The following is a 53,655-nucleotide window of genomic DNA, read 5'->3' as shown; positions in this document are numbered from 1 at the left end:
AGTATATGAACCATGGTTTTTAATTTTCTGAGAAAAAAAAAACTAATGTTAAATATATATGATATTTATTGTCTGTAAAAATCATCAATGAAACAAACATAACAATTTAATATATAAATGTATCACAGAAATCACTCTGGCATAGGTTTACATACATAAATTCAATTTGTTATAATCAAAACACCTTTATTTCAATAAAATCATTTGCTACCATCAAAGTATCCTTCTATCATTAGTCATTACAATATTCTTATTATCAAGTCTTTGGTTTTCACTTTGCTGCAAGCAATTAAAATTTTTCATAATGATTTAAACAGGGATTAGTTCAAATAAATAAGAAAAAGTACAACATACAAGCATAGAAATACAAACAATCAGAATTCCATGAACTCCAAACGAAGATAGATATGTGCATTAATAGGGAAAGCATCTGTATTGTATTCATCACCAGACATGTAATACCAATGACCAATATTATACAAATATTCACAACTTACAAATGGCATGTTAGTAGTTAGTATCAGGCAGAACTTAAATATAGTTTCAGTCTGTTTACTGAAAGAATGTGTATAATATGAAAATAAAATAGTCTGCTTTAATTTTCAATTCTCTGAAAAATCAAACCAAAAATTTAAATTTACTACATATAAAAATAAGAAGATGTTGTATCATTTCCAATGAGACAACTCTCCAACAGAGACCAAATGACATAGAAGGTTAGCAACTATAGGTCATTGTACGGCCTTCAACGGTGAGAAAAAAACCATCCCACATATCTAGCTATAACAAGAGGCTGTCAGAGTGACAGCAAACCGGATTTCCTGCAGAGGTCGAACCCTGAACAGTTGAGCAAGTATGGACACTACATTTAAGCTCTGAATTTGGATTGTGATTGAATACTTGACACAGCATAGGTTTGTGACACAAAATGAATGTGGTCAAAGAACTTAAAAATTTGAAATTGGATATTTACCTATTATGGTCCAATATCCAAAATCTAAGTACATTGTTAGAATCAATAAATACATGGTTAGATTCAGCATTTCAAAGAATCCCATAAATTCAATTTTTGTTGAAATCAAACAAAAGTTTAATTTTGGACCCTGATTTGAACCAACTTGAAAACTGGGCCCAAGAATCCAATATTTAAATACAGGTTTAGATTAAGCATTTGAAAGAACCCCATATATATTTAATGTATGTTGAAAATGAAACACAGTTTAATTTCATCCATACACTTATTAATTTTCTGTTTAAAGGGAAATAACTCAAACTGAATAAATGATAAACAAATAGTTCTCTAAAATTAGATATGATTTAACCACTTAAAATATTTCTCTAAAATTAGATATGATGTTCTATTTATTTTCAAATTATAATCAATAAAATAAGATATGATTTAACCACTAAAACATTGTTAGAATCAACATATCAAAGAACCCCAAGAATTCAATTTTTGATGAAATTAAACCAAAATCAGAAATCTAAATATATGTTTATTAATAGACAATATAAGCTTAGTTTTTAAAGTAGTTCACTTTTTAAAAAAAAAATAGCATTCAGAAAATTAGTTTATACAGAATAACAAACATCCTACCACAAAATTCTTCAAAAAATTTACCAAAAAAAATCAAAAAAAATCAAAAAAAAATCCAAAATGTCATTAATTCAATGTCTTTTAAAAATCTATAAAACTTATCTATAAGTGTAATCAGACTTTATATATATAATTAACCATTTCTGTTCAAAGGGAAATAACTCAATCACATAATAAGTACCACTTTTGACTATTGGAAAGGGATATAACTCAACAACCAGAAAAGCTAAAATCGTGAAAATTGCACTTGACCTTCATTTAGTCACAGGAAACAACATATCTAAATTTGAGAAAATTTCGTCAAAGCATTTTCATGTTAATGAACGGACCTTGTTTGGCAGCTGCCCGCCCGCCCGACCACCTGCCCGCCATACAGCCCCAAATCAATAACCGATTTTTCCTTTGAAAATCCAGTTAAAAAGCCCTGAAATGACAAATCTAAAACAATTCATACAAGAGATTTCTATATTAACCAATAAACAAAAAACAAAAAACAAATATGGTTTACAGCAACAATGACAACCACTGAATTACAGGGTCCTGACTTGGGACAGGCACATGCAGAATGAAGCAGGGTAAATAAAGTTGTGGGTGCCTAAACCTGGGACAGTAGTGCAAAAGGAAATCATAAGAACAAACTAAAATAAATCAATTGACAAGGCTTAACTCATTAGATCAATACAATGCACAAAAACAATTAACAAAAACACAAAAGTAAAGGTCTGAGAGTACTCGCATTTACTGAAAGATAGTTCAAAGACATTAAGTAGCAAAAAAATTGTATACAAGACTGTTGCATAAAGAACTGATGTCTCCATGAAAAAAATCTGTATGTGGTCTATATGCCGAACGCAATCAGAGCTGTGCAAGAACTAATAACAAAATATTTTATGAACCTAAGTCAAAAAGGTAGGGCCATTTCTCCCTGAATTTCTTTTACACCTAGAGTCTAAATTCAAAAGCTATTAAAACATGGAATTTGAACAGTAAAAGTCTAAAGAATACTTTTTTTAAAGATTTTTTGTTTTTATTTCTTGCATGCATTGTTGTTTTATTCAAAATAGAAAATTGTACATGTTTTTTTAAATTTACATTTTTACTGTTTTATTTAAAATATAAATCTTTGAAGAAAATTTAAACAAGAGGATATCAAAATGACAACAAACCAGGTTTTGCATACATTAGTTACTGTCATTGTTTAGCAATCAAGGGCTATAACTTATGGAAAATGTCAAAATAAAACTTGCCCTCAATTTTGACATCAGAAAAAAACATATTAAAAATTTGAAAGAATGGGTTCAATGGTTCTTGAAATAATATATGGAAACAATTTGAATGCCCAAAGTACTACCCCAAATTACTACAAAACATTTCATGAAAATTTACCAAATTTATTGATGTCTTAAAAAATGAAATCTGAGATAGTATGTAAATGTTAATTGCAAAGAAAAATGGTGTCCACTGATTAGTAAAATATAGAAAACTGAAAAATATATTTTCAAAATTTTGGATTCACACATTGTCTATTAATCATTAAGAGGCTTCTCCCAAAGTTTCATTAAATTCCATGAAGGTTCAAAAAAGTTATTGATGTCTAAAAAACTTTTAACTACACACTCTACCTAAATGTTGGCAATGCTGCTGATGATGAACTGTAGGATCGCTATGTCTCGCTTAAGTACAAAATGTTGTAGGCCTTCAGCAATGCGCACAACCCATACTGTTTAGTAAGCTATAAAAGGCCCTGTTATGACAAAATGTTGTACAATTCAAAAGAGAAAATCAATGACCTGATTTATGCTTAAAACATAAACAAAAAACAAACATGGCAGACTAAACAAACAATGACCACTGAATTGGTTTGGTAAGGAACAGTAACAACATATCATATATAAAAAGAAAAATAACAAATAAAACAATTCATGGATTTTCATAGTGTTCTGAATAGATCAGTAAAAATTTCACTAAAATGAGAACAGAATAAACAACAAACAATAACTAATGACTAACTTTCTAAATAACAAATTAAATGATATAGATTAATTATTTTTGAAAATTTAACACATGTAAGCATGCACAAGGTCTTATACTAGATCTTATTAAGTTTTGCATTAATTCCTAACTAAAATTATTTAATGCTTATAATAACAAATAATTTCTTACATTACTTGGGCAAATGCCACCTTTTAGACCTGGCAGTTTTTTTTTAAATGCATGGGTGGCAGTATATTGAGAATTTTTTTTCTTCAAATTACAAAAGAACTTTGGATGAATAGTTTGTTGATAAAACAAACAGTACACGTTGTGACTTGGATGGAGAGTTGTCTCATTGGCACTCATACCACATCTCCTTATTTCTAACTACTGAACTGCAAGTAATAAATGTTTATGTGTACATGTATTAAAACAACTGCATGATTTTATCTACCCTTATTTTTTTATAATAGAGATATTTAAAGAATAAAACAGCTTTAGATTAGTTTTACTGAAAAAATCGGCAAACATATTTCTATAGTGCATACAAGTTTCTTACTAGCATGTACTTGACTGAACAATGTCAAAAGTAATTTCATTGGTAACATTATCAGTAATTTCAACATACAAATCAACATTAATCTGTTCACTAATAATGGATTTTTTTTTATGTAGACATTTTTATGACTAACTTACATTCATTGTAATTAAAAACAGTGAAGGTTAACTGTCAATCATCAAGTGATTTGGCATTAATAAAGAGAGAAACTTCATTGTTTATGTCCAATTTGTACATAAAACCATTCAGTTATTGGCAATATGTTAATATGACATTCTAATCAAAATGCTTGTGAGCACTGAAGGGTTAAGATTGCTTTCATTTTGCAATTTTGTGAATTTATAAATAAAACATTGAATTGTATTTTGCTAGGCATAATAAAAATTTGAGTTGGAGTTATCTTCCTTTATTCATGATTGTACATTTGTAGTTGAACCTATTTTTATAACATATTCATACACCATGCATAACTTGTGTATTTTTGATTAAAAAAATTGTTTTCTTGACAAGTATGGTAATTCAAATACACATCATATTGTAACTTAAATATCAAAGTATAACATATCATCAATAAATTGTATGACACTGACTGGATAGGGTCAAAATAATGATCACTTCATTGCACTATTTTGTTTGAACTATCAAAGGTAGTGATAAACCTTGGAAGATATAGATATCAAGTCAGTACCATAGGGTTTTGATTGCATTTCATGCAATCTTTACCCAAAAACAATGGAATTTTAATATACAAAAAAAACAAAAAAAAGAACTGAGGAATATCGTGGGGATATAGGAGTTTGGCAGTTTAAAGCAGTCAATTAACCAAGGGAGCACTGTAACATTAAAATCATAAAAAAAATTACATAATTTAAATAAGTAAATTTAAATAACACTAAAGTAACAACCTTAATAATATGGTCTGTATATAATTTATCGAATTAAAACAGCAGGAATTTTAGTGACTAGAAGTTTCATGTAGTCTCATCCTGTCTCTTTTCTTCTTGAGAAAATTTCCATGAAATAAACATTTTTTCTCCATTCTTTACTTATTATAATGAGTCAGAAACTCAAAGACAAAATATCTTGAATATATTACAGATAGTTTAGCAAAGCTTGTACAGCTTGTTACAAAACAATTTGTGTAATTTTTTTCATTCTGTAGCCTGGGATTATCTTGAATGCTGGATTTCACTATGTTAAATTTAGAATTCATATAGATATCAATTCAACAAGTACCATGATTACATGATTGGTATAATTTAGAGTGTCCTTAATCTATCAACAATTTTTTTTTCAAGGGTTTATCATTCAGACATTTATGATATGAAAATGTTTTAAATATATCAATATATAACAAAAATCAATCTGGTTCCAATGAAAACTATATATGATACTAGAGGATAGATGAATTATTCAGTATGTTAATACCAATTTATAGTTCTTTTATTGCGAACCCAATGAAAGTTTTCCACAGTGCCATCTCTATCTTGACCAGGTATTTAAACTTTTGCAAGTTCACCTGTCCTATTGAAGGAATACAATAGCTATTTTTCTCTGTGTAGTTTATTCACTGGGACCTTTAAATTTCTTCTAAGAGAAATCTATCACTCATTGATAAATTTACCTGGGTAAAAAAATTTTCTCATATATAGACAAAAATACTTTTTTATACTCATTAACTGCGTGTGATGATGTATTTATTCAATATTAATAATATATTTTCATTCAGTTTAATATAAACATTGATTCAATCATAAAAAGTTGATTTCAAACAAAAGTTTTAAAACATTGTCATTTCGGGCCTTTTATAGCTGACTGTGCAGTATGGGCTTTGCTCATTGTTGAAGGCCGTACAGAGACCTATAGTTGTTAATTTCTGTGTCATTTGGTCTCTTGTGGAGAGTTGTCTCATTGGCAATCATACCACATCTTCCTTTTTATATTTTATTAATGTTTCAACTTTGCATCACTGTTTACATTCAACCGATTGAAAATATATTATCAATATTGAATAAATATAACATCACATGCAGTTTTGAGTATAAAACTTGGATGGAGAGTTGTCTCATTTGCACTCATACCACATCTTCCTATATCTATTTTCCTCTATTTACAAGATTTTTTTTTTACTCAGGTAAATTAATCAATGAGTGATAGATTTCTCTTAGAAGAAATTTAAAGGTCCCAGTGAAAAAACTACATGGAGAACAATAGCTATTGTATTTATTCAATAGGACAGGTGAACTTACAAAAGTTTAAATACCTGGTCAAGATAGAGATGGCACTGTGGAAAACTTTCATTGGGTTTGCAATAAAAAATACCAATTTTCCAATCAAACATACACCAGAAATATGCATAGAATAACTTTTCACCAATTACTTTTAATGACTGTGTTCTCTTCATTCATATCAAAGAAGTAATGTGCTAAGTAGTTGCTAAAGCAACTGCTTCATTGTATTTTCATCTTTTGCAATCAACCATGTCCTCTAAAACTGACATGTCGCTTTCAATGGATGTATCTTTTCCATTGGTCAATGAAGTATCAGATTTGTTGGTCAATGAATTATAGTCAACATCCTCCAGGTCTGGAAAATCGCTCATTAAGGATGACAAACTGAAAGAAAATGGCAAAGAAATTCTTTAAAGGAGTAGGTACGGTAAGACCCCTTTTTGGCCCCAAAATATAGCAATTTTACAAATTTGTTAAAAATGTAAACTTTTAGCTATTTAATGGAAAGTAGAATACTGTTGTAACAAAAATATGAGCTGTTTTTGACAATCCAATGCACATGCATCAGATACTATCATCATTTATCATGCAAAATTACTGAAATCTTCACAATTTTAGCATTTGTGTTAATTTTCCAGTTTTGTCTAAAATGGAAGTGGCCGCACTTGTGTTCAGTCTTCATATTTAAATGTATGTTGTAATTGAAGATAATACATAACATATATAAAGGTTGAGACTGAACACTGAACACGAATGCGGCCAATTACACTATAGACAAATAAATTGCTTCGCCGAGCACAGCTGGATACAGTTTGGGCAAAAATGGACACAATATTCGCGCTTGATACAGGTCTGAATTTGGATTGTAATTAAATATATCAAGTTTTTTCATATTTAAGCTGAAATTTTAGCGTCTTTAATGACCAAATCAGTTCAAATCTTTTACACAAACTCATTGAATTGACTAAAGTAGACACTTAAGTGTTTAAAAAATGTCAGTAATCTTTCATCAGATGTACTTCAAATTTTAGGCCAAAATTAGCCCTTACCGGACCTTCTCCTTTGTAAACAGAACCATCCGTATTGGTAAAGAATATTAACACCAAATATGCCTCAAGTTTAATATAAGCATGTTGGACCTGGATTATATGCATGTACCTTTAAACAACATCAGGTAGTGTCCCACAGCTGTGTAAAGATTAATCAGTACCACTCTAGCTGTTTAAGAGGAGTTGTGGTTACAAGACACACTAAAACTTGGTTTGCAAAAGGGGGGGGGGGGGGGTTATTAACATATTAACAGTACATAATAAAGAGGGTAGCATCAACATAGTTTATTTAATAATAAATAAATAACAAGATAAAACTGTGCATTATGTTTTACTAAGAAACCCTGAATAAACTAGCAGTTGTTCTGTTACATTCCATATCACATCCACTATAAAAGTAATGGAAGATTATACAATTTCTGAAAAGTGCAGTGGTTTTTTTCTTACTTCAAATAGAAAGAAGACTAGAGTAGAACCAAAGGAAAAGTTTTTTAGATAATTAATCTATAATTTTTGTATGATTTTCAAAACTTACCTATCTAAATGTTCCCTCACCTGCATTGCTTTCTATAAACTTACCTATCTAACTGTTCCCTTGACTGCATTGCTTTCTATAAACTTACCTATCTAACTGTTCCCTTGATTGAATTGCTTTCTATAAACTTACCTATCTAACTGTTCCCTTGACTGCATTGCTTTCTATAAACTTACCTATCTAACTGTTCCCTTGACTGAACTGCTTTCTATAAACTTACCTATCTAACTGTTCCCTTGACTGAACTGCTTTCTATAAACTTACCTATCTAACTGTTCCCTTGACTGCATTGCTTTCTATAAACTTACCTATCTAACTGTTCCCTTGACTGAACTGAACTTACCTATCTAATTGTTCCCTTGACTGAATTGCTTTCTATAAACTTACCTATCTTACTGTTCCCTTGACTGAATTGCTTTCTATAAACTTACCTATCTAACTGTTCCCTTGACTGAATTGCTTTCTATAAACTTACCTATCTAACTGTTCCCTTGACTGAATTGCTTTCTATAAACTTACCTATATAACTGTTCCCTTGACTGAATTGCTTTCTATAAACTTACCTATCTAACTGTTCCCTTGACTGAACTGCTATCAACTTTGATTCCATTACATTCCTCTGTATGTCTTCAACTCTAAAGAACGAGAAAATCTAAATCAGCAAATAAATATCCCAGTAGGTGTCTTTATCTATGTCTGGGTTTTAATATTCTTTTGGAAAATGGTAAAAGTGGTCTTAATCTAATATTAAAATATCAATTTTAAGGCAATTGTTCTGTATTTGAAATTTATAATCAGTTTTTGCCAAGTTCATTTACTGAACCTTCTTTCCATTCAAAAAAGAAAAGAGAAAAGTACTATGAAATAAATGGGGAATGTGTCCATGGGACAAAGATGATGCCCCCGCTTGCATATAACGATATAAAGGAACATAATTCAAGAATGGTAAAAGTGATGCAACCCAAATTTATACTTGATCTGAGTTTTGAGGTAATTAGCATTGTGTATAAGTTTCATAACATTTGGTTGAGGCAAACTTAAGTTAGAGAACGGAAACAAAAAATTCAGGAATTTTTCCATTTGTAGAGGCATAACTCTAGAACGGTGAAAGTGACTCCACCAAAATTTATACTTGATCTGTATTTTGTGGTAATAAGCATTGTGTATAAGTTTCATAACATTTGGTTGAGGCAAACTTAAGTTAGAGAACAGAAACAAAAAATGTATGAGAGAGATATTTTTGTAAACATGATCAGCTGTTCTATCTAGTAAGACTCGGATTAATTACAAACATTACCTCAAATTGACATCTGTGATAAACTGTTTTCTTTTAAGAGTCTTTTCTCCTATGGCAGGTAATGGTGGTTCTTGGGTACTTAATTCCTGACACAAAAATGAAAAGACAGATAAAGTATAATATGCAAACATCATTGGTTAATACAGCATTCAAAGTCTTAAGCAGATATTGAACCTCAATTGTCCTAAGATTCATATCTTGTTAGAAATACTTTACTTTGACATAAAAGAATTAATTATTCTTTAAAAGATTATGAAAAAACTTAAGGAATTCTACATATAAAATCTATAAATATTTTTTATGTAAATATATATATTGTGTCAATACACTGTAAGAATCCTCACCTTAAATGTCTGTACAAGATCATCAATAGAAGAACCAGCTTCACTTATATATACATCCAATTCTGAGGTCTTTTTCTTTCCTTGTTTAAAAAATCTACAAATATATTTTCTATATACACTAGTATCATAATGCAACATCTAAAAGAAAGCTATTTCATTTGTTTACTTTACTCAGCTATTGATTGTACTTTCCATTAATACAAAATGTTTATTCAACGCTTTTTCATTTACAATAAATAAAAAAATTTAACTGTGAGTGAACTCACAAAATAATACTCATGCCCTGCAATAGTATTTGCATATTCAAAATTTATAAAAACTAAGTCTAAAATTTAAAACAAAATGAAAAGGACCAAAAAATGATTTTACAGTCTTCTAGGAGACAGAGTCCCCAATAACATGTAGGAACGGGATAATATTCCTTGGTGCACATCCTCAGATGGTGTTCAACGACTGTTAAAAGTTTCATCATTATCTGTCTGGCTAATTAGGAGTACTTGTGCTTACAAGAGACTATTACAATGTACCACATATTGCAATATTGAATTAAGTTTAATTATCTCCCCTTTAACATGTAGAATCAAAATCATCAATGGAAACATATTCCTGTATACACATCCTCATTGTGGTTATACAGATATTTACATCTAAATTATTCACGAAAAGAATTAAAATTTCGAAATTCATGTTTTATCTAAGTTTTATATCAGTAATTCTGAGCATTATTCATCTATATTATTAAAGCATTACCTGTTCCAGACAATGAAATCTGAATGTTCTTTCTCTAATTCTGTTTTACTGATTGTCATTATTTTTTGTATTTCTTTGCAATGTTCCAGAATGTTTTTCCTGCAAAAATCATAAACATTTTTAATGCAACTGACATGTTTTAAAATTATCTCAAAATTTTTAAAACATTAAAAAAGATTCAAATATTAATTTTGTCTGAGAATATATGAACTTTTGGATTTTCACTATATCTGACTGTCTGCTAAGTTCTATATCAATTTCCTGAATAAAAATAATAAAAATAAAACAAAACATAATAAAACATTCCTTGCTTAGTTATGAGTCAAGTTTAAAACAAGAAATTTCAGACTACAACACAAATTGTATTCAAGGTACAGAAATAATGGCACACTTTATCAGTAAACATATAAAAAATTCAGTTGGACATTCTAACAAACTAACCTGTCAAAATTATGCATATATTCTATATGTACAGTCATACGTTGTCCTCTTCTCTCAGCAAATTTCTTCAGTAGTTCTTCTGATTGTACAATATGTCTCCTTACTTTTCTCTCACTTGGAAAAAAAAATGCTACTAAATACACTTCTCTCATAGTGCAAAGTTTACAAATTGAAACAGCTGTATATTATGTTAAGAAATGTTATTTTACTTAATAGCTTAAGGCTAAATGTTTTACTACTGGCTTTGCATTTATGGGCAATACTGTTTAACCATTGACACATTTTGTTTTCCATTATAAACAGTTCATTCATTTCTGTCAAAATGCAGAAGGCACAAATTGGTTTTCAGATCAGTATAAAAACTGAACTGAGAACTTCTATCCAGATTAAGATTATCAAAAATGTAGATGTTCCAATTAAACATTTGGAAACACCAAATGTAAAGCATTTCCAATAGTGAAGGTCATTTCACATACCTATTAAAGCCACATAAAAGTATCAGGGAAAAGAAATGGGTAATATCTACTTTGTATTCGTGAACAAGATACAGATCTTCAGAGATTATTTTAGAAAAAAAAAAAAATTTTGGGACGTACGGACGGACGTATGGACGTAAGTACAGACGGACAAGGGTAAAACTTAATGCCCCCACCGCTACGGGGGGGCATAATTAAAATATTTTTTGTGGCCTTTTATAGCAGACTATACAGTTTTGGTTTTACGGCTGCCTATAATTGTTTACATCCACTTCATTTGTTCTTTGGTTAATAGTTGTCTCATTGGCAATCATACCACATCTTCTTATTTTTTTATATTAGTGTTGCTCAGCCTTTAGTTTTCCATGTTGTGTTTAGTAGACTGTTGTTTGTCTTTTTGTCGTCCTTCGTTTTTTTTGCCATGGCATTGCCAGTTTGTCTTCGACTTATGAGTTTGAATATCCCTTCAGTATCTTCTGCTTTTCTTTTGTACTCTCACGTTAACTTAGGAAAGTTGATACATTTTTCGTTTTCCATCTTGTCCATTCTTTCTATAAAACAGTTTATATTTGTCTTTTGAAAATATAACATACTGAAAGTATAGCCATACCTATCTGTGTTATTTTGTAGACAGTTTGCACATGGTTTCTGTCCTGGAAATAGTTTTCTCTCTTCTGAATATAATCCAGATACTTCTGACATTACCTTCTCACATTTTTGTACTCTGGCTTTTGTCTAAAAATATTATTGTTTCAAATATTCAAAACAAATTAATTTTGAATAAAATGCTTCGCTGGGCGCAGCTTGATACGACCGCAGAGGTCGAACCCTGAACAGTTGGGGCAAGAATGGACACAACATTCAAGCTTGATACAGCTCTGAATTTGGATTGTGATTAAATATTTGACACAGCATAGGTTTCTGACACAGAAAGAATGTGGTCTAAGAACTTGAATTTTTTTAATTTACCTATTATGGTCCAATGTCCAAAATCAAAATACATGGTTAGATTCAGCATATCAAAGAACCCCATATATTCAATTTTTGTTGAAATCAAACAAAGTTTAATTTTGGACCCCAACTTGGACAAACTTGAAAACTGGTCCCATAATCAAAAATCCAAACACATGTTTAGATTCAGCATATCAAAGTACCCTAAGAATTCAATTTTTGTTAAAATCAAACTAAGTTTAATTTTGGACCCTTTGGACCTTAATGTAGACCAATTTAAAAAACGGGACCCAAAATTAAAAATCTAAAAACACAGTTAGATTTGGCATATCAAAGAACCCCAATAATTCAATTTTTGATGAAATCAAACAAAGTTTAATTTTGGACCCTTTTGACCTCAATATGAACCAATTTGATAGCGGGCCCACAAATAAAAAATCTAAATACATGGTAAGATTCAGCATATCAAAGAACCCCATATATTCAATTTTTGTTGAAATCAAACAAAGTTTAATTTTGGACCCCAATTTGGACCAACTTGAAAACTGGGCCAAAAATCTAAAATCTAAATACATGTTTAGATTCAGCATATCAAAGAACCCCATATATTCAATTTTTGTTGAAATCAAACAAAGTTTAATTTTGGACCCCAACTTGGACCAACTTGAAAACTGGACCCATAATCAAAAATCTAAACACATGTTTAGATTCAGCATATCAAAGAACCCCAAGAATTCAATTTTTGTTAAAATCAAACTAAGTTTAATTTTGGACCCTTTGGACCTTAATGTAGACCAATTTAAAAAACGGGACCCAAAATTAAGAATCTAAATACACGGTTAGATTTGGCATATCAAAGAACCCCAATAATTCAATGTTTGATGAAATCAAACAAAGTTTAATTTTGGACCCTTTTGACCTCAATATGAACCAATTTGATAGCGGGCCCACAAATAAAAAATCTAAATACATGGTAAGATTCAGCATATCAAAGAACCCCATATATTCAATTTTTGTTGAAATCAAACAAAGTATAATTTTGGACCCCAATTTGGACCAACTTGAAAACTGGGCCAAAAATCTAAAATCTAAATACATGTTTAGATTCAGCATATCAAAGAACCCCATATATTCAATTTTTGTTGAAATCAAACAAAGTTTAATTTTGGACCCTTTGGACCTTAATGTAGACCAATTTGAAAACTGGACCCAAAATTAAAAATCTAAATACACGGTTAGATTCGGCATAACAAATAAATAAATGTGGTCAAAGATTTTACAAATCTAATGCGCCATACTGGTCTTCCTTTATAAATATGCATTTCTTTAAACATAATTTAAAAGCAGTGTAAGGGAAGTAACCAAAACGTTGTATTTGGATTACCTCCCTTACACTGTTTTAAATTATCTTAATTGTTCATTAACCATTACTTTATACATAATTTAAAAGCAGTGTAAGGGAGATAATTTCAATGATGTATTTGATTTATCTCCCTTACACTGCTTTAAATTATGTTTTGTACTAAAGTATTTGTCCATTAATGAGGACAACCTTGTTTTTCCCCCTTTTTTGCCCCTAATTCTTAAACGGTTTGAGCAATAACCCCCCAAAGCAAATCCTAACCATCCCTTTGTGGTATGGAAACTTGTAGTATAATTTCAGAGAAATCCATACACTGTTCCACAGTTATTGTCTGGAAACTAGAAAATGCTTATTTTTTGTCCCTTTTTGGCCCCTAATTCCTTAACTGTTGGTACCATAACCCCCAAAATCAATCCCCATCTTCCTTTTGTGGTATTGAACCTTATGGTAAAGTTTCATAGAGATCCATTCACTTAAACTAAAGTTAGAGTGCGAAAACTAATGCGTCTTCGGACGATGACGACGACGACGACGCCAACGTCATACCAATATACGACCACAAAAATTTTTTTGCGGTCGTATAAAAATGGAAGCAAAATTTGTAATTTATTTTTCAGAATAGAAATCTATATCATAATACAAGATTTTTAATACAGCAATAAAACATGTGTCAAAATCAGCACCCTCACTTGTGAAATCTTAAGGAGTATACATATTTCATGATTATTATTTCCAGTGCCTTTAGTTTTTAAATCTTAAATTTTTGTGTTTTAATAACAGATCGGTGATTATCTCTGCTAAATTTATTCTTTTCTAGACTCTGGACGATGTAGAGCTTGTATGAATACTTGTCTACTGTTGAAGGCCATATACAGTTGACATCTTGATAGTTTATTTTTTGTGCTGTTGGATTACTGTCTCCTTCATGTGTACCAATCATCTCCTTTTATTCACATAATTACATATATTTTCTCAAACTGTCACAAGACCTACTGCTGTTACAAAACAAATTACACTCGTAAAACATCAAAAGAATTATTACTTCAAATGATTCACATGGATTTATCTAAATTGAACAGCTATCTGTTTATAAAATTTGTGTCAATCTGAAAAGACTTGATCAAATAAGAAAATAAGTGTATTAAAATACATGGATGAATCTACAATAAGAACTTACAAAAGCAGTCACAACTTCAATGTTCTGTTTAAAATCAGTGCAGTTCTGTTTATACATACCATTGTTGTATCATCTTCAGCTTCATCCCCTTCCTTAGTTATAGCAGTAAATTTTTCTTTCTTGGAATGTTCTGTTAAGCTGCTGATATCACTAAGTCTTTGTCGTAGGAAACTTAACTCTCTTGAGAAGACGTCCAACTTCTGTTCATTATGCTTTCTTTATAAATAAAACAATTATTGAATACTATTATTTTAAATTAAGCATTTAATCAGATATGCAAAAAATATCAAGACAAGTAAGCCTAAAACTAAACTCTTTTTTATAAACAATCTAGTACATGTATAACAATAGACCTGAATGAATTTATGAAAGTGAATACTTCTTTGGATTAGTTTATTTATATATTTAAAGTTTCTACTTTATTTGTATTCATAAACTTAATTTAATCATTTTAGACATATACTAATGATATCCCTGTTTTAATATCAGTAAACAAGAAGTTTATGAGTGATGAATCTAAAAACTCATCACAAGGTAAAGCCTGATAACAAATTTCAGGAAGCTCTTAATGGTAGTTCCCTAGAAAAATGTGATGAAAATTTCATACATGGCCATTATGTGTTAGAATATATAAGTAATCAGTAAACAGGAAGTTGAGGAGCAATGAATTTGAAATTTCATTACACGGTAAAGTATGTTTACATGAAGATTGATAACAAGCTCTTATTTGTAGTTCCCTTGAAAAATGTGACTAAAATTTCATACAGGGCAATTATGTGTTAGAATATATAAGTATTTGATAAACCGGAAGTTCATGAGCAATGAACCTGAAAACATAACAATTGGTTAAGCATGTTCTCATGAAGATTGATCACAAATTTCAGGAAGTTTTGATTTGTAGTTCCTGAGAAAAATGCAATAGAATTTCATGGGACTGACAGATTTACGGAGAGAGATATAACAGCATACTCCCTCCCTTGGAACAGTGGTACAATAAGTTTAGGAAAAGAAATTAGCACAGCTTTGAAAATACTGAAAGACATATAAAATCAGTTTGAATCAAATGAAATGTAAAAAGGATCATCCTAAAACATGAGACTTAATCAAAAAATGGGCTGATTAAGGTAATTTAGAAATTCCTTTTCCTGTATTGAAATTAAGCACGATTTCAAATGAAAAACATTGTCATTTTCCTAAATATATCCCATACCAAATGCCTCCACATAATTAATATTGGATATTTTAGCTTTAGCTTTTTAAGTCCTAATCATATAATAAAATGTTAGAGTTACCTGCTGATACCAACAGTTTGCTGCAACAACTTTTTAAACAATTCCAGTTTCTTTATTATCTTCTCCATTAAAAACATTTTTGCACAATGAATTTTGGCCACTTGGTAATCTCTATTTATATCATAAACTGTTCGTTCTGTCAGTTCAAAACATGGCATAGCCTCATCTGAAACCATTGAATACTTTCTAAAATATTACCGTTCTATGCTATATTCAGTTTACTTTCGACTGTTTTATATTTGTGGATAAACATTATTTTAAGCAGCACATAGTTAGTGTTGTGGAAATGAACTGATAACTATTTTATATTTCAGCCTCTAATAAATAAACTTAAATTAAATTGATTTCTATGAATGCATATGCTTATTGTCAGAAGTTCTGTGCAAAATATTGGTTCCCCATCCTAAAAAAAACCATAACTACAATAAAACTTTGAACCCTATAAAAACAATCTGCTATAGGATATCTTATAACTAACAATTTAAAAAATAATATCTTCGATATTGAGTATCTGAAAACATACCAAACACTACATGTTCCCAAGGTTCATAACTAATGCTGGCTATTTCCTCTTTATTAGATACATCTAATATAATGAGTGGATTCTTGTAATCAGTGGAAAAATTTTGAAAAACACAGTCTGTTTCAGATAAAATATTGTTCAAATGATTGTCTGAATATAATACAAACTGGTTAGCATGGGTAATATCCGTCTCTGATGAAATCATATCCTTAAGTTCCCTGAAACTAAAACAAAAGTAAGAATTAAAGACTCTAGTACTATACTATTTAAAAATAAATGGGGAATGTGTCCATGGGACACAGATGATGCCTTCACTTGCATATCATATAAAGTTATAAAGGGGCATAACTGAAGAACGGTAAAAGTGACGCTACCCAAAGGAGTAGGTTCGATAAGGCCCAAAAATGGCCCCTTTTTTTAGCTTAAATTTCAAATTAGGATTTATTGACCAATGTCACAATGACTCATAGCTAATACAGTGACTAGATAGGAAATAAGCCTTTTTGTTGAAAATTTACGTTCCTGCGTTTTATTCATGACGTCACAAATAGTACTCATTTTGATTTTCCACGAAAAAATCAATGAAAATGGGTAAATTTCCATTGATGTTTGGACAGGAAACATAGAGCGCATACATTGACAAAAAAGATCTTTTAAAATAATGTTTGTAAAGACATTTTACATGTCTAACTTGAATATTTAGTTTGTTGACGCCTGCGCTCTATGTTTCCTGGTCCTAAATTTGATTGAAAGTCGGCCGATTTTGTCAAATTTTGCCAAAATCTCTTATCTTGACCTATTTGGGATGTAAAAATCAATGCTTTAGAAGAAAACTTTGACACAAATAGTTCTATTTAACTTTCTCACATGTCTTTAAGTCAATTTAAAACATTTTTTATCTTGAAACATTGAACATTATAATTCGGCCCTTACCGAACTTATTCCTTTGTACTTGATCTGAGTTTTGTGGTAACAAGTATTGTGTATAAGTTTCATAACATTTGGTTGAGGCAAACTTAAGTTAGAGAACGGAAACGAAAATTCAGTATTTTTTCCATTTGTAAAGGGGCATAACTCTAGAACGGTTAAAGTGACACCACCAAAATTCAAACTTGATCTGTATTTTGTGCTAATAAGCATTGTGTATAAGTTTCATAACATTTGGTTGAAGCAAACTAAAGTTAGAGAACGGAAACGAAATATTCAGCTATTTTTCCATTTGTAAAGGGGCATAACTCTAGAACGGTTAAAGTGACGCCACCAAAATTCAAACCTGATCTGTGTTTTGAGGTAATAAGCATTTTGTATAAGTTTCATAATATTTGGTTGAGGCAAACTAAATTTAGGGAACGGAAACCAACTTTGGGACATATGGACGTACGTACAGACCGACAAGGGTAAAACTTAATGCCTCCTCCGCTACGGCAGGGGCATAAAAAAAGTATCATTTATGGCCTATTCAGCTTACAAGTTTTCTTTTTATGACTTTAAATAGATAGCTATTGATAGACTTAATTTGAGTTGGATTTATTTATTTGGTCGCCATATGCATGTTGGAGGGGAAATTGGTTCATATTTTTTTTTGATTCACCAAATTAAAACATGTGGTACAAGCCAATGCTTAGAAGAGGTTCTTAATCTTAAATCATAGTGACAATTTATAGAAGTCTTGAACAAATTAAAATTGTTCAGAAAACAACTTTTTTCTGAAACCTAGCAGTCAGTATAACAAGTTGAATCTGGTTGATTTATGAAGGAATCTACGCATGTTAACCTCCACTATGACTGCAAGGGGAAATAAATCTTTCTAAAATTACTTCATTTGAAATCTATCTTTTACCATGGTTCAGATTTTATCTGATAATCATAACTGATGCAATTTCCAGTGGTTTCTGTTCTTCTGATATGAAAAAAGTTAGTCCAATTGAATTGGAAGGAATCTATGTCAGAAATTCTATTTAACACATAAATGATGGTGTAATATTATTTGAGCAGATCCCTGCCGATTAATTTCAGAATTATTAAAAGACAGGAATTCCATATGGAATAAAGTGATACTTTACATTTATATCTATGTATTGCATATCAAGTGAGCAAACTTAATCATGAAAATATCTACAAGCACTGAAAATTAGTACCTGCCTTATACAGTACTGCAACAGTGTTAATTTTTTTTTAAATCATTAAAGGCATGTTATTTTCTTACCATTTATCTGGTCTCTTTGTTTGATTGTGATATGTTCAGATATAGATAAATATCCATTTCTTTCCAATTGCTAACAATATGATCTGAAAGGCTTTGTTGTTTGGTAATTTGTATTCTAATACTAAATAAATCAGTTTTTTTCAGAAAAATATACAAAAATATTTTAAAAATGCTAAACATTATTAAGGGCTGTTGCATTAAAAATACATGGTATGCAGGTAAGGCACTTTGCATATAGAATAGCCACACATAGAAGCAATCTTAGAAACCTGAATTTATCTTAAATGTGCATAACATAATATTTCACACCCACCCATACTTGAAAGTGTAGTTGCCTTCCCTGGGTTCCATGTATGTTTTAATGGAACACACTGAATATCTAATGACGAAGTTGTAAATGATTTTTTTTTAGAGTGATTCCTAAAGTTTGGACATAACTTTACCTCTCATCTTTGGGTCAATGTTAGGTTGCATAAGATAAGGTAAGAATAAGTCATAGTCAGATATGGTCAGAGAAGGGTTGAAAGGTTGTAACATTTTTATTTTGAGCAATATTGTCTGTAATCCCCAAAGACAGAGAAAAAATCTACTTACCAGTGCACAATTTTGGGATTGGTTTTAATTTTTACCTTGTTTCTTGATTTACATATAATATGTTTCTTGTACAGGTATTTGGATAAAACAAATGAACTGGTTTCCTGCTTAATAGTTCATCAGCAGCATCAAAAAATTCTTCAAAACTCCATATTTTTGTTTTATCATTTTCCAGTAGATTTAACAGAATGGTTTTTATACAGGTGTTCATAGATCTGAAATAAAACAAGCATTCTGTGAGTATTGCATGGCAATACATAGTCCCCTACTGGTTACAAATTCATTGTAATGGAACGAATTTCTAACTTGATCTATAACTTGTCATGGTGTAAACTACATAAAAATATCAAGTCAAAATCTTCAAGCATGACAAAAAAAACTGTTGAAAACTGATTATTTAAGTGAATTTTCTATGTCCAAAGACCATAACTCTGCACAAAATTATCAGACTGGAACAAAATTCCAACTTGATCTGTAACTTGTCTTGATAAAACTATATACTAATTATCAAATTAATATCTTCAAGAATGACAAACAAACCTACCACTAAATTCTTCAAACAATTTACCAAAGAAAAGGAAAAAAATCCAAAATGTCATTTTATCTTTTAATAAAATGCTCCGCAGGGCGCAGCTTGATACGACCGCAGAGGTCGAACCCTGAACAGTTGGGGCAAGTATGGACACAACATTCAAGCTTGATACAGCTCTGAATTTGGATTGTGATTAAATATTTGACACAGCATAGGTTTCTGACGCAGAATGAATGTGGTCTAAGAACTTAAAAATTTAAATTGGACATTCACCTATTATGGTCCAATATCCAAAATCTAAATACATGGTTAGATTCAGCATATCAAAGAATCCCAAGAATTCAATTTTTGATGAAATAAAACAAAGTTTAATTTTGGACCCTTTTGATCTCAATGTGGACAAAGTTGATAACGGGGCCCAAAAATCAAAAATCTAAATACATGGTTAGATTCAGCATATCAAAGAACCCCATATATTCAATTTTTGTTGAAATCAAACAAAGTTTAATTTTGGACCCCGATTTGGACCAACTTGAAAACTGGGCCCATAATCAAAAATCTAAATACATGTTTAGATTCAGCATATCGAAGAACCCTAAAAATTCAATTTTTGTTAAAATCAAACTAAGTTTAATTTTGGACCCTTTGGACCTTTATGTAGACCAATTTGAAAATGGAACCAAAAATTAAGAATCTAAATACACGGTTAGATTCGGCATATCAAAGAACCCCAATAATTCAATTTTTGATGAAATCAAACAAAGTTACATTTTGGACCCTTTGGACCTCAATGTGGACCAATTTAAAAATGGTGCCTAAAATCCAAAAACTTAATACACGGTTAGATTCAGCATATTAAAGAACCCCAAGAATTCAAGAATAAAACCCCATTGAAATTGATCAAGAAATAAGCAATTTATATGAAGTATCTTCTTTTGCACAATACTGTACAATTGACAATTTCTTGCTATTGCGCAATATTGTGCTATTGGATATTTCTTGCTATTGTGCAATACTGTGCAATTGAAAATTTCTTGCTATTAAAATTTCTTGCTATTGCACAATACTTATTATATAATAATTTACACATCCTGTTTGGTGTGTATCTCCTACCATATCATTATTATTTGCTTTTAAATATAAATCAGAAATAACCAACTTAAAATGAAAAATTCTAAAAGAAAAAAAAAAGGAAAAGAAAAAAAAAGAAAAAAAAAAAAATCCCCCCCCCAAATTTTTTGAACCCCCTTATGATTCATCACCCCCAAACTCAATCCCAGCCTTCCCTTTGTGGTATGGTACCTTGCAGTACAATTTCAGAGAGATCCATACACTTGAACACAAGTTATTGTCTGGAAACTAGAAAAATGTGTTTTTTGGCCCCTTTTTGGCCCCCAATCCCTAAACGTTTCGGGCAATTACCCCCAAACTCAATTCCAGCTTTCCCTTTGTGATATGGAACCTTGTAGTACAATTTCAGAAATATCCAAACACTTACACACAAGTTATTGTCATGAAACTAGAAAAATGCTTGTTTTTTGCCCCTTTTTTTGGCCCCTAATTCCTAAAATTTTGAGGCAATTACCCCCAAAATCAATTACAGCCTTCCCTTTGTGATATGGAACCTTATGGTACAATGTCAGAGAGATCCATACACTTACACACAAGTTATTGTCTGGAAGTTACAAAAATGCTTATTTTTGGCCCCTTTTTGGCCCCTAATTCCTTAACTGTTGGTACCATAACCCCCAAAATCAATCCCAACCTTCCTTTCGTGGTATTGAACCTTATGGTAAAATTTCATGGAGATCTATTCACTTAAACTAAAGTTAGAGTGCGAAAACCAATGTGTCTTCGGACGACGCCAGACGACGACGACGACGACGCCAACGTCATACCAATATACGACCAAAAAATTTTTAATTTTTGCAATCGTATAAAAATCTTTTAAAAAATGAGTTATTTCCCTTTGAACAGAAATCTACTAATTAATAAGTATTTCATCAAAAATTTAATTCTAGGGAAAGGGCTTTAACTGAATAAAGAGAAAAGCTAAAATCATGAAAATTGAACTTGACCTGTAACTTGTCATGATAAATCAATAAACCAAATATCAAATCAATGTCTTCAAGCACGAAGAAAAAAAGTCTGGAAACTGATTTGCCGGACTGACAGATGGACAGACAGACAGACGGACTGACGGAGTGCAAACCTAAAATCCCCTTCGACTTCGTCGGTAGGGGACTAATAAAAGTAGGTCTAAAATCATTAATGTTACAATTTTTTCAAAGTGATTACAATGTTATTTGTCTCTGCCAATTGAATGATGAGGACATTTGAAAACCACATATTTTAAAATAAAACCAACATTAAAAAATTCTTCATTCTAACACATATAACTTTCAACCCTTCCCTGACCACATAATACATGATACATTGAACTGCTTGATTGTAAATTAACTATGTGTAAATATCTGTTTTTGATTGTATTGTAATTTGTATGTGAGGACCTCATGGAAGATTAGTTTATAGTAACTAACTGTGTTTACCCTCTTTAAATAAAGAATTTATTATTATTGTCGAGCCTTCGACTTTAGTCTAATAAAATGCTTCGCTGGGGCGCAGCTTGATACGACCGCAGAGGTCGAACCCTGAACAGTTGGGGCAAGTATGGACACAACATTCAAGCTTGATACAGCTCTGAATTTAGATTGTTATTAAATATTTGACACAGCATAGGTTTCTGACACAGAAAGAATGTGGTCTAAGAACTTGAATTTTTTTAATTTACCTATTATGGTCCAATGTCTAAAATCAAAATACATGGTTAGATTAAGCATATCAAAGAACCCCATATATTCAATTTTTGTTAAAATCAAACAAAGTTTAATTTTGGACCCCAACTTGGACAAACTTGAAAACTGGGCCCATAATCAAAAATCTACACACATGTTTAGATTCAGCATATCAAAGAACCCCAAGAATTCGACCAATTTAAAAAACAGGACTTAAAATTAAAAATCTAAATACACAGTTAGATTTGGAATATCAAAGAACCCCAATAATTCAATTTTTGATGAAATCAAACAAAGTTTAATTTTGGACCCTTTTGACCTCAATATGAACCAATTTGATAGCGGGGCCCACAAATAAAAAATCTAAATTCATGGTTAGATTCAGCATATCAAAGAACCCCATATATTCAATTTTTGTTGAAATCAAAAAAAGTTTAATTTTGGACCCCAACTTGGACAAACTTGAAAACTGGGCCCATAATCAAAAATCTAAACACATGTTTAGATTCAGCATATCAAAGAACCCCAAGAATTCAATTTTTGTTAAAATCAAACTAAGTTTAATTTTGGACCCTTTGGACCTCAATGAAGACCAATTTAAAAAACAGGACCCAAATTAAAAATCTAAAAACACGGTTAGATTTGGCATATCAAAGAACCCCAATAATTCAATTTTTGATGAAATCAAACAAAGTTTAATTTTGGACCCTTTTGACCTCAATATGAACCAATTTGATAGCGGGGCCCACAAATAAAAAATATAAATACATGGTTAGATTCAGCATATCAAAGAACCTCATATATTCAATTTTTGTTGAAATCAAACAAAGTTTAATTTTGGACCCCAATTTGGACCAACTTGAAAACTGGGCCCATAATCAAAAATCTAAATACATGTTTAGATTCAGCATATCAAAGAACCCCATATATTCAATTTTTGTTGAAATCAAACAAAGTTTAAATACTGGGCCCTATCTTGGACCAACTTGAAAACTGGGCCCATAATCAAAAATCTAAACATATGTTTAGATTCAGCATATCAAAGAACCCCAAGAATTCAATTTTTGTTAAAATCAAACTAAGTTTAATTTTGGACCCTTTGGACCTTAATGTAGACCAATTTAAAAAACAGGACTTAAAATTAAAAATCTAAATACACGGTTAGATTTGGAATATCAAAGAACCCCAATAATTCATTTTTAGATGAAATCAAACAAAGTTTAATTTTGGACCCTTTTGATCTCAATATGAACCAATTTGATAACGGGTCCACAAATAAAAAATCTAAATACATGGTTAGATTCAGCATATCAAAGAACCCCATATATTCAATTTTTGTTGAAATCAAACAAAGTTTAATTTTGGACCCCAATTTGGACCAACTTGAAAACTGGGCCAAAAATCAAAAATCTAAATACATGTTAAGATTCAGCATATCAAAGAACCTCATATATTCAATTTTTGCTAAAATCAAACAAAGTTTAATTTTGGACAATTTGGACCTTAATGTAGACCAATTTGAAAACTGGACCCAAAATTAAAAATCTAAATACACTGTTAGATTCGGCATAACAAATAAATAAATGTGATCAAAGATTTTACAAATCTAATGCGCCATACTGTGCAATTAAAGATTACTTCTTGAAATTTTTCAATATTTGAAACTTGAAAAAAAAATAATATTTGAAGAATAATTCTTTTTAATTTCTGAAATCTGAAATGAGAAAAAATTGACCCCCCACAATTTCTTTTTATCCCCCCCCCCCCCTTTTTTCCCCAAAAAAATTCTTTCCCTCAAGATATGGTCATAATCTCAATTCAAATTTCCAATGGAGTTGGCAACCATAATTACCCATTTAAATTTACCATAGTGCTAACTTAATCTATTTTATAATAGAATTAAAAATATAGTGTCAAATTTTTCATATGGATTTTTTTGTAAAAAAAAAACATGCAACATTTGCAGATATTTTTACTGGTCTTCCTTTATAAATATGCATTTCTTTAAACATAATTTAAAAGCAGTGTAAGGGAAGTAACCAAAACGTTGTATTTGGATTACCTCCCTTACACTGTTTTAAATTATCTTTATTGTTCATTAACCATTACTTTATACATAATTTAAAAGCAGTGTAAGGGAGATAATTTCAATGATGTATTTGATTTATCTCCCTTACACTGCTTTAAATTATGTTTTGTACTAAAGTATTTGTCCATTAACCAGGACAACCTTGTTTTTCCCCCTTTTTTGCCCCTAATTCCTAAACGGTTTGAGCCGTAACCCCCCAAAGCAAATCCTTACCATCCCTTTGTGGTATGGAAACTTGTAGTATAATTTCAGAGAGATCCATACACCGTTCCACAGTTATTGTCTGGAAACTAGAAAATGCTTATTTTTGGCCCCTTTTTGGCCCCTAATTCCTTAACTGTTGGTACCATAACCCCCAAAATCAATCCCAACCTTCCTTTTGTGGTATTTAACCTTATGGTCAAATTTCAAAAAGATCCATTCACTTAAACTAAAGTTAGAGTGCGAAAACCAATGTGTCTTCGGACGACGACGCCGGACGACGACGACGACGACGACGCCAACGTCATACCAATATACGACCACAAAATTTTTTTGTGGTCGTATAAAAAGCGACACACATAGCCATCCTACATTCCGTCGGCATCGTCGTCGTTGGCGGCATCCACAAATATTCACTCTGTGGTTAAAGTTTTAGAAGCTTGTTTATGATCATAAGATAGTATCCAGAAGTAAATTTTGTAAAAAATAAAATTCCTGTTTTTCCGTATTTTACTTGTAAATGGAATTAGTTTTTCTGCCGGGAAACATTACATTCACTCTGTGGTTAAAGTTTTTAAAATTTTAATAATTTTCTTAAACCCCCTGGATTTGTACCAAACTTGGACAGAAGCTTGTTTATGATCATAAGATAGTATCCAGAAGTAAATTTGTTAAAAAATATTTTCCTTTTTTCCGTATTTTACTTATAAATGGACTTAGTTTTTCTGCCAGGAAACAATACATTCACTCTGTGGTTATAGTTTTTAAAATTTTAATAACTTTCTTAAACTCTCCTGGATTTGTACCAAACTTGGACAGAAGCTTGTTTATGATCAAAAGCTAGTATCTAGATGGAAATTTTGTTAAAATTTGTACCTGTTTATCCATATTTTACTTATAAATGGACTTTGTTTTTCTTTCAGTTAACATTAAATACAGTCTGCAGTTAAAAGTTTTTAAAACATTTATTAGATTCATAAAATATCCTGGATTTATACCAAACTTGACAGAAGCTTCTTACAATCAAAATATAGTATCTAAAGGAATATTTTTATAGATTTTTTTCCTCATTTTTGTTGAGCCTGCGATTAACAGCAAAAGTAGGCGAGACACTGGGTTCCGTGGAACCCTTACGAATTTTTATTAATATTATTATTATTATATGCTTGAAAATGTTTTTTTACACAACATTAAAGGGGCATTAGCTGTCAAATTCATTTTCACCGATTTGACTCAAATTGTCATATTTGATTTATAACATACTAAAATGTTTATTCAAATTACAAAAAGTCTAAAATAAACAATAAACAATGCATGGACTCGATAATATGTATCAACATTTTGAGTGTATTTTTGTCTAGACGTCATCTAATAAACCATCAAGATGACCTCTGAAGACTGCCAACGGTCATATAACCCGATATAAATATGAATATGAATATAAACAGATAGCGACCATGTGTAATTAGATTTTTCTAGGTCTATTTGATTTCATATTGTAGGTTAAAAAGTATGTTTATCATCGTGTTTACCTGTATAAGAATGATTTTTTTTGTGGATCAAATCAGTCAACCAAATGGTTAATCCTCGTTTCAGTTTCAATGTTGACATTCTTTTTCTTTTAATAGCTGAATACATGTGTAACCTATCTCCAGCTAAGGGGTTAAATTGGAGGTTACATGAATACGGATTCAATGAGATCGAATTATTCACTTGCAAGTGAATAATTCATCAGCGATGTTTCTAAGCTTATTTTGACAAAATTGAACCAAAGTGGCTGCTAAAAGCAAATTATTATTTCACTTTATCACTTTCATTAATGCTTGAACAAAAAGAAATCATATTTTAATTTTTTGTTTATCTCGTAGCTAATGTCCCTTTAAGAATCTATGTATTCAAATAGATTGCATTTTCATTTCTGTGAAACAGAATTATCTACCAGTGAGTGAAGTTCCAACTAGAATCATTTTTCTGTTCTGGAATACCTGAGAAAAGTGAGGCAAAAATATTTATTGGACAAAGGGACTGCAAATAAAGTGGGTGCAATATGGCCTTTCCTCCTAGAGTAGAGGTATAATTTCAGATTATTTTTTAGTATCTGTGACTTTTACATTAGAAGTGCTGACCTCAATATCAATATGAATCTTTCTCTAATCACAGTTTGACTATGAGCCTAGTATCTGTTACCTTGGAGTATGATTATAATCCAAAGTAATGTTCCCTGGTTATCAGTTCAAATCTAAACTTGTCAGAATTTTTTCAAACCTTTTCATGTTCATGGATAAATAAGAAATAGTTGTATCATGAGTTTTATGGGTTTTTTTATGTCAGCTATCTATGTTTTTAAACTGAGGATATATTTACAAAATATCCTTATGACGAAAAAGTAGAAAACTACACGTTACTTTGACAGCCTGCATGTTTTGGGGAGATTTTTACTCCAGTGAATACTTCCACCAGCAGATATCTGATCCCCTGATATAACACCAGATTCTTTTCCTGAAATCATCTCAAACCTGAAAATATCAATAGAAAGGCATGATAATAGCTTATCCAACAAGAAACTTTTACATTTAACCTCTTTGAGCATAAAATACAAAATAATAGGTGATGCTCACAACTTCACACAGCCTATTCTTGAGCTACCACTTTAACCCATGTGACAAAGAAAGAAAATCATTAACTTCGAAAATATCTTTAAGTTGTGGATTCTAATTTTTGTTGATAGGCAAAATTATATTTTGCAAATGGGTTCATAAATTTTTGGTTTTTGAAATTTACAGAAAAATGTGCACTTGGTAGTATAAAAGATTTTCTTGTTTAGTGTTCTAGAAAAGTTGGTTTTCCAAGTTCAAAATAAGTAAGCTTGTACAGTACAAGGAAATTCATGACAAACTCTAATTTCAACTTTTAAAGATTTTAAAGAAATTATCACAATTCTATTTTTGATAATTATTATTCCTAATAAAACAATGAAAAAAAGGGTCCAAAGTAGATCATACATAACATCTTTATCATCCCGTCCAATGTATGGAGAGAAAGGAACTTTGCCTGTAACTGTATGGTAAAGTGTGGCTCCAAGACTCCATAAATCAGCTGCTATAGTAAATGATCCAACACCTCTTCTTCTATCAATGAAGGCGGCTTTATATATATCTGGATGCTGGTATAAACAATTGAAATTTACAGATCAGTATTAGCATTTTGAAATAATCAGTGTTAAGTCTTTTACTCATTAAACAGAGTTTAATAAAATACCCTTTAATAATACTATTGCATGAAATACAATCTATATTTATTTTAACTATTCAATTACAGTCTTCTTTGAATAAAAAAAATGCAGAAAATCTATATGACTTTTTTTAAATAACTTCAAGCTGCCATAACCTTTTAAAAGTTGCTTATCATTTATTGTAGAAATATTTGATGGTTCAATAAACTGCATACACATATCAACTTATTAGAATAAAAACAAATTACTTTTCAATTTAAAACATGATACTATGTCTTTTGGAAACCTGAATATATACTTTAAATGTATGGTTAAGCATTAGCTGATATTTTTTTTTTTGCTTGAAAAGTCTTGTGTCTGAAATAATACTTATCACTTAAATAGTTAAGTTTACTCCTTGTTATTGGAAAAAACAAAACCTCCCTTAACTGAATACATATTTGAGTAATGATTGACTTACAAGGTATTCATCTGTTCCAACTAATGACACAAAGAAATCATTGTCATTAAGAGGTTTAGCAGTACCAAAGTCAGAGAGTTTGTAGATATTTCTGAAAAAAAGAAAAATAATTTTTATTACATATTATTTAAGATAACAGCAAGACTTTCAGTAAGCAATGTTTAAGTTGACATTTCACATCATATATTTGCTTGAACTAAATGCTGCAAACATGAGTTTCAATAGTAGCTAGTTTTACAATATATACACTTTTAACTTGTTGTGTATTTAATGAGAGATGTGGTGTGAGTAATCCTCTGTATATCTTCCATCTGTATAAGTTTCATTCCAATCAATCAAGTGAAATCAAGCTACCATCCAGAAACTATTATTCTTTATGTTTTCCATTTTTAATGCTGTTGCACATTTTTGTTCTTACCTCATTGGGATTTGAACCCATGCTTCTGTGACAGAAATAAATGTGCTTAAACTAAATTCATAATTATATCTAATCACATATCTCTATTTTTACACTTTTGTCTTTTTAATAGATATCTCACATTTAAATGAGGTTATCAACCTCATAAATATATTTGTCTTCCAATTTCATTTCATCTTTTCATGAAACGTTTGCCACTGGTTGTTAAGAAAACACCAATCAATACATCATCTTTTAGCATGTCACTCTTACAATAAAAAATATCAATACCTGCTATCTTCCCCTATGCAAACAAGAATATTTCCAGGTTTAATATCTCTATGTGAAAATCCATGCTTTCTAAGATGTTTCATACCAGAAACTGGAAATAAAATAAAATCTATCAGTTAACTCTCAACTACATTATTTTCAAAAGTCCCTTTTTATTAAAATGAGCTCAATCAATATGAGAAAGAACTTGCACTAAATTATTATTACTTGAGAATTTACATAGTTTGTGACCTTGTTGTTGTTGCAATCAACTGAGTGATCAAAATAGACAACAATCATTTATACATATTTTTAATAGGATCCGAACAAAATAGAATGTTTTATGTAACAAGCTTCCATGCAAATGTTGATATATGTCATTACTAAAGAAGTTTTCATATCAAAGTCTTTTTTGTTATATAGCTAGGTGTCACTTTTATGAAACGTTTGAAATAGATGAATAGATTATTTTCACCACATTATATTACTAGAAAACTTTCTCTAGAAATTGAAAAGGTTGAAATTTTTTCACAAGGTGGTCTGTTTGAAGAAATGAATTAAAACTACAACTAGAAAAACGATTATTGGTCCATTGGTATTGTGAAATGATAAAGCCTCAAATATGCATAGTCTGCAAAACAAACCTAAATGAGAAAACACTCTGAGGAATTCTTCTTCTTCTAGCCCTGTAATATTTTCTGGTTTCCTGATTGAATCCAGTAAACTTCCTCCCTCACATAACTCCATAACAATTACATCCTTTCTTTTACACTGTAAAATGAGATATGACAATATAAAAACAATTTTTTTCATGTGCATGTAAGGATTTTGTATCATGAATTAATACACCAGATCCTTTTTTTCATTACATTGACAGAGTTTGTCTTCTGTCTTTGTAGAAGCCACAGAAAGTTTCCCCTAGCTTTAGTTGTATGTTTTTGTGTTATTAGAGTTGTTGCATATCGATTCTTGGGTTAATTCCTCTTACATGTATGTGTACTACTTCAATCTTCCTCTAAAATTCTGATATGTTTATCAAATTGTTATGTAGACCATCCAAATTGTGTGTCTTATTCACACAAAATTTCCTGCCAAGTCAGTGGTTGTCCTTTGTTGCTGTATATTATATTTGTTTTTCGTTTATTGTGTTATACATAAATCAGTCTATTACTTTTCTTCTTTGAATTGTTTTACATTTGTCACTCAGGGGCATTTTATATCATGCTGTTTGATATGAGTTTTGCTCATCGTTGTCTGACATGGCTGAAGGCCGTACAGTGACCTATAGTTGCTTACTTCTACATGTACGTCAATAGGTCTCTTGTGGAGAGTTGTCTCATTGACAATCATACCTAAAGATGAGGATTTAAACAACTATAAGTCACCAAATGACCAAAACACATACTGTATAGAAAGCTATACAAGGTCTTGGTATGACTGATTGCTGTTTGCTTTATGTCTAGGGTATATATTTCATGCATGTTCAGGACCTTGGTATGACATAGTGTTAAACAATTCAAAAGAAAAAACCAAAGGCCTAATTCATGATCTACTTAATTTAATAACTTACATCTTTTTCACATTTATAAAACATGACAATATTTGGATGCTGCAGTTTACTTAGTGCATCCATTTCTCTTTGTGTCTGCAAATTATATTTCTCAAACATCTTCAAGGCATGAACCTCCCCACTGGACTGAAACAAGATAATACCAATAATAATAACTATTGTAACAATATCATTAGCAGAGCGAGAAGTCTGAAATTTGTATATTCTTTCCATATATTCAGACCCAAATCGTGAATCTGAAATTACAGAAAAGATGACATCTGTCATCTATTTGTGAACATGTAAACCGTGACAAGAATGACATTAAACTTACATATCAGATGTGAACATAATATGTTTAACCCTAAACACCAACAAAGCTTGTGGAGATAATGTTTGTTTATATTAACTGATTGATTGGTGTTTAATACCATTTTCAGCACTATATTCAGAATACAGAATATTGTGCTATTTTGTGGGTGGTCAGTTCTTATTAGTGGAGGAAGTCAGAGTTCCCCAGAGAGAACCACAGACCTTCGGTAGGAAAACTGACCATCCTAGTAAATTAAGATTGGAGTTGAGCGCACCTGCCATGTGCAGGATTTGAACTCACAACCTGAGTGTTGACAGGCTAGTGATACTGGTTTATTTATAAATATGGCAGTAAATTATTTATAAAAGTTAAAACATTAACATCACCTTTTTAATTTGTGTATTAAATGTGTGTACATTTCGAACAACTGGAGAAGGAAATGTGTCCCATTAAGGATATGTTCAAATTAGAAATCCTTAATGGGACACATTTCTTTCTCCAGTTGTTCGAAATGTACACACATTTAATACATTAGATGCACCAAATGCATATTCTTCAGTATTTAGGCTGCCAAATCAAAATCACTGCAGGCACCGAATCCTAGAGATTATAACATTACAAAATGGGAAATTTGTATTTTCATTAACAAAATAAACACAAAACAAAATATCAAGAAATGGGACCAAAAACTCAACTGAAAATTTTCAAATCTTAATCCCCAACTCGGCAACTGCGTGATACTCTGTCACAGGTCTGTATAGTAGTTATTATTTACTAAAAATTTGTATCATTTCAATACCTTATGTATTCCTTTGTATATGTTACCCTGAGCACCACGACCTATCAAATCTTCCAATGAATATACATGATTTTCTGTGTCGAGGAAAACCTTTTTGTGTTCCATCTTTGCTTTGGATTTCGTATTTCAGGAAAACCCCTTGATACTATTTATAAGAACAAGGGAAATAATTTGTGTATACATACAATGAATTTCCACCAACTCGTACCTTTTCTATCTCGTACCCAAAATTTCTATATTCTTCTTCTTCGGTTACAGAAAACCATCAACATACTGATGTTTACTTTGGTGCATGCCTGGTAAATGTTTCCCCCAAATTTATAATCTATTAAGTATTATCAAACGTAGATTAACAAAATTTTTAGTTTTCTATAATTTTAAAAACTTTTTGTTTGGTCATATATTTTTTATATTATCAATTTTTACAATTTTTCTTTGTTTTTAGAACAACATTTTTATTTAATTTCTTTATTTTTTTAAGATAAAAACATGATTGCCTGCTAATATCAGGTGTGGATAAGTATCAAAGAGTTTTGCCCTAAATCCATGTTGCAATTCATAAAGTGTGTTATTGGTTTCTAGATGTTGTCAGGACCAGTAGCCTTATTAGGGTTTATGGTTTTGATAAGTTTATAAACACCATCCCTAGATATTGTAATGGGTTTCATTTTGGGATGAATACTAGGACTTTTATCTGGGATGTTAGTATTTTACATATAGATCAAAATTGAAAAGAATTTGTCAAGTAGACATCATCTTCTAGATTTTGCAAAAGCATTTGACAAGGTGCCATCACCGCCTACTACACAAGCTTGAATAATACGGCGACAACCCTTAAAACCAACAGATGGATTCGTTCCTTCCTACATAACAGGAAACAGAGCGTAATACTAGAGGGAGTGGTCTCCGCGCAAGTACCACTTCTCTCAGGCGTACCCAAGGCACAGTTCTAGGACCATTACTGTTTCTGGCCTACATTAATGAAATGCCAGAAACATCAGAGACCAAATTATTCACCAACGACAGCCTACCCTTTCGTACCATCACCAACTAAGCAGACAGTGACCTTCTTCATAAAAACTTAACAGCATTAAGGAAAACAAATGGAAATTAGTTTCAACGCCAAAAAATGCCTTGTCAAAAGAATATCACAGAAAAATTGACCAGTGATACAAACATACAAACTACACGGTCATAATCTAGACACAGTAAAAGCTAGCAAATACCTAGGGGTAACAATCAGTAACAACCTAACATGGGATAAACACATCGATAGTACAGTTGGCAAAGGAAATAAAACATTAGGATTTATCCGCAGAAATCTTAAAGGCTGCAAAAAACCTGTAAAGGCAGCTGCATAATATGTATCCATGGTAAGACCTGCAGTTGAATATGCAAGCACATTATGTGATCTAACAAACCAAAATAAGATCAAGGCAATAGAGCAGGTACAGAAAAAAAACAGCAAGACTTGTAAACAACAACTACACAAACCGAACACCTGGCTTTATCACAAATATGGTTAAAACATTAGAATGGGAAAGCCTCGAAGAACGGGAAAAAACCCAGCAGATTATGCGTGCTATTAAAGCCATCCAGCATGATCTAATCGACATAGACCGTCAACGATATCTGTCCCCAAATGATAACCGGACCAGAGATAAAAACTGATTTTACCAAGAATGAACATGTACAGATGCCTACGGCCAATCTATCTAACCAAGGATTGGAACAATTTACCAACATCATTATCATCGGCCAACACAGTTTAGGGTTTCAGGGTTGTCCTAAAGGTATGCTCTGAAAGGAACTGGGCAACACCAAGTTGAACATAATTTAAATTGTAAAACATTGCGAACGTTTTTAAATGTAAAAAAAAGCCAAGAGAGTACTTTCTGTGTTGCCCGACACTGCGCAAAGTTTTCGCGCGGAACCAATGACATTCAGTTTTGAATCCGGTTTCCTAAATGGAAGAAGAAGGGATAAGCATTGTTGTTGTATCATCTACTGAATAGTTATATAAAACAAGAAATACTATCATTGTCAATATATAATATTAAAGTAAAAAAGTGAAGATTAAACTAAACTTATGTGTTTCATAAAGACAATGTTACAAAAAACATCTTGACGAAACTTACCTATCTTTTGCCTGCACAAATTGCAACATTGAAGAATCATGTTGACAAATTTCTAAAACTTGTTTTTTTACTACAATAAATCCATACATTTCATTTTCATTTTAATTTTTGTGAAAAGAGTGATTGTACACTGGACATAACTCAACGAATCCTTTGGGAGCACCCGAGTATTTTCCATATATAAGAATAGAGGGGCATCATATATACACTACTGTTATTGTAATAGCAAGAAAAGATTAAACAAATGAAAATAGGTTAAAATATTAAAAAATTAAAACACAGAAAAAGCTAGTTAATAGGATTCCATTCCACAAGCGCCGGTGGTTGCTTATACATCGCATTCAGGGGCATGCATAGCTGGATGGAACATCGAGTGCAAGGAGAAGATGTAGGCGAGCGATCTGAACTTAATGATGGCGTTTACGTTATCATTGGAAGTAGCGTTTTATCTTTTGTATTACTTCCGTTGCTCTCACATTTTTGTTTTTGTTTTTAAATTCAATTTAACATATAATCAGGGACAAAAAAAAACTAGATATAGTAAATGCAACAAGACTTTGTGTTGCCTTTTAAATGCATAGGATTCTTATTATTCATCGGAGGTCACATTTAGTGCTTCTGTACACTGTAACAGACAAGCAAAGTTGACAAATAGATGATTTGATTCAACCTATTTTACCTCAAATTTAACTACGATTCAAATAAATCCTAAATGTATTTGATTTATTTACAATTTGATTGAAAGTCTTTCCAAGTTGTAATAGTCATATTAATGCAAACTGTAATAATACCAACCATTACAGCCTCTTGATAGTCTTGGAATTAAATAATCTGGTATTGATCTTATAAACATTCCTAATACCAATGGTCTGTTACAAAGTTATTCACGAAAGTGAACAATGCCAAAGATTACCGAATAAAGAGGGCATCTTAATGTACTATTCCAAACTTAGACCAAATATGAATGGTCTAATGTAAAACTTTTCTTAAAGAAAGATGTCAAGAGTTTAACAATGTCAAAATAACAACATCATTGAATCACAATAGAGAACGCAGCCTTGTTTTATGGTTGAAACGGAAAATCATGAATACCAATACCAAATATGACAGGTCTACCGTATAGTACTTCTTCTAAGATAGACGTAATCAGAAAAGTAACATTAGATGTAGATGACGCCAATACTTTCGCGACATCATCGGATGCAATATAACACCACGAATGTGTCACAATTTTTAATGCATGAGAAGGTACATTGCAGTTGAGTCATGATTTATTTTCTGCAAAAATGATGTGCATGCAATTGATTTATTTTCGTATATGCAGTAGCTAAATAACTAAATTATAAAATAAATAGGGAAAAAAGACAGGATATACGAAGGGGTCAATCAAAAGTCTTAAGTCCAATAAAACAGACAACACCATGGCTAAAAAGAAAAGTGACGAATAAACAAAAAAAACATACAAAATACTACACAGAAAACCAAGGATTGGGAAACAAGAACCCAACAACAAAAAACGAGATGAACTCAGGCGCTCAGGAAGGTTAAGCAATTTCTGCCACACTAGTGGCATCAGTCGTTTTACTCATTGCATATCAAAATAAGGTGATAAATCGCATTCGGTAATGTTGAGATCGATGAAAAGAGAACAGGATTTTGGTTACGAAAAGTGGATCATACTCGTGGTCATCTGTGATTCAGATATTCAATGACGATCAATCAAATCATGATGGTGTCCGTAAAATTTTCGAAGGGGCGATTTCAAATTACCATATAACCCTTGATTCAATAGCTTCCTTGTAAGCAGTAACTCTTTGTAAAGGAATTCATGATAAGAAAAGCAAGCCCATCGTATCAACTGTGAGATATATCGATATGCAGGTGCTGCTGGAATGTTGCTACACAGAAATGGAAAGTTTTATCGGAAATATTGAAATCATCCCTTTTGTGGTAAAGTTAAGTTCTGAACCGACCATCTTTGTCATTTTCTATATGCAAGTCACGATAGGAAGTAAACTTAACCGTATATTTGGTATCCTTTATTTCAAGTGTATTTGGGTAATACATGTATGCATTTATCATAGTCACCAAACTTTGAATTATTCATTGAACGAAAACCATCTTTATAGCGGAAGTTAACAAAAACCTAACAATATCAATACGCATCTAGGGGTATGGGCATGTATATTTCTTGATCCGTTGCTTTTCAGAAGAAATCTCTCTCTCTCTCTCTCTCTCTCTCAATTTGGATACGATTTCTTGGTCTAACAATTAGTACTTATATTTTTTGGTATGTGTGTTTTATTCCGAATACATACACGAATGATGTTTTTTTCTTCTGTAAAGATGTTGCGAAATAAGCAAAAAGAAAACAGTTGAGAATGTATCAAAACATAGTTTTATATAAATTTACTATCGAACAATAATAATAGATACTTGGTATATGTCTTTATACTAGTATATAATAAATAATATCTGACAGCTTGACAGATAAAAAATATGTAATCCGACAGTTACATTGGTATTATCTTTAGGGCATGACGAGGCGGAGACGCGTGCTATATTACTTTTGATAGAGTTTGACCTTAGGTACGTTTACATCAGTCGTTTATCTCGCATATCCACAAACGAAAAGGACGTTAGACATTCCATTGTACTATTAATCTAATCATAAAGATGTAGATACCGCTAAATTATACACAGGATCATAACATGGGATTAGCATACCAGTAGATTACATTCATAAACAAATTTTGCACAGGACCATCGCAGAAATTTATTTAAGTTTGGACTGTAATATTCCAAAATGTCTGATAGGGGATCTAAAGCCGGTTCTTTTCATGAGGAAGCATCGAATGGCGAAACAGAAATACCGTTAAATATTCCTGAAGATGAACCAAAAGTACAACCTGAGGCGCAACCACCACCAGAACTAATATACCAGAATACTCCACCATCAAGAGAACCGAAAAATGTTCGGATTAATTTGTATGACAGAGATCCCACTGATATGAACGAATTAGTCAAGGTAACAATCACATTTATTTAGAAATGCATGTTCAATATACCACCTAGCACGAATGTTAAGTATGACAGATCATTACAAAATACAAAAATATTGTTTGTCTCCAATGGAATAAGATGAGAGTTTATTATCCAGAGGAAAGCAGCGATATGGGGGAGAGATACTCAGTATATACAATCTTACCATGTAAAAGATACTTTTGTTACGTATATATATATCTATCAAATGGTCAATACTTTTATTGCTGCCCTTGCTTATCACTGGTTGGTCTAGAATGTGATTAATTTCTTATTGCCGTCAAAATCAAGATGGTCACTTTTGACCACGTACATTAAGCCATACTCTTTGGGGGAAAAACTAATCCGCTACATTATCGTTTTGAAAATAAAACATGAGGAAATAACCATTAAATTCAAAAATAATTTTGCTGTCTCGCATTGTCAGAGTAAAACAACCACCTTTACAATACACAACTTTTACATCTAGGTTCAGAATTAAAAAAACAAATCGTCAACCTGGTAAGTTATAACTTATAAGAAAAACACGAAGATGCCAAGGGACAATAAGATGCATGCCATGACAAAACATAACAAAGGAAGCCAAAGGTTGCTACATAAAGATTATTAACGATGTAAGAAGGATGGTAGTTCAGTGTTGTAACTACGGGCAATTACATCAATGAAAACAAGGTCGTCTACAAAGTAACTTTAATGAGGGTTTTATACTTCGTTTAACTTGATATGTATCCAGATACTGATAGCTATATATCTTATTATCTAAAGATAAAACATAATACGGTCAATATTATGTTACTGCTTGTAAGAGGTACTAAATGTTTGTTTACATACCAATACGGTGTATAAGTACGAAATTAAAATCAATGATTATCTTAATGCGATGCAGTAAAGTTTTTGTTTAGCTAAATGGGCAGGACTGAAGGATAGATTTTTTTTTTAAATAAGCAGAAAGTTTATCCCCCATCTTATTTATGAAAATTAAAGTCATAGTAATCTAGAAACAATTTTGTGCTTCTTCCCCTTCCCTATATCTTGGTATAAGCATCATTTTAATTAAGCAAGGGAAACACAACATTTCATCCAGAAAGCCATTGTATCGGACAACAGTTGGGCATATGGGAGGACGGACGGACAGAAGGACAAAGCGATGATTTTTTTTTCTAGGGGAGCATTATAAATTTTATGGAAAAAACAACAAGAACCACATGTTTTTGTTGCTGTTATTTTTAATCCAAGGTATTAAGTACCCTTTTCTCCTCTTACCATCTTGATGGCCTCATGCGATCATGTTGTCTTTCAGTATTTGAAGTCTTTAAGGATGCAGATTTTCTGCTATGCATGTGACATTTACAATGATAGACTGTTGGATTCGACATAGAAATAATTTTATGCTGACATAAAATAACATCTATTTTTGCAGACTGTTACTTATTGAAATAGCTTGTTCAAAATAGGCAGTAGCGTTTTTTCACACCTCATAATATTTGGGTACAATGTATAGTATAGTTGATACAATTTGTCCACTAGACGGTAAACAAGCATGCGTCTTTTTTTCTTCTTCATTTCTGATGTCGTATTTCATCAACTAAATATCTGACAATCTTTACTTATTTTATTAACTGACATTATTTCACATTGGCATGATTGTGAAGTTTTATCACACAAAATATGTGTTGTACATAGTATTCGTGATGTATACTGAATTGAATTTGTAACTGTGACCATGAATAAGGAATAAAAAGAATCATTAATAATAAAGGATATCACATGAGTGGTAACATCATTGCCAGTTGTTTATGTTTATGACGATACTATGTTTATTTAAAAAAACGAAGAATTTTGTTTTGACTAAATTTAAAAGTATTCATTATTTAACATAAATGAAGGAAAATGTGAACTAAAAAAAAAATAAATTGACTGAAATGTAGTTTCAGCTGCATGATATCTTGTACTGGCCTTTCATCTGAAGTGTTTGTAGTGTTTTTATTTGAATTTTTATGTCAAAAGATAGAAATCATGTTTACCTTACTATTTTGGCAAAGTACACGGCGCTAGCGCTGTTAATGACTTCTTTATACTAAATCCGTTGGATGTACACTGATTGATACTTTAGTCTAGGAAAACATGATTTATTCATTTGCTGTTATTGGCTTAGTCTAGCTTTTAATAAATTAAAGTACTTTAAGACAGTTACTCTGTCTTGCTTGTCCTTTTTATTAATTGTTCTATTTTCTGCTTCGTGTCGATCTGATGAATCAAGTCCTATCAAACTGATGTTTACATTTGTTACATATCTTGCGTTGTTACACCATTAATTGGCTTGTGTTAGGGGGGTTATAAAACCCTGTGCATTCTGTATATGCCTGTTCCAAGTCAGGGGTCAGGGGTCTGTAATTCAGAGGTTGTCTTTTGTTGCTGTCTGTTATGTTTGTTTTTCGTTAATTGTTTGAAAATAAATCTGACCGCTGGTTTACCTCGTCTTGTATTATTTCAACTGTTCTCATGCCGGGGCCTTTTATAGCATATTAAACGGTGAGGGTTTTACTCATTCTTGACGGTCTTACGACTACCTATAGTTGCCTAAATCGTTAGTTGTCTCTTTTTTATTAGTATGTTGTACAGTGTATACCTGATAAATCTGTTGATACCTGATAAATCTGTTGTCATTTGTATACTGATTAGACTGTTGTACAGTATATACCTGATTGGTTTGATGTACAATGTTGTTATACAATATAACTATGTCGTACAGTGCATACCTGGTCAGTCTGTTATACAGTATATACCTGATTGGTTTGTTGTGCAATGTTGTTATACCATATTAGTATGTCGTGCAGTGTATACCTGGTCAGTCTGTTGCACAGTGTATACCTGATTGGTTTGTTGTACAATGTTGTTATACCATATGAGTATGTCGTACAGTGTATACCTGGTCAGTCTATTGCACAGTGTATACATGATTGGTTTGTTGTACAATGTTGTTAAACCACCCAACATCATGACAGTGGTTACAAAGGAACTTGTCGAAATCAATTTTATTTTGAACCAGTAGTCCACAGCTTCTTGTTTTTAAGTGTTTATGTGTTTCAAATTTATGTGTTTATGTGTTTCAAAATTTCGCTCAAAGAAATTTGTGCGACTTCAATAATCCGGTATTTTCAATAATCTCAGGTAAGTCAGGTGTCGAATTTTCTAAACATAAAGAAGTATGGTAAGCATGAATAGTAGTTCTATGATGACCAATCATGATTTTGTAATAAAAAAAACACACAAAAATGTGTGTTGCGTTTCTAAAGTCCGTCAGTATATGATACACAGCAACGAACGACAACCACTAAACAACAATCTCCTGATTTGGGACAGGCACATAAATAATGCGAGTCAAACATATTTTTGTGCGTTGTAAATTACACCACAGACTTTCTTTATCCAAAGAATAAGTTCGAAAGTACATAATTATTACCAATTCATCATGATAAAGAAGGGTTATAATGTAATGTCTTTCGGATTCAATTAATTGAATTTGGTTAGCGATGCAAAATTTTAGATATTTAGCTTGCAAGTTAAAAAAAAAAATACAGGGAAATTGTCCGCATCTTTTTGCACCGAAGAATATCCGACGAAAACGGATTTGTTTTTATCTATCACATTTTTGTTCATAAAAGACATCGTGAGTTTTTAGTAAAAATTAACATTTAAGACAAGTGTGTGAAATGTATTGCCTCTTTTACAAAAGTATATTCACGTACGTAGCGAAAATGTATAAATTTCAATTGACAAAGAGAGGCACGTTTTTCCTGACTTTTATTGCAAAAGAGAACTTTCCGTTTATACGCACTATTTTCAAGCAAGTACAATTTAACAACTCCTGATCACTCCTCTGTTTTCATATTTAAAATGAAATCAATGGATCCCGTAAAATTTACGACTCCAGAATATCTTTCACAGTTGATTAGTATTTGAAACATCGGTACTAAATATATCATGCTGAAATTTTCTTTCTTATGCAATGTTTTTTTTCCTTTTTTGGAAGAGGATGCATTTTTAAAAAAATAAAATGTTTGACTAAATGTCTTGAAAAATGCATTACTTGTTTTGAAATGGAATGGAAAAAGTAGATTATTTGGATTTTCAACTGAAAATTTTTCTAATTTAATAGATTTATTTTGAATCCATGTATAACAGTGTCCCGATATGACGTTCAAAATACAGTTGTCAATCAATTTGTGAAGGCGGGACAAACTGTCATTGGTATCCAATGTACAAAGTGTTAAATAGCGGTGATGCTTAAACATATCGAATGACATTGTCATGAATAAATGACAATGTTGTATAGACAACAAAAGGGGCTACTACATAATCAGATTGTTTAATCCTAATTCAAAATAAAGTTGAAATTGACAAGCAGCTTTGTAACCACTGTCATGATGTTGGGTGTAGTATGTCGTACAGTGTATACCTGGTCAGTCTGTTGCACAGTGTATACCTTATTGTTTGTTGTACAATGCACATTTAAGCAGATACAATCAGTAGGTTTTGCGCACTGTAAAACCAGATTACCGTTTCTTTCTTAAAGTGCATACACCAATTCAGGTGCAAGACAGCTTACTACCAATTGTTTCAACAAAAATTATTTGAAGAGTTGTTTCCGAAACTGTAGCAAAATACAAACATCACTTGTCTGGTTTTTATTGTGTATATACGAGTAGTATGGTGTACAATGTATACCCGACTACTAAGTCTATTGTACCATGCATACCTGACAAATCTGTCGCACATGTATAACTGACAATATGCATATGAAAATAAGGAGATGTGATATGATTGCCAAAAAGACAACTATCCATCAGAGACCAGAGCTCATACAATATTATTTACTTCAACCGGAATCCAGTCTGTTAACTAGTCTAAGATACAAGTTTATATGATAAAATTAAAAAGACAATCAAAGGCTCTACCTTGAGACCGAAACACAATAGTGAAAACGCAAATGTAATAAATAGAACTACTAGTATCATAACAGCTATAATACTTATTACATTTGTATGCAGGAAATAAACGGAAGATTTCGTACTGAATCCAACTAGATATTTGTTCACACAATATGTTTATATTTATCATGTTAACCTGACTATTCTGTTGCACTACCTACATTGTTTATGATTATTTTTCTTAAATAACGCAAATCAATCTTACCTTCTATATGCATTTTCTCATATACTTGTAGCTTCTTATGGAAGACCTCAAACATCTTCACCTGAAGAAATAGGAGCAAATTTTAAGCTATAAAAACTTTTTGACATTGCCAAGAAAATTGCATGACAACGCTACGACAAATTACGACTTTTTTCATATAATTAAAAAAATGCATCAATACCTTAAGAGCTTTTTTATTACTATAATATGATGATTTATCACGTTCATTTTCCGCAGTGAAGATTCTAGTACAATGACATTTTATATTTACAGGTTCAGTTTGAGGACATTTTTGCAGAGCCCGTGGGAACCCACAGTTTTGATGGTGTCTGGACAGCAAGTCATACTGTGTTTACGGGAACTAAACACTGGTGTTACAGAATACTCTCTGCCATATGTGCCTTGCCATGTTCTTTCTGCTGGGGACTACACTTTGCTTGCTTATCATTTAACTACATTTGGAGCATACAACCTTCATTGAGATCATTTAGTATTCACATTGGACCTATTGCAAAGATTTGGAGTATGTGTGTCCGTGCGTTTTGTGATCCATTATTTGAATCTATCGCATTTATTTTTAGTAAAATCAAAATTACTTTCAAAAGAGACTAGTATGAAAAGATTTATTTGTGCATTTAATTATTTATTTATTTTCAAACATTAAAATGAAAGTTACTAAATGATAATCTATTCGTCGAACAGCAGCATTGTATATTCATTTATATCGTAGTACTTAACTCAATACATGATTTTTATCTCAACAAAGATTATGTTTGTCTAAATAAAAAACAAATTTAACCATAGTTTCATGGAGCTATTTTCAACGTGCGTTATAATGCAGGAGAGAGGAAACAACCAATACATATCCCATAAAGTAGGGGTTGAATACCGAATATTGAAGCTTCATATGAACATAAATAAATGCATTTTTTAAAATAATTAGGAAAAGTGAGTCTGCATCTGTATGCAAATCCCCCATTTTTTGTTTTGTACTACAAATTTGATTTTCTTATTCAAATACCCTAAATTTAGCATGTTCTGAGCTTGGACTAGATTAAAAGTCGAAGAAACGCATCGACTAATGATAAGAATGAATGTGTCACACCACCTATTTAAAATCCCTATATATTCAACCATTTTTTTCAATTTTCACAGCTTCTTCAACATTTTACCTTAGGTTTAACTTCAAGAGAACCATGTATTTCCTGAATTGTACATTTATTCGATTTCTACATCCAATTTTCAACTATAGAAACACATAAAGTTCAGGAAGTCATCTACTACTGATAACACTAATACACTGTGCTGTACAACACTGGTTTTCTGAAAATCACAATAAGCATACTGTGTACCACGCCTAAATAAATTTGGGCTCAAAATGTTAAAGAAATATTTTTCTTTCAGCGAAAGTTTTTCCGATTTGTCATTTCGCCTTTTCGCCTTTTCCTTTAAAAATACAACGCGAAATCGCGAAAATGCGAAATAGGGCGCATCCGGCTACCATAGATTGTTGACAAGTATACGAGGTCCATATTGAACCATCGGTTTCAGGGAAGTAGATGTTTACATAAGTTTCCTTCTGGTGATCTAATATTTGACAAGACGTAGAAACATTAGCTATATTTCTTATAAGGTCCATTTGAAACCGTATTACCCCAAACATATTTAAATTGGATCAGTTTTTGATTTAATCAGCTTTTCTTTACTTTCCAAAGAAATTTGATTGCAGAAAGTAGACCATAATGTTTGGCCAGCAAGGGTAATGGTAGTTATTCTGAAAAAGCATATGTATATCATTCATAGGAGCATCTCATTCATTTAAATTGCATAACTTGAGGTTAATTAATAATTATATGCCTTTGACTATTATATTTAATAATTTCTAGTTTATAGGAAAAATCAATCTTACTTTCAAGTTTCCTTAAAGTTTGTTTCGTCAATATTCGTTATAAATTGAAAGTTTCCTGGAGGTCTAGGTTATCTTCCCAAGCTTCTATGTTATGTGGGACATTAACATACGTGATTGCAAGTATTAACACGTTTATGATTGTGATGTAATACTTCATCGCTAGATAGCATCTCTACTTTCAAATGAAATTGCATTTGTAGAACTTGGCAGAAGTTATGTTTGCACTGTTTTAACATCTTCGTCTAGTATAGATATTCTCAATGACAGAGGCGGAATCTCCAACATTGCCAACAAGTTCCTGTTGGGACCCGCGTGTTGATCGTATATATCAGAATGAATCACCGTCTAAGGCACCCGCCAGTGTCAGGATTAGTTTATACGACAGAGATCCATCAAATATCAATGAAATAGTCCGGGTAAGTCAACTTACAATTTACTTAGTTCCTGAACATGCAGCATTAAGATTAGAAGTTCCATAGCACACGGATGAATCAACGGAAGTAATTTGCTACCAGGTAAAGGGTTAATTTTTATGAATTATGTTCTAATAAATTGTAGATGCCTATAGTGTTTAAGTTTGTCGTTTAGTTAACATACACAGATAACATCTTCATTAATTAGTTTATATCACTCAATGTGTGTGTATTTAGTCTTTATGAGACAACAATATCCCCTTTACATAGCAGTAACACTTATTATTTTATCTTTTCTCTTATTCTAAAAAGAGTAAAACAAGAATAGTGTCATAGTCTCAAATTTGCAAGATGCAGTAACACTTTCAGAAGATGTTTCGTAGTTGTGTATTTGGAATGAAATCTTAATTGCCTCTATTTTTCTATCATCAAACTGATCACTGCTTTTGTATGGCAATATGAATTGCTGTCCTATCTTGTCTTTTTCTGGTTTAAATACCAAAACCTTGAACTTTTTTGCGGATGAATGATAACACGTCTATGTAAATATCGTCGCAGTTGCAGCGAAGTAAATATATAATATTTCCAATAATAATTTGTTATCCGCTTAATACCAAGTCAAGATGGGAAAATCAGGATAAATAAATCAAAGAGGAACACATTAGAAAGGAATAACATAATTCACACGAATTGGTATAACACAGACGAATTGGTATAACACAGATGTAATAATAGAATATTATGTTCCGCTATCACCTTCGTTGTGATTAACTTCAGCTCGGAGTTGTATGCTGACAAAATTTGTTTTACCAATATAAAAATAAGAATATGTGGTATGATTGCCGAATGACGTAGAAGTGACTTAGATGAACCAATCGGGTTGATTTTCCTTCGTTCGTGGAAAAATGGGAGATTTTGTTCGGTAGATTTTAGTAGTGTAAATAACTCGTTAATCCATTTGGAATACGCACCTGAGCCTATATCCTATATCAACTTGCAATCAAACATGATTACAACATGAGACAATTACATTGTCAAATACCAAAAGATAAAGATATTCAAAGAAGGGACCATAATATCAAATACCTTCTAAAAGTATCTGGGAGAAATATCATAAAGTCATCATCGACTCCCTTAATATCTTCTTACTACAATTCTTGGTGCAAAATAGAGAAAACTGATAAAAATCGTTGGAATTTTTTTATTATATTCATAATGCATGGAATCATGAACTATTGTGATTTGGTAAACTACCTACGCATACTTATGCATTTACTGAGCCATTTCCCTGGTTATCTAATAACTAATTCACAGGGATACTCGGGTTACTGCTGTAAGTCTAGTAGTTTGTTACAACTGTAAAAGAAAAGGGCAATAAAGTTTTCATGTGAAAAAAATAATAAATCTTGTTTCTAATCGAAACTTTCTGTGATTTACATCCGCTGACAAAGCATCAACGTTCAACAGAAACTGAACAGAAAGCTGTTACTGTACATCAAAAAGATTACTTGTTGATTCCAGTCACGTCTCAGTCATAACAGCTGAACGGACGTGCTAGGTCAGCTCCTGTTTACCCGCTACCTAACGATGTAGGTTTACTGATGGATGGCTCAACGACGTACTACTTTTGATGACAGAGGCAAACCCACGCTGTACAGTCTACATTTTGTCTTGATGTAAATGTCTGCGTCAGCATATACTCCGAAACCCATTATGGATGTGGGAGTGTTATGCCGTATGACATCCGAGGGCCTGTATCCGTGGTGTTGGATAATGGACCGCCATTTCACTGTCTCACGACTTTGGTCCTGATAATGCTTCCTGTCACCATTATTACTGCGTCCTAGACTCATCGACCAGCACTCCATCATCGTGTCTGGCCCTGAAAACAGCCGTTGTGAAGAAGACTACGTCATACCAAAATAGTATATATGATATCGCTGAGACTCATCACCGCATTTGTACTTGCCATGAGCAAAATGACGGGTGCCATAGTGGGGCAGGATCTACTTACACTTCCGGAGCATCTGGCATCACACCTAGTGCTTTGTGGAGTTCGTGTTGCTCAATATTTAGTTTTCTGTGTAGTGTTTCGTCATCTTTCGTTTTTTTTTTTTTTTTTGTGGCATGACACTGTCAGTTTATGTCGACTTTTTAAACTACCTACGGGGCGTTGGAGTTTCCCACTCTTTATTTTACAATATATTGAGTGTGCTTTTAAACAAAAATTACAAGATACCGATGTTAACATGATGCACCATATTTGCATCTTATCCTTTTAAAGACTTTGGTATTAGAATTATAAATTCTCAAAGTAGTCTTCACTCCAAAATTTATCACTAACGGCTTTTCCTTTCCGATCCTTTATTTTCCATTCCTTGGTTGTGATGTTCTGGTAGCTACTTCTAAAGGACTATGTACAGCTGGTTCGATATATGCACGTGTTTGTAGTCGCGTCAATCTACTATCATGTTTCATAAATAAATTACAGCAAGGGTATACAGGTTTGGTCAAAACTTTTATTTAAATTAAGAAATATATTGCTGAAGAATGATCTCACTAATCAAAAGAGGTATTTCAAACCAACCTAATTGTTCTTTTTACGGTTATATCAATAAACTTAATAGATTTATAAATTGTTAAGATCTTTCCTTTTGTCTTAATAGTGTTATTTATAAAGGGTATTGTAATGCTGCTGTTGTTAAATCGTTACGTCTGGTATCTTGTTGTTTATGATTCTTTGATGAAAATTATAGCTCTAAAAGAGAGGCAAAAGATACTAAAGGGACATTCAAACTCATAAGTCGAAAAAAAACTGACAACGCCATGGCTAAATAAAGGCAACAGTAGTAAACCGCTGTTCAAAAGTCATAAATCGATTAAGCGAAAACAAATCCGGGTTACAAACTAAAACCGAGAGAAAAGCATCAACTATAAGACGAAAATAACGGAACAACAGAAACACTGAACTGCAACAAAAACAAACGCCAATATACATAGAAACGGACTATTTGATAACAACTTCCATATTCCTGACTTGGTACAGGACATTTTAAGAAAAAATGGTGGGTTGTACCTGGTTTTATGGCTAGCCAAATCTCCCGCTTATATGGCAATGTTAAAAATACCGCTAAAATGACAACACTACGTGACAGGAATACAGTACAAACAAACACAAAAACACATAGCACAGAGAAATACATAAATAAATAATATAATAGTTATGTACATTACAACATGTAAACCGCAGAATAACAACGGACACCTACCATGAATTTACGACTGCACACCAGGACACTACAAACGAAGTAAAAACTGCGCGTCACATGAATGGATCAACGCCACAAAAAAAGACCAACAGACAAACAGACAAACAACAGTACACAAAATATAACATAGAAAACGAAAGACTGAGCAACACGAACCCCAAAAAAACTGGGGGTGATAACTTGCAGTTTGAAGCAATACTAAAATATTCTTTTAAAGTTCAAATTCAAATTCAGCACATGTTTACATTGCAAAGATTTTGTCTTCATGTATGTAGTTTATGTCGTAGCTGTACAAAAATGCTGTAGCTGTTAGACCACAAAAAAAATAAGATTCTGGTGTTTATGAAAAATCTAAGTATCTTTTGAACGAACAATCATACTAAAGCGACGACAACGACGAAAACTAAACAATGAAAATGTATTGTATGTATTAAATAAACATGTAATCCCAATGAACCTGATTATGATGAAGACATTATCACGAAACTATACAGACAACTAATCTTTAGTTGTTGCTTTGCTGCGTGAAAATGCTCGAAGTGCTGGGGAATTATACTGAATCAGTTTTATTGTGGAGCTTTAATCGCTTTAAAGACGCAATTTGGGATTCAATTCCGCAGATGGAACATTCAGCGTTGCAAGCTTATGAAAATTTGTTTTCGCTTGAGGATTTAGGTTAACTATATCTAATACAAGAATGTCAGAGCTTTACCTTAACGGTCAAACATGAGAGTTGGTTACGAATACGATTTTTGACACAAAAGAATTTTAGTTTATTGTAATGATATTATCTGTATTGCTACCAATGAATCAATACCACAGCTGATTGTTTGCAAGTCCTTGTCGGTAATATTAGAATAGTATGCAGTTATTTTGTATAGCCATATAATATATTTTTTGGCATTTTATACTTCAGAATTTTCATTTGAAAACGATGTAGTTTAACCTTTTCCTCCCAATGCACAATTTGCGTCGTTTTCTTATGTTTTTTGGGGATTATTCATTGCTCGAGACAACGTTTCATTCTTTTTGATTTCAAATATTTGGTTTAAACACCACTGACGACAGTTAAATTTTCATAATACAAATGGTGCATCAAATTATTCAGTTCGGCAGTGGCGGATCCAGGGGGGGGGGGGGGGGGTTCCGGGGGTTGGAACCCCCCTTTTTTTTGCCGATTAATGCATTTTAATGGGGACATATGGTTGGAACCCCCCCTTTTTAAAATGGCTGGATCCGCCCCTGAGTTCGGTATATTGTAAATTGTATTTATATGCGCACTCAGTGTATTACCAAGAAAGTGACAAAGAACTCGAGTACACGAGTATAAAGCTTATGGATTGTTTGTAGGGATCCAGAATTGTGTTGACAAATGATAAAGGAGATGTATATATCAATATGATGATTCGCATAGGACATGAGGCTTTTGAAATATTTAAGTTACTATACAACATGCAGGAAACACTCTATCGAGCCAATAGCATTATTTACTTAAATATTTGACAATTTGGATCCTAGGGTTACTCATACAATGTTGCTCAGTCTTTAGTTTTCTATGTTATATTTAGTGTACTGCTGTTTGTCTTTTCGTCGTTTTTCTTATTTTGCAATGGCATTGTTAGTTTGTCTTCGATTTATGAATTTGATGTCCCTTTTGTATCTTTCGCCTCTCTTTATAAGTTGCAACTTTTATGAAAATTGTATATTCTGTCAGAGACCAAATTTTTGTTTCAAGTCCAATCAATAACTTAGCGAAGACGTGGCAATGTCTTTATCATCTAAGTTTAAACTTGATTTGGGCTGTACATGTTACTTTGTACAAAATCTCATCTAAGTTTAAACTTCATTTGGGCTTTATATGTTAGTTTATACAAAAGCTACCGGAAATACACCAGTTCATTCTATATATCACGCTTGGAAAACCTAACCAAATTCTTAAAAGCAAAATTGATAAAAAAAAACGAAATTATTCCCTTATATTGACCGTATTTGCTTCTTTCTAATGGGTCCTAGGCGACGCTCTCTAAATCCGCAAGACCGACAGACAAATATCAACAGTACAAAACAAATGTTGATATATGTTTATGTTATTTCCCTTGGTAAACCGTGATTTACTCAAAGCTTATCTATGATGATAAGTTCAATCTAGGGTTTAGCAACTAGTTGTTTGATATGTTCCTCATCGTGTGTCCCACGATCCGCAAGTTCTTTCGTTTAACTAAAGTAAAATAAAAAAAATACTACATATAGTAGCTTTGTCAAGGCGTTTTATTTTTGAAATCTTCATCCATTTTTTTTTTATAAATCTTAACATGTGAATTTCGTGCATGATTTTATTTAACCCTACGATGCTGCATACCGAAGTGAAAGAAAACACTAAAATGCGATTTGTTTTATTGCTTCGTTTATCAATTATTTCGTATTATTGTTTTAATATCTAGGCTAAGAAAAATAAAGTGTGTAAATAAAGTTTGGAATTTGTACCTGGTATTTTACATTTTCATTAAACTTTGATACCTTTATCTTTACAGGTACAGTTCGAAGATTTATTTACTGAGCCTGAAGATTCTCACAGTATTGATGGTGTATGGCGAGCGAGTTACAGAGTGTTCACAGGAACAAAGCATTGGTGCTACAGAATACTGTCAGCAATTTTTGCTGTCCCATGCGCTTTCTGTTGGGGATTACATTTTGCTTGTCTGACGTTTTCTCACATCTGGACTATACAGCCATCATTAAGGTCCTGTAATATTGAAATATATCCAATGGCAAGACTTTGGGGTTTGTTTGTACGATCCTTCTGTGATCCTTTCTGTGAATCTGTTGGACTGATGCTCAGTAAGATCAAAATATCGGTTACCAAAACCAAATAATAAACTATTTATGTAACAAAAAAGCTCTAATGAAATTAAATAACGGGTTTTGACAATGCAACTTAAATTTTTTTTACTTGTAATCGATGCGGGTAGTGTCAGAATTAAGATATCAACCTAATGTATATCTATAAAGTTTCATGATTCTCTTAACATGTTAACTTAGCTTTTGTCACTATACAATGGTTGAAATTGGAATTGAGAACAAACAGATAATAATAAATTATTCCAAAAGCAAGTACAGCTTATAAGATATATACAATGCTTCACAATTCATTTATACATGTACCATATCACATACACAGAAATAGTGGAGAGTAATAATCATATATACAACTGCCCAAAATTATACATATATGTAGCATAATTATCGGAGTAGTCTAAAACACTGGACGATGTATAGGCAGTGTAGTCGTTGATGTCTCATGTTCCAATCCTGTTGTACAATAAAGTTCTGGCAATTTGGCTGAATTTAAGACTCAAAGAGAAATCTATTTAATATATACACCAAAGAAGTAATGCATTTGTCACTCTCTCTTATATGAAAATAAGGAAATGTGGTATGATTGCGAATGAGACAACTATCAATAAAGACAAATGACGAATATGTGAACAACTGCAGGTCACCCACCGTCTTTCATGAGCAGAATTGGGGGAAAAATCAAGATGAAACCATCGGCCTAGTTTGTACAAGAACAATGGACGAAAATCAAATATGTCAGACAAAATAACAAACGACTACCACCGGATTACATGTTCCAGGGAGGGACAGAGACATAAAGAGTGTGGTGGGGTTTATCATGTTTTTGAGCGCTCATTCCATCCCTAACCTAAGACACTGGTGAAACAATACAACATAAGAAAACACTGTATAAACAGTTTGAAAGGACCCGACTCAAGATCGGTTCTAAGCCCCAAAACAAATACTATTAACAAAAAGACAAAATACACAAAGTACCGATCTAAGTGGTCTCACCACATTTTATGCTTGTATAAAATATTAGTTTACCGATGTTGAAAGTTACCAAATCTATATTAAAGATATAAATCAAGGTAAAAACAATCACTTAGGGAATCGCATTAACTCATAAGAAGCGACTATATAAAGCGTCTCCTGCTAGGAATGCATCATCCACATTTAGTCAATATCGGAGCACCTGAATTGAAGCCAAGGATTTAAATGGGGTTCTTGTCGCTTTTGCATTCGTAATCTGAGTTGTCTATTTTGATACTTTATTCTCAATACCTGTGTGGCTTCTTTAGATTATAGTTTTATTCATCCTTTGTCTTTACATCTTGTGGTATTTTTAATTCAAACTTTCACACTTACCACTTATACTTGTTATAGTGTGTACTGATGGTATATGAATTGGGTCATGTGGTATGGTTACACTTTAGACATGAGACTTATACCAGTTTGCTTCGGTATGAAAATTCCTCGGTGTCACTAGTGGAGCAATAACTGCTGACCCTTCCGGATAGAGAGTTCACCAGACCAACGTTTTTTTGGTTTGCCGGGGGGGGGGGGGGGTTGGGGGGTGGTGGTTGTGTGGCCAAATCCATAGTTTTAAGCTTTTTGTGGGTTGTTCTTTTGCCTGTTTGTCTATTTTAATTTTGCCACAGTGTTTTGTCGACTTACTGTTTTTGATTGCCCCTTGATCTTGTCTTCCCCTTTTGTGATTGGAATCGTAACGTACATGATATCAAGGTCTTGGTGTACCTATTATTTGCGCTTGAGGATTCCGGGTGTTTCAAAATATTATTTTCTTCTTGATTGTTGTGCAGAGCTTATGTGGTTATAATTAAAAATACCATTTCTCGATAGCAAAATATGTCCCAGTTGTCTTTCTTTGCATATACCTCGATAATTTGTGATCCTTCAAAAGTATATAGGTTATGGATTCCTTAAATATTTTTAGCTTCTATCATTGAAATAATCAATAATTAGAAGAACTTAAACACATATATTTACATACAGTATAAAAAAAATAAATAAAAATAGCACCAAGCGGGGATGTAAAAACTTAACCGACACTTTGGTCGGGTTGTTGTCTTTTTGAAACATTCCCCGTTTCCGTTCCCAATTCCTACTGTAGAATGGATTTATTTAATGACGGTTACATAGTTAGTACATGGAGCAATATTTTGTGCAAATTGCCATTCTATGACTCAACACTTCCTTTGTCAACAGATTATATTTTGAAAGAAGTACGACCATTTTTTTCATAATTTGTTTCCTGCTAGGGCCATCAAAAAGTTTGACAATATTTACCACTGTAACAGTTTCAAAGCTTCATATGTGTACTTTGAGTTTGTAATAACAAACGTTTTTTTCTGTATATATCATACAAGTGGTAAATGTTTACTTTAACAAGATTTTACTCATAGATAAAGCTATATGTAGTAAATTCGTTTTGGTTATCGTATTCCTTCGATACCAAATTTTACAAGAGTCTACAATATACAAAGTGGTATCAATATTATTTTCAACAGCAATGTATAGTGCTAAATAGTGTTCTATTTCAATGACCCCGTGAGTAAAAACGTATTTGGTGGAAATTGGCCACATACCTCTATTGTAAATAAAATTGTCTGTGTGTATATCAATATCGTGGTTATTAAATTATTTTGTGGAGAAAGTTTAAATTGTACAAGTAAAAGAAAAAACTCTGAGAAAAAAAAACGATAAACCTGAACTTAAAAACTATAATTATGAAAGTTAATGTTAAATTTACTTTCAAAAATAAAGCTCTCGTAAATGAGAAACTAGACAATGGAAGGTTTACAGTAACATTACATTATTATACCCAGTATATTAA

The 53,655-nt window shown here is 31.9% G+C and overlaps 1 protein-coding gene and 1 long non-coding RNA gene across 3 annotated transcripts; one reads left to right on the top strand and one right to left on the bottom strand.

Annotated features, from left to right (window-relative positions):
* Positions 1–5,722: 5,722 nt before the first annotated feature.
* LOC127729555 (serine/threonine-protein kinase TBK1-like) lies at positions 5,723–32,129 on the bottom strand. 2 transcript variants are annotated; one of them, XM_052237381.1, is made up of 18 exons: positions 31,997–32,129; positions 30,906–31,031; positions 29,980–30,106; positions 29,357–29,447; positions 28,669–28,759; positions 27,979–28,139; positions 27,382–27,492; positions 19,395–19,574; positions 16,560–16,783; positions 16,037–16,202; positions 14,804–14,960; positions 11,864–11,988; positions 10,778–10,891; positions 10,337–10,435; positions 9,587–9,680; positions 9,243–9,328; positions 8,509–8,580; positions 5,723–6,745 (listed from the first exon to the last, which is right to left on the bottom strand). In XM_052237381.1, the coding sequence occupies exons 1-18, from the start codon at positions 32,099–32,101 to the stop codon at positions 6,592–6,594; spliced, it is 2,283 nt and encodes a 760-aa protein (XP_052093341.1). In that variant the 5' UTR covers positions 32,102–32,129; the 3' UTR covers positions 5,723–6,591. The 2 variants fall into 2 exon arrangements, with proteins under 2 accessions (XP_052093341.1, XP_052093349.1); XM_052237389.1 differs by lacking the exon at positions 5,723–6,745 and adding an exon at positions 8,314–8,332.
* On the top strand, positions 19,581–23,482 carry LOC127729747 (uncharacterized). Its single transcript, XR_007994820.1, has 2 exons — positions 19,581–20,106; positions 22,631–23,482. It is a non-coding gene; the product is annotated as an uncharacterized LOC127729747 (long non-coding RNA).
* Positions 32,130–53,655: the final 21,526 nt, after the last annotated feature.

Source organism: Mytilus californianus, unplaced genomic scaffold, assembly GCF_021869535.1.
Source record: "Mytilus californianus isolate M0D057914Y unplaced genomic scaffold, xbMytCali1.0.p SCAF_1, whole genome shotgun sequence".
Taxonomy (NCBI): Eukaryota; Metazoa; Mollusca; class Bivalvia; order Mytilida; family Mytilidae; genus Mytilus; species Mytilus californianus.
The sequence above is the reverse complement of the archived record's forward strand: the minus strand, read 5'-3'. Positions and strand labels throughout refer to the sequence as shown.

Bases quoted from the DNA above. Each gene is read 5' to 3' on its own strand.
- LOC127729555 (XM_052237381.1), bottom strand. From the start codon at position 32,101: ATGGAACACAAAAAGGTTTTCCTCGACACAGAAAATCATGTATATTCA. The intron at 30,107-30,905 runs GTAAGTTATTAA...CTCATTTTACAG, and splicing joins TTTATAAATGTGAAAAAGAT to TGTAAAAGAAAGGATGTAAT. The intron at 28,760-29,356 runs GTATTGATATTT...TCTTTTTTTCAG, and splicing joins TGCATAGGGGAAGATAGCAG to AAATATCTACAAACTCTCTG.